Source organism: Capra hircus, chromosome 5 (assembly GCF_001704415.2).
Source record: "Capra hircus breed San Clemente chromosome 5, ASM170441v1, whole genome shotgun sequence".
NCBI lineage: Eukaryota > Metazoa > Chordata > Mammalia > Artiodactyla > Bovidae > Capra > Capra hircus.
Window position 1 is genome coordinate 118720558 of NC_030812.1, and position 64226 is coordinate 118784783.

At 59.9% G+C, this 64226-nt stretch overlaps 6 protein-coding genes and 1 pseudogene across 13 annotated transcripts in view; 3 read left to right on the forward strand and 4 right to left on the reverse strand.

Moving 5' to 3' along the window:
- LOC108636123 overlaps positions 1-9279 on the reverse strand; it is a 13530-nt pseudogene extending 4251 nt beyond the window's left edge. The window contains exons 1-12 of the transcript XR_001918147.1: positions 9074-9279; positions 3063-3148; positions 2574-2711; positions 2205-2363; positions 2010-2120; positions 1323-1428; positions 1054-1186; positions 862-970; positions 645-758; positions 466-543; positions 236-349; positions 38-166 (exon numbers count right to left, since the gene is read on the reverse strand). The product of XR_001918147.1 is annotated as a myotubularin-related protein 5-like (transcript). The remainder of the gene's footprint in view (positions 1-37; positions 167-235; positions 350-465; positions 544-644; positions 759-861; positions 971-1053; positions 1187-1322; positions 1429-2009; positions 2121-2204; positions 2364-2573; positions 2712-3062; positions 3149-9073) is intronic.
- On the forward strand, positions 14524-18676 carry ADM2 (adrenomedullin 2). Its single transcript, XM_018048983.1, has 2 exons — positions 14524-14823; positions 15501-18676. Exons 1-2 carry the CDS (start codon positions 14714-14716, stop codon positions 15817-15819), a joined length of 429 nt encoding a protein of 142 aa, XP_017904472.1. The 5' UTR covers positions 14524-14713; the 3' UTR covers positions 15820-18676.
- MIOX (myo-inositol oxygenase) lies at positions 18979-21755 on the forward strand. The gene is made up of 10 exons (XM_018048982.1): positions 18979-19047; positions 19495-19575; positions 19737-19817; positions 19894-20056; positions 20210-20277; positions 20406-20515; positions 20612-20679; positions 20764-20813; positions 21238-21350; positions 21483-21755. The coding sequence occupies exons 1-10, from the start codon at positions 19033-19035 to the stop codon at positions 21589-21591; spliced, it is 858 nt and encodes a 285-aa protein (XP_017904471.1). The 5' UTR covers positions 18979-19032; the 3' UTR covers positions 21592-21755.
- LMF2 (lipase maturation factor 2) lies at positions 33033-38155 on the reverse strand. The gene is made up of 14 exons (XM_018048984.1): positions 38015-38155; positions 37371-37624; positions 37241-37269; positions 36881-37098; positions 36627-36805; positions 36061-36202; positions 35799-35933; positions 35623-35728; positions 35455-35551; positions 35194-35376; positions 34931-35099; positions 34720-34831; positions 33870-33966; positions 33033-33777 (listed from the first exon to the last, which is right to left on the reverse strand). The coding sequence occupies exons 1-14, from the start codon at positions 38106-38108 to the stop codon at positions 33481-33483; spliced, it is 2112 nt and encodes a 703-aa protein (XP_017904473.1). The 5' UTR covers positions 38109-38155; the 3' UTR covers positions 33033-33480.
- Positions 38338-48264, forward strand: NCAPH2 (non-SMC condensin II complex subunit H2). Of its 6 annotated transcripts, none has more exons than XM_018048988.1 (20): positions 38340-38583; positions 41631-41732; positions 43817-43872; positions 43959-44043; positions 44117-44185; positions 44281-44357; positions 44431-44564; positions 44776-44859; positions 45161-45396; positions 46138-46209; positions 46393-46459; positions 46604-46711; positions 46783-46836; positions 46980-47050; positions 47129-47222; positions 47307-47378; positions 47457-47512; positions 47595-47726; positions 47817-47966; positions 48032-48264. In XM_018048988.1, the coding sequence occupies exons 1-20, from the start codon at positions 38476-38478 to the stop codon at positions 48170-48172; spliced, it is 1968 nt and encodes a 655-aa protein (XP_017904477.1). In that variant the 5' UTR covers positions 38340-38475; the 3' UTR covers positions 48173-48264. The 6 variants fall into 6 exon arrangements, with proteins under 6 accessions (XP_017904474.1, XP_017904475.1, XP_017904476.1 ...); XM_018048989.1 differs by having other exon boundaries at positions 38342-38583; positions 45257-45396; XM_018048990.1 differs by having other exon boundaries at positions 38342-38583; positions 45257-45396; positions 47310-47378.
- Positions 48415-50345, reverse strand: LOC102189751 (protein SCO2 homolog, mitochondrial). Of its 2 annotated transcripts, none has more exons than XM_005701601.3 (2): positions 49985-50345; positions 48415-49255 (listed from the first exon to the last, which is right to left on the reverse strand). In XM_005701601.3, the coding sequence occupies exon 2, from the start codon at positions 49240-49242 to the stop codon at positions 48442-48444; it is 801 nt and encodes a 266-aa protein (XP_005701658.2). In that variant the 5' UTR covers positions 49243-49255; positions 49985-50345; the 3' UTR covers positions 48415-48441. The 2 variants fall into 2 exon arrangements, with proteins under 2 accessions (XP_005701658.2, XP_017904480.1); XM_018048991.1 differs by having other exon boundaries at positions 49805-50345.
- On the reverse strand, positions 52650-57314 carry ODF3B (outer dense fiber of sperm tails 3B). Its single transcript, XM_018048992.1, has 7 exons — positions 55968-57314; positions 55448-55588; positions 55155-55358; positions 54784-54888; positions 54577-54698; positions 54336-54476; positions 52650-54193 (listed from the first exon to the last, which is right to left on the reverse strand). Exons 2-7 carry the CDS (start codon positions 55554-55556, stop codon positions 54077-54079), a joined length of 798 nt encoding a protein of 265 aa, XP_017904481.1. The 5' UTR covers positions 55557-55588; positions 55968-57314; the 3' UTR covers positions 52650-54076.

Below are 64226 nucleotides of genomic sequence, written 5' to 3' on the forward strand. Positions count from 1 at the left end.
GGTGGGGGGGCTCCTCCCGGCTGGGGTGGGGGCACACCTCATCAAACAGGTCCGTCGGGCGGTAGGGGACCCCGCGTTCTGACACGAAGCCTGCGAAGGCCATGCCCTCCAGCACCTTCATCAGGAAATCATCCTCCACCAGCCCGCGCTGACCCAGGAAAGCTGCCTGGGGTGCATGAAGAAGTCAGCCCTCGGGCACCCCTCTCTGCCCACCCGCGCCCTGCCTGGCACCCACCTTATGGAAGCGGATGACGGGCTCCGGGTGGATGCGGACCGTGTGCAGACACCAACGGTAGCCTTGCAGGAGCTGAGCAAAGAGCCGCAGGAAGACAGCGCGCAGCTCCTTGTCCTGGGGCACATGCGCGGCTGAGTGCCCGCCCCACCCTCCTGCCCGCCCCCACACCCCCGCCATGGTACCTCCTCCAGGACTCAGCAGCTGGGGCCCAGAGCTGCAGTGACGCCCACCTGCATCTTCAGGGAGGAAATGGACGTCGTAGGTGGAGGGAAGGCAAGATCAGCCAGCTCCAGCTCCGGATCCAGGACCTGCGGAGGCAGCAAGAACCAGGGCCGGCTGCCACACCAGCCCCAGGCCCCGGGCCCCCCGCCCACCGTGCAGCCCCACCACGGCCCCGCTTCCGCCTCACCATGCTCAGGATGCTGTGTGTCTGACTCTGCAGTGGCTCAGGCAGGGGAGGAATGTGTACACACTCGGGGACAGTCACCGTCCCGCCATCCAGATCAGCAACAATCACGTCCAGCTGTGCAGCAAAGGGACCGAGAGGTCAGGGGCCACGGGCCGCTCGGCAGGGCCCGGGGTCAGCCCGGCCCGGAGCAGCAAGACAGGCCCCGAGCAGGCCTCACCAGCTCCTGGGCCTCTGCCTGGAAGGCGGCGTTGACTCCGATGATGAAGGGCGTGGGCGTGCTGAGCACCTCCAGGAGCTGTGCCGGCAGGATGGGCACGTAGGTGAAGCTGCAACAGGCCGGGGCTCAGTGCGGCCGCCCCACGAGGGCTGGGGCAGGCAGAGGGGCCACGGGCGGCACTGAGGAAGGCACCTGTATCTGAGCGGGAACAGCAGCGCCAGGAGTCCCCGGCAGGCATCCGAGAGCCGCTGGTAGCTCCGAGACAGGAAGAGCACCTTGTGCTCGGTAAGCGCCGCGCAGAACAGAGACAGCACGTTGGTGATGCCTGAGGGGGACGCAGAACAGGGACAGCACGTTGGTGATGCCTACGGGGAGATGGGCTCAGGGGCCCGGCGTGCAGGGCAGCCTTGGCCCACTGGCCGGGCGGGCGGAGGGGGCACTGTGCGGGGGGCCAGGCTCACCCAGCTGGCGGAACAACAGGGCCACGCTGCAGCGGCTGATGGGCAGCGAGTCGCTGAGCGGGGTCTGAATGACCTGCCGGTCCCCAGCGCCCAAAGAGATGGTTCTCTGCAGAGAGAGGGGCCAGGGCTCAGCTGCTTCGACCAGACCTGCTTCAGCCCCAGGCTCCACAGCCTCAGGAGAGCCTGGGGGGCGGAGAGACCCCCAGGTGGGACTGGCAGGGATGGGCAGGGGCAGAGGCCAAGCCCGGCTTCTGCCGGCCCAAGGAGCGCTCCAGAGAAAACCTTGGGCCTCCAGCCCGGGGTGAGGATGGGGCCTAAGTGGGCAGAAGAGACAAACAGCGCGTACCGCTCCGCCCCCACCAGAGTCCCGCTGCACAGCACAGACGGGCAGAGGCAGTGAGACACACCCACACGCGGGGACACAGACGGGGCACCGACAACCAGAGACAGGCACGCCCGCGGAGCACGCGGGCAGAGCGCACAGGTGCGGGAGCAGCCAGGCGCGAGCCGGGACACGAAGCAGGCAGGGCCACAGGGGGCGGCGGCTGCCAGCGGCCCTGACACAGGGGGGCGTCCAAGGCCTGGCGCTCCACCAGGCGGGACCCCGAGGGCCTCCAGGCCCCACCCCGTGGCCTCGGACACGACGTGGGCCTGAGGCTGCAGGCAACGGCCTGCCCCTCAACTCACCTGCGAGCCCCCGGCCAAGGGGATGACGCAGGTCAGCAGGTTCCCGACCACGTTCTCCAGGCCCACGTTCAGACCCTCTACGTGGATGGTGTAAATGAGGCCGAGGCTGTTCTGCAAGGATCACAGGCTGGGGATGACGGTCCAGCCAGCGAGAGCACCCCATGGCTGACCTGGGGAGCCAGCTGCCCGCCTCACCCTGAACACCTCCACGTGGTCCAGCCGTGACACCAACACCAGCGTCTTTGGAGCAAACAGCTGGCCGGGCGGGCCAGGCGTCGGGGCGGGCAGTGCCCCCGGGCCCCCCTCATCGGCCTCCTCATCCCGCTCGGCGCCATCCTGGGCGCACGGACCTTCCTGCGGACAGAAGCCGTCTGCCAGGGTCCGCGCACATCCCCGAGCCCAGTGGGGAGGGGGCAGGGGTCCAGGCGACGCAGACGGGCCTGGCAAGCTAGAAAGTGCAGCCTCTGTGGGGTGCAGGACCAGACACTGACAGGGAGAGACGTGCATGGTGGCGGGGGCGGGGGGGGGGGCGTCCACAGCCAGAGGGTGGCCTGGCGGGCTGACCTGCGTGGGCTCCACAGGCTCCCAGAAGGTCAGGCAGGCACAGTAGTGCCGCTCAGAGTTGATGTCAGTGAGGACAGCGACGAAGAAGGTGGGCGGGTTCCGCTCAGGACACAGCTGCCACCCGCTGGGCTGGCAGAACTGGGAGAGAGGGCGGGCCACCCGTCAGCGCCTGCTGCCCCCAGCCCTCAAGGGGCCGCAGGCCAGGCCCAGCAGTGGGCTCTGCCACCCAAGTGCCTTGCCTCCCGGAGCTCAGCACCCTGCCCACAGGAGGAGGGAAGAGCCTCTGGCCGCTCCGTAGGGGCAAGGACCCTGGGATGCGGGACAGGCCCCCCATCGTGAGGCAGGGACGTGACAGGGACTCCCCACCCTCCAGGGCAGCGACGTCGCCCTGTGCCCAGCAGGGCCAGGCACTGTGGGGGCCCACAGCGTCTGCCCCGCCACCTCGGCACCCCCAGCCCTCAGCCCCACGCTCTGGGGCGCCCCACTCACCAGCTCGATACCCTGAGGGAATGGGTTGTCCTCCCAGTCCTTCTCCGGGAAGCGCTGCAGGATCTGGCCCTGGCCTTCCCCACTCCCTGAGGACAAGAGCAGGGGTCAGGGCACCGCCCGAGCCCCACAACCCCACGCGACAGGAGCCTCGAGGGTCCAAGCGGAGCCATCTCTCCCACCTGCCCTCACCTGGCAGCAGAGCAGCCCAGCTCCCAGACCTATGGTGTCCCTAAAGATGACTGTGTGAGGAGCCTGCAGCCCAGGGCCACCAGGGGCGTGGAGAGGAGCCCGGCTGTGGGTCGGGGTCTCCAAGAGCACCCGGGCCTCCCCACAGAGTAGAAACCAAGCCGACGGCCGCCAGGGGCAGGGCAGATGGACACAGGGAGGTTGGGACTGACGCCTGCACACCGCCAACAGAAACAGGTAGCCGACCGGGGCCTGCGGCAGCGCACAGCAAGCGGCCCCGCGCCCTGCAGTAACCCTCGCAAGCAGAGTCTGTGAAACTGCGGTAGTGTTACTGGCTCAGTTGCATTGACTCCTTGCAACCCCAGAGGCCGTAGCCCCGCAGGCTCCTCTGTCCAGGAGTCTCCAGGCTGGAACGCTGGAGTGGGCTGCCGCTCCCTTCTCCAGGGGATCTTCCCAACCCAGGGACTGAACCAGGGTCTCCTGCACTGCAGGCGGATTCTTTACCATCTGAATAGTTAATTCACTTTCCTCCACGGCAGAAAACACAGCATTATATATTTACTATAATCAAATAAAAAAAATTAAATGACCTGGAAATTTTAAAAAGTAAAGCTATGAGTGCCTCAAAAAAACCAACAACAGAGTGCAGGTGCCCTGGCCCAGGGGGTGGCAGCAAGGGGAGCTCAACCCGCCCACCCTCAGCCCCTGGCCCCACCCCCAAGTCAGAGCCCCCCAGCGAGCCAGCTCCAGAAGGGGAGAGCTGTTCCCGACCCCACGGGCGGCCCCAAGCTCAGGCCCTCGGCCCCCAGCCCTGCCTCCCCTCACCCGCCAGCCCGACAAAGGTCTCACACCGATGTGGGTGCCCGAGAAGGAACACCTGTGCCTACGGCCCCCAACTGCTGCGTGTTCCTGCTGCCTCAGAGGCAGACAGGACCAGCAAAGGTCCCAGAAGAAGGCCAGAGAGGGGTGGGGCTGGCAGGAAGGACAGGAAGGCTTTCCTGAGCCCTGAAGCTGGTGGGCACAGCTCTGCCCCCTGCCCACATGGGCCACCACGCACACCCACCGTGCACACACCACACGGCTGTGTGCAGCCCTGGGCCCCCTGGACTGGGGGAAGGGCATGTCCCTGCACCCCCAGCCTCCAAGCTCCCACGTGTTCCCCAGAGACCCCCTCCAGGCACAAGGGACTGTTTCCAGCCCAGCCCACATGGGCAGGGCCAGCTGGAGACCCCTCCCTCCTGCCCACCCTCCACGGAGCCAAATCTGGAGGCGTGATGCGGGCCCAGTCAGGGAACCACTCTCCTCACAGAACTACAGGAGGATGAACAGGGGTCTCTGACCCAGCAAGGCAGCAGCTCAAGCAGGAAAGACAAAACCCCTCCACCTTCACGTCCCACCCTCAAGCAGGTCCCGCCGTCCGCTCAGACCAGCCTCGACTGCCGCCCAAGGCGGCAGAGGAGCAGGGGCAGAGGGAGGGCGGGAAAGCCGAAGCGTGCAGCCCCTGCGGGCTTGCAAGACACGGGCCCAGAAGCCTCAGACACAGCTGGGGCCTGGACCCGAGGGCGCTGGCAAACAGACCCCAGCAGCCCCCAGGAGCCCAGAGGGCAGGCGATCGGGGCTGCAGTCTCGAGCCCACCACCCTCCAGGAAGAAGGCCGGCAGCAGGTAGGTGGCTGCTGGCTGGGGAGGGAGCAGAGCTGTGACACTGACTCACAAAACCTCAGCTTCCTGCTGCCCTCCCCTCCCCCACTGACACCGACCGAGGTGGCAGACAAGCCAGGGCGGGGAGAACAGGTGCCTGTTGCCGCCACACCCAGACACACAGACACAGACACACACCCCGGGCCCTCCAGGCCCACCCTGAGGGCTGCCCTCAACAAGCCCAGGCTCGCGGGCCCTGCACGGGGCTCCTCCCCATCCACGCCCCCAGAGCCAGCCTGTGTGCAGCCCCAAACCGCACCCAGGGCTCACCCAGTTCTTGCCACGAGGCAACAGGAGGAGGGGGTGCGCGGGTGAGGACAGCAGCCCCTGCCACCCCCACCCCCCCGCCCCGCATCCCCCAGCGTGGGGGCAGGCGGCCTGCAGAGGGCGCTCCCCACGCCCCCTCCCCGGGCAGAAGGCAGAGGAACCGGCCACTGGCCCCCCATCATGCAGAGCATCAACTCCCGGAGCAGGCTCTGCCTCCAGAGGGCAGGCTTTCCTAGACTCAGAGCCCTCCCCTGCACTGACGGAGGTGAGGGCCAGCGGGGGCTGGGGCGCCGGCGGAGCGGTGAGCAGACCCCCACCAGCTCCTCCAGCCCCAAACCTGGCCCTCAGGCCTCAGCCCAACGACCATCACCTCCTCAAGCCAGCTCTCTGAACCCTGCCCACGAACAGGGGCTGCGGTGGGACCCAGGAATCTCCCACCCCCCAGCCACTGCCTTCTGGGGTTCCTGGGGCACCTGCCAGCCAGAGAGGCCTCCAAGAAGCTCCATCCTGCACCCGCGGCCCTCAGGCTAACCAGCCTCGGCCGCTCCTCCCACCCCCACGGGCAGACTGGCTCCTGGGGGGACGTGCGGGCAGCTTCCTGAGCCCCAAACACACCGGGCGCGCCACGGGCCTCCCCGATGCCCTCCCCCTCTTCTGAGACCCCAGCCCACACCTCCACTCTGTGCCAACAGGGGCCCAGGTGCAGCACGGCTGCAGGCCTGCATTCTGGGGATGGAGGGTATTTGCCACGTTGCCCAGCACCCTCACCAACCCCAGTTCCTGAGGCCAGGGACGGGACCTCGAGCAGCGGAAGCTCCTGCCCCACCTCGGGTAGACAGAAGGGAGGCGCCCCTCCCACCCGTGACAGCGGGGCCCCGCAGGCCTGGGGGGGGGCGGCCCGGAGGAAGGACACAGGCCCCCGGGGACACAGGCAGTGCAGTGCTTCCTCCTGCAGCCAACCCCGCGGGGGGGACACAGAGCGCGCGTCTGCCATCCCCAGCAACGCCGGCACCAGTGCCAGGCTCCGATGCCCGGGCCAGCCCAGGCCAGCAAGTGCTGGGGGCAGAGGCGACGGAAGGGTGGCAGCCTGCTTGGCCACCCCCCCCACTCAGAGCTCATGCCCAGAGACCAGCCCGGCCGTCGGAAGGACAGCACCCTCCTGCTGGTCCACACCCCAGACCTCAACACAGGGCCCCCCACCACTCCCCCGAGGCCACAGCGCAGGACTCGGCAGAGGGGCCGCAGCCTCTCCAACCTGCCGGTCAGACAAGCCTGGCTCTGACCCGAGGCTTTGGACCCTTTGGGCTCCCAGCCCCGGCCAGCCCAAACAGCTCCGACCTGCTCCAGAAGAGGGGCAGGGCCATGGGTGGGGAGAGGTGACCAGCTCAGCGCAGTCAGGAGTGAGGCCAGGGCTGGAGAGCCCTCTCCTCAGACAAGACCACCATGGCCAGGAAATGGGCATGGGGGGGCTCTCTGGCCCCCATGATGTCCCCAGAGCTGGGCCAGGTTGTAAAACATGCTAAACCTAGGTCCTCAGTGAGGAGCGCCCCCAACTCATCAGCAGAGGAGCCTGCAGCCTCTGAGATGAATGGAAAGGTCCCACCCCAGCCCCTCCCTGCCCTGCTACCGAGAGCCTGCTGTCAGGTAGCCCCACAAAACCAGGATACTCCCTCAGGCAAGGAAGATGTCCAGGTGCCAGGCAGGGACAAGGCCCCACCATGCCTGCCCTCTCCACTGAACCCAAAGGCCCCATGGCCCTGGGCTCGAGGCCGAGGCCTGCCAGCAGGCAGGGGCCCTCCAGCTCCAGCAAAGGCGCCCACTGCCACGAGCGTCCACACATGTGCGGCTCGGTGTTAACAAGACACCTGTCACTTCCTGGAGCTTCCTGTGTGAGCGTGGCATGTGTGCATCACCCCCCCCCCAACCCCGTGCTCACGGCAGCTGGCGGGGAGGCCTCTGTGACTCACCCCGCCACCAGAAGAGGAGACAGCGGCGCAGGGGCCGAAAGACTGGCCCGAGGTCACAGAGGCACCGAGAGGCCAGGCCGGGGCCTCAGGCTGCACGCCTCTGCTGCAGCCTGGGGGCTGGCTCCTCACAGGCTGGACCAGTCCTGCCAAGGAAGGCCCTGAGGCGAGGTGGCCAGCCAGCAGGTGGCCAGCTCCAATCCCAGAAGGTAGCGGTTAGGGGGTTCCACGGCCCCCAGCCCTACTGCAGGGGACATCTTAAGACTCACTCTTTCCCGTCACTCAAGGTGACAGGCACTGTGGCACCAACCTTCTCCCCTGTCCCGCTCAGAGGCCACACACTCCGCAGGTGCCCACCGCCTGCGTGGCTCCAGCCAGCTTGTCGTGGAGCCCACCGAGGCTGCCTCTCCTCTCCCTGACACGCACTCCAGCTGCCGCCACCATCAGCATGCCTCCCCCCACTTCTGCCTCCTCAGCCTCCCCGCACAGCCTGTGGCGACCTCAGCCCCCAAGCCCACACTGCTTATGCAGTCCTGGGACCCTCATGCTGGGGCCGCACCTCACCCAGCCCGGTCGGCCCAGACCCTGCGCACCCCCTGCCGCAGGTGGCACAGCCTTCTCGCTGCCCCACCCCACGTGTCCTGGAGAAGACAGCTCTCCGTCTGGCCTGTGGGGCACTCACAGCCTCCACGTGCAGGCTGCACGCGAGGACGGCTGGTCCGGGCCCAGAACGCCATCCCTGACACTGAGGGTGTCAGGCGGACAGGACGGGTAGAGGCCCGCTGTGTGAGAGGGAGTGAGGAGGGTGGGGTCCAGCAGGCGCAGGCTCCAGGAGAGGCAAGGCAAGGAGGGCGACAGCGGCAGCCAGGGCGTCAAGAAGCAGGGTAGAATGGGGGTCTTGACCCCACCCTCAGGCTCCAGGCTCAGCCCCAACCTGACCACACAGCCGTCCCCACCACCCCAAAGCCGCGCCTGCCCTCCTGCAGCTGGGGTCTGAGCCGCAGCGAGGCTCTGGGCGAGCAGGGCGCGGGTCCCACTCCGTCTGTAGTGGCTCAGACCAGGCGCTCAGCCTCTGCCCGGACTGCAGTGTACGGATGGGGGCGACGACGGAGCCCTCCGCAGGCTGCCGGGAGGAGGAAGCGCACTCGTGCACGCAGGGGCAGAGCAGGGCCTGGCACACCGAGTGCGCTCCCCGACGCCGACGTCTCCACGGCCGGTGCTGATGTCATCGTCAGGCTTTTTCCTACCCCCTGGGCTGGAGGGTTCTCAGACACAGGTGGTGATCCGAGACACGGAGCCCCCGGCCACGGGCACCAGGCCGCGCTCTCACCCAGGCTTGGCGGGCAGGCCCCTGGCCAGGAACACTCTTCTCTTTCCTCCCCACAGTTCTTGCCGATGTCCTCCGAATTCCGGCTCAAACGCCGCCTCTCCAAGAAGCAGTCCCTGAGCCCCAACCCTGTCTGCACGCCCCCCAGCCTCCTGGGCCTGAGACACGGCACAGGGGCCACAGGCTCCAGGCCAGCGGCCCCGGGGGTCAGAGAAGGGGCTTGCAGCTGACTGAGCGGCCCGTGCCCCTGGAAGCAGAGCCGTCCGGCGGTCGGCCCCCGCGAAGGGAGCCCGTCCCACCCATCTGGGAGGCGCAGGCCGAGCCGCCCGGGGCCCTCCCGCCTGCCGGCGACGCCGAGGCGCGGCCGGGCCGCCTCTGCCCTGACGGCGGCCGGCGAGCGCGGCCCGCCCCGTCACGCCGCGCGGCCCACGTCGGGGAGGCCGGCCCCCGTGACCCCCGACCCCGGGTGGCAGGCCCGGCGCAGCGAGTGCCCGGCGGGCCCGGGGCCGCCCCGCCGCCCCTTCCCGGCCCCCGGCCCTCGGCCCGCGGCCGCGCGCCGGCACTCACCGCGCGGGTGCGGCCCGAACGCCACCAGCACGAAGTAGTCCGCGAGCCGCGCCATGGCGAGGGGCGCGGGCGGGCTCCGCGGCTCGGGCACGAGAGGGCGGCGCGCTCATGGCCCGGCCCCGGCCCCGGCCCGCGCGCCCCGGACGCTCCGGGGTAGGTTTGCGGCGGCCGCCAGGCTTTGCGCCGCCATCTTCCCAGCCCGCCGGCCCGCCCGGCCGCGCCGTGCGCCTGCGCGCCCTCGCCCCGCCCCTGGAGGGCGTGGCCCAGAGCGGGGCGCCCTCATTGGGCCTCGCCCCGGGTGGGAGGAGCCCGAAGAGGCGCACCCTTATTGGGCCGCGTACCAAGGGGCGGGGCTCCGCTTCTCCCCGCCCCCAGGCGGTGACAGGGACGGCGGCTCCGGGTCGCAGGCCCGGTCGGCCCGGGTGGGAGCGCGCCCCGCGGCCGCGGCGCCCTCGCAGGTCGTGGGGTCTCGGGTCCTGCCCCGGGCGCTCTCAGTCTCGGGTCCGCGCGGCTCCCAGGGTCTCCCCGCCCGCGCTGTCAGCCCGGAGGAAGACTGGAAGGCGCAGTCCTGCGCACGGGCCTCCGGGACTGGGAGGGGCCCTGGGACGTCCCGGACGCCGCCATCCTGGCAAGGGAGGGGGCCCAGTCAGGCCTGCCCTTGGGGTTTCCTGCCTGAGGAGGGCTCTGGCCCCATTCGGGAGCCCGGTCTCAGTGAGGCGAAACGCTTAACATCAGTTCAGTTCAGTTCAGTCGCTAAGTGTCCGACTCTGCGACCCCATGAATCGCAGCACGCCAGGCCTCCCTGTCCATCACCATCTCCCGCAGTTCACTCAGACACACGTCCATCGAGTCAGTGATGCCATCCAGCCATCTCATCCTCTGTCGTCCCCTTCTCCTCCTGCCCCCAATCCCTCCCAGCATCAGAGTCTTTTCCAATGAGTCAGCTGTTCGCATGAGGTGGCCAAAGTACTGGAGTTTCAGCTTTAGCATCATTCCTTCCAAAGAAATCCCAGGGCTGATCTTCTTCAGAACAGCGCGCCGCACACCCTGCTGTGAAAAGCAGGGAGCAGGCTGCCCTGCTGAGGTTCCCAGCAGTGCCTCCCACCCTCGGGCCCTGCATGCCACACGGATGGGCAGGAGGGACTCAGGGTCTCGGGCAGACACTAGGAGAGGCGTCACGCGGTGGGGGGAGCCTCGGGGCTGCCGCTGACTCGCTGGGACGGGGAGCTCGTTTCTGGATGAGTGTGGCACTTTAAGAACCTGTGAAGGAGCAGACTGCTGACGGTCCTGCCCGCCCTCACAAGTGGGAGCCCCGAAAACCCAAGCCAGAGAGGGCTGAAAGAGGAGACCACTGGGCCCCCGCCCTGCCCCGGGCACAGGCCTGTCACAGCCTCTTCACAGCTGCTGTTGAGTCCTGGGATGAAAACCCCTCCTTTCTGCCCCGGCTGTCTGAAGTTGGTTTTTCTCACTTCTATCCCAAAAGGTCCTGGCCACCACTGCCACGCCACTGAGCTCTTGCATGGGCAGGCAGCGTCCCTGGCAAGCCCTCTGGCCTGGCCCCTGAGCCCAGGACAGGCTCTCCTGCAGAGACGGTGGGGACCCTGCCCCCTTTATTCCCCCACCCTCGGGCCCTGTTGCAAGGAGCCCACTCCCTGAGCCGTCTCAGAGGCACTTTAGGGTCAAGGGTAGGGTTAGGGTCACTTCCAGAGCATGATACCCCTGCTCAGCTTTCTTGCTAGCACCCTGTACCTGTCCCCCTCTGGGTGCTTCCTCCCTTCCTGAGGGTCTGCGCCTCCCCACCCGCAGTAGGCGCACCCTCTCGTTTTGGGGCCCCTTGGCTCCCTTTCCGTCCTTTCACCCCCACCTAGCATGGCTCCAGTGCCCGTCACCCTGCCAACACCCTCGCCCCCACCTCCCCGACTGTCTTCACTGTACCCAGCTGGCAAATCCCAGCCACGCACAGTCCTGCCCACCCGTCTCCTCCAGCCTGTAGCAGCAGCTGGTGCAGAGTGACCCCGCACCGTGACACCCCGGCCCCAGCTGCAGGTCACTGCTCTCCCTGCCGCCCAGCTAGCCCACATCTGGCCAGCGCGCTTCACTCTGCAGCTTCCTCAAGCCTCTGGCACCCCCTCCAGTGTCGCAGAGATGGCCCTGCTGGCCTCCTTCACAGAGTAAACAGACCTGCGTCACCCCAAGTCTGGCCCTCACCCCCCGCCGTCCCCCCGGCCGCAGTTACACAGAGGCTCGGCCCCTCCTGCCCCCTACCCTCCTCTGGCTGTTTGCTGTTGGTGCCCCTGCCTCATCTTTCCCTCTCTAGGATCCTCACCATCAGGATCAAGCTCAGTCTTTCCCACCTTGAGACACTCAGACAAAACCTCACTAGACGCGTCTACGCAGCCAAAGCCGCCCTGGCTTTTCCTGCCCCATGGACACTCTCCAAAGCATGCCTCCGCGGCCGCCAGCACGCCGCCGCCTGCAGTTCCCTGGGCTGTGTCTTGTTTGTCTCCACGGCCAAGCAGTGCTCGGGTGGCCAGCCTGCCATCCCCAGAAGTGGCTCTGCACTGAGCACCATGGGGGAGGCCTGTGGGTTTCCCCTGGGGGAGTGGCACACGCACAGTCACGGACGAGAAGCACCAGGGGCTGTGCCCCGCAGAGGCAGCGGGGTCACAGGGGTCTCTGACCCAGTCTGCAGCCGTGGGGTGAACTAAGCTCCCAGGCTGCACCCTGATGCCAGAGGACACCTGCCCAGGGGCTGTGGGGGAAACAGGCCTTCGGTGGCAGCAAGTGTTTCGAGAGGAAGAATGCAGACGGACACTGCTGAGGCTTTCCTCTGCCTGATGTAGACTGGGAATTTTTATTTCTTTTTCCTTTATTTAGTAAAAAAAAAAAAAAAAAAGGGGGACTTCGGTGGTGGTGCAGTAGATAAGAATCCACCTGCTAAAGCAGGGGGTACAGGTTCGATCCCCGGTCTGTGAATATTCCACACGCGGAGGAGCAACTAAGCCCACGCGCCACACCACTGAGCCCGACGGCCGCAGTGATGAGGCCGCTGAGCCGGGAGCCTGTGCTCCGCAACCAGAGAGACCGCCGCAGGGAGGACGAGCCTCGGCTGCGCGGCTAGACAAAGCCCGCTTGCAGCCACAGAGACCCGGAGCAACCAAAAGTAATGAGTAAATTGAGAAGCTTTTGAAAAATAAGTAAAGTAAATTTAAGAAATTAAGAAAAAATTTGGGGTCACACCACACAGCTTGTGGGATCTTGGTTCCCCAAGCAGGGATCAAACCCACACCCCTGGCACTGGAAGCGAGGAGTCTTAAGCGCTGGCCCGCCAGGAGACACACCAATTCTCCTTTGTTGGTGGGTGAGGGATGTGGTCACTTGCGTTTTGGAAGGATGGTCCTGGCGGCACGGAGCACAGCGCACTGCAGGGGGTGGGGAGGCTGGCCCGCCCCAGGGCCTCTGCCTGTCCCCCTCCCACTCCAGGTTCTGTCCTCTCTCTGCACCGTCTGAGAGTGATGCCCAGCACCCTCCCACCTCCCACAGACGTGCCAGTTCCAAAACTCCCCAGATGGCGCTCCAGTTCTGCCTTCTCTTCAGCCCCCGGCCCGGGACACTGGAGGCCAGCCAGACATCCCTGCCCGCAGGTCCCCCAGGTAGCCGACCCCTCCCCCACTCTCCCCTCGTCTGCCCCCCACCCCTGCTCTGCGTCTCTGACCCACCCACCCCCCCACTGCATCCTTCCTGCCCATGCTTCAGACTGACTGCCCTGCTGAAGCCCACTTTTCTAACAGAAATGTGATCACATCACCCGCCCTCCTTCCGGTAAAAATAAACAAATAGAAACAAGAATACCTGCTGCTGCTTCCTTACCTGCCTCAGGACAGAAACCCAGCTTTGTAACGCGGCGGGGGCCCCCACTTGTTAATCTATTCATCCAGCTAGTGTTTGTTGAGCTCCCATGGCCTGTGCAGAAGGAGGCAGGGAGAGTGACCAGGACACTCATGATGACCTCACAGCGTGAGCAAGACTGGGGTGGTAAGACAGAAGAGGAAACACAGACGAAGATGCACGGGAGATCAAAAATGTCTGGGGCATGATGGGATAACCGTCCCCGCTCAGACGGACAAAGGGGTGAGGAGCCCTGGCCCCAAGGCCATCATCAGCTGGCGGTGCGTCAGCCTTGTGGAGAGCAGTTTGGCTCCACCTGTCAACACAAACACGGACTCACCTTTAGCCAGAATCCCCATGCCTGCAAATATATCCTGTAGGGACACATCCTTGAGCTCACGAAGCAGGGCACTTGCTCTTGGAAAGCCTGGAAATCACCTAATTGTCCCCCAGTGAAGTCACAGGCACCTCCTTGTCAGCGTGGGCTCAGGCATGGGAAAGTGTGGCAGCCTCTCTGCTTGTGGTCATTACTGGTCAGCTGCTAAGCCGTGTCTGTCTTTTGTGACCTCATGGACTGTAACACGCCAGGCTCCTCTGTTGCCCACTCTCTCCAGGAGTTTGTAAAGATTCATGTCCATCAAGTCTGTGGTGCTGTGTAAACATCTCATCCTCTGTTGTCCCCTTGTCTTCCAGTCTTCAGTCTTTCTCAGCATCAGGGTCTTTTGCAGCACGTCAGGTCTTCGCATCAGGTAGCCACAGCACTGGAGCTTCAGCTGAAGCTCTATGTTTCCAGATGTTTTTGCCTGCATATGGACATGTGTGCGTATATAAGGCACACGCACAGGACACAGACCCCCCCAAAAACGCACAGACGAGAAAGTAAAACAGCAGCACCCATCCTGGCCTGGGAAAGGGATCCACAGTGGGTGGCAATTAAGAGTCCTTGCCTATTTAACTTCCTTGCAGAAACCATTTAATATTTCAGTAATGGGAGGAAACGTGTGGAAGTCGCTCAGTCGTGTCTGATGCCCTGGACTATATGGCCCACCGAATTCTCCAGGCCAGAATACTGGAGTGGGTAGCCCTTCTCTTCTCCAGGGGATCTTCCCAACCCAGGGATCGAGCCCAGATCTCCCACATTGTAGGCGGATTCTTTACTGTCGGAGTCAGCGGGGAAGCCCCCAGGGGGCGTGGGTGGAGATTTCAGGAACAGAGCTGCTGCGCGCTCACTGAGGAGGGGATCTCAGAATCTCCTCTGGCTGGCCTCCGCCTCCCACTGGCTCAGAAATCTGGGGGCAAGCCCCAGGGCGGTGGGCGGGATCCACCCTGCGACCACACCCCGCAGCACCCTCTCCTTCACCCTGGACAGTTCGGCCCCTCCAGGCCCAGGGACAGGGTCTCCCATCGGAAGGTGGCGGAGGCGACGCTGGCTTTGGGGGTCCCCGGCCCGCCGCCCCGTCTCCAGAAGCGGCCCCAGTAGGGGTCCGGGTGGGGAGGGCCGGGACCCCGCCCAGCCGGCGCGTCCGGCTCCGCCCCCCTGGGAGACTATTTAGCCCGGGAGGGGCTGGGGCTCTGGCACCTGCAAGACTCTGGGCACAAAGTGACGAGGAGGCGCCCGCACCACCTGCCGGAGACCCTCGCCAACTGACCGACCGGCTCCAGTCTACGCCCCGAGGTGCCCGCGGAAGCATTGCGGGCCTGGGGCCGCCCCCCACACCTGCCCGGCTCGCCGCCCCCTCCGGCCCCGCCCGCATGGCCCGGCTCCTGACGGTCACCCTCGGTTGCATCAGCCTCCTCTACCTACAGCTCCCAGGCGCGCTGTCCCTCGGCCTGGCCCGGAGCCGACCGCCCACGCGACACAGGTGAGCAGGTCTCAGACCACCCTGGCTGCCGGGGCAGGAAATCAGATGCTCCGGAAGGCCCCACCCCGCCGCCGCCCCAGGACCGCGAACTGGGGGAAACCCGCTTCGACTGCTAGGGCTCACATGCTAAATCCAGCCCCAGGCCCTGGGCACCCCCCGCAGGGCAGACGGCTCCTTTTTCTTTGCTTGCTCATCTAAGGCATGCCCACTGCCCCACTGGCAGAGCAGACCCCTCAGAAGGAGGGTCAGCTGTGGGAGAGGAGGTTAAGGGGCTTCCCACACCTGCCCACCTTCCCCCACCCCAAGGGAAGGGAGTAACTTAGTCCTGAGCAGAGTAGCCCAGGGAAGTCAGGCAGCTGCTTGCCCGGCCCTTGAATGGGCTGCTGAGATGGCTGAGGGCCAGAACCCCAGCCCTGAGCTCAGTGGGCTTCCCCTGGCCTGCTGGCCCACGGCGTGGGGGCTGTGGGCTTCCCCTGGCCTGCTGGCCCATGGCATGGGGGCTGTGGGCTTCCCCTGGCCTGCTGGCCCATGGCGTGGGGGCTGTGGGCTTCCCCTGGCCTGCTGGCCAGTGACTTGGGGGCTGTGGGCTTCCCCTGGCCTGCTCCAGGCTGTGGAAAGCTGTGGGCTTCCCTGAAAGGCTGGACCACTGGGTTTACTTCCTCCATCTCCCTGTGCAGGGAGCCCCCAGCCCGGACACCTGCCAGTGGCTCGCAGCCTCGGCACCCTGCAGCCCTTCCCGCGGTCTGGAAGCTGCACCAGGCCCTCCAGCCCAAGAAGAGTGCCAGCCTGGCCCCTGCCAGGGGTCAGCCTCTCCGCAATGGCCCCCGCCGACACTTGGGTCCCCGCAGGCCTAGAGCCCAGCTCCTGCGTGTGGGCTGTGCGCTGGGTACCTGCCAGGTGCAGAACCTCAGCCACCGCCTGTGGCAGCTCGTCGGGTCGGCCGGCCCCCGGGACTCGGTCCCCGTGGACCCCAGCAGTCCCCACAGCTATGGCTGAGCTGGGGGGCAGGGCTGTCCCAGCTGGGATGCTGCACCACATCCCCAGGGCTGCAGCTGAGCCCCCAGCCCAGTGCGCCTGCAGAGAGAAGCCCTTCGAAGGGCAGTGCAGGCACCAGCGAACACCCCTGCCCCACTCTCCCCCGTCACGTTCTGCAGCAGCCAGCCTCCAATCACTGTGGACTTAGAGGCCCACGTGGGGGCCCAGCAGGGTCTGATCACCCAGGGGCTCTGCACTGAGAGAGGGTAACACTTGGGGGTCGGGGCTGAGAGGAGGCGGCTGGCAACATTAGATGCCAGAACAGGGCACAGAGGAGAGGGTCTGCCCGAGGACATGGGGCAGGCGTCGGGGACCTGAGCACACCAGGCCTCCTCTGGGCTGCGGGAGAGAGGGACTCTGGGTTGGCCACTCGTCCTGACATGGTAGGGTTAGGGCTGGGCTGTTCTGCTCCAGGTGGGTCCAGGGTAGCAACAGAGACCTCTGCCTACACTCCCTGAGGGCAGCTGGGGAGAGGGTGGAGGGGTCCTGGAGCTAGGCAGAGCAGGGTGGGAGTGGGGTGGGGGTGGCAGTTCTCCCAGAATTGCCTGGAAGAACCTTAGCTCCAGGTGCGTAGGGGTGGCCGACCAAGGGCCAGGGCTCCACAGCCCACAGGGGCTCCCTGAGCGCCCCCTGCTCAGCGCGGGGACCCAGTGGGACCAGGCCCCAGCTATCAGTGGACAAGTCAGCCAGAGGCGGAGTCTGGAGTGGGCAGGTTGGCGGCTGGGGGAGGAGTTACATGCTGGGAGCTAGGGCCTTCTGTCCCGGCGCCTGGGTCTAGGGGCTCAGAAGGGCGATCTCCCTGATTCAGCAGGCCTTTCGTGCAGCACTTAATTTGTCGACGTTTTGCCGCGTCAGCCTTTCAGCCACCAAGTGAAGGGAGCACCACCAACTTCCAGCCAGGGAGCAGGGCCGGGCCTGTGGGCACAGCAGTGCCCACCCACAGATCTTGAGCTGGACGCCCCACGGGTGGGCGCTCCCCATCCTCGTGCTGACTCCTCTGGCTCGTGGCTCCTCTCCCCTCCGCCAGGCCACGGGAGGTCAGCCCGGGCTGGTCCCTGCCCGGCTCAGGGGGTGGACGGAGGGCAGCCACCGCAGCTTGGATGCCGTGCGGAGGCCGGAATAGGCGCTTGCCGGGGCTGGAGAGGCCTGTGGTCACTGAGGGGTGTCGGAAGAGCGGGCAGGGAGGGTGGGCCGTGAGGGCCAGACGGGCTCCGGGATGAGGAAGAGGAGGCCCCAGGAAGGCTGGGTCGGGGAGTTAGGAGCTCAGCTGGGCAAAGCCCCCCGAGGCCCCGGCCCTGGGCAAAGTCCCCGCGGTGCAGTGCCCGGTGCTCGCCGGGAGGGGGCACGGCCCCACACGGCGCCTCCATGAGGCAACACCGCCTGCCAGGCGGCCCCCAGGGCTGTGGTGCCCGGCGTCCCCCCAGGTGCTCCCTGAGCCTCGGGCCCCCAGGGCTGTGGTGCCCGGCGCCCCCCCAGGTGCTCCCTGAGCCTCGGGCCCCCAGGGCTATGGTGCCCGGCGCCCCCCCAGGTGCTCCCTGAGCCAGGCGGCCCCCAGGGCCGTGGTGCCCAGCATCCCCCACCAGGTGCTCCCTGAGCCAGGCAGCCCCCGCCAGGTGCTCCCTGAGCCAGGCAGCCCCCCAGGTGCTCCCTGAGCCAGGCGGCCCCCCAGGTGCTCCCTGAGCCTTGGGCCGTTTTCCTTGGGTCGCCTGTCACGGTCACAGCATCACACTGGTGTCCATATGGCCTCCAAGCTCCAGGCCATGTCCCGGCCACCTGTCCGATCGCCTGCTTCGAGACCTGGGGGACGCCCGCCGGGACCCCACCCACCCCCTCCCGCTGCTCCCGCTCCGGCCAGAGCCTCTCGGTCCTGTCCTGTCTCCCGCCCTCAACCAGCCCCACCAGCCGGCCCTTTGTTCCTTCCCTCAGTCCAAGCGACCAACCTGCTTTGGGGTGATGGGTCCAGTCTCCCCCCTGGCGTCCCCTCTCCATCCCTGAAGCAAATATTTGCAGAGCACTTGTAGAAACAGTGAATAAAACATCAGCCCCCACCCAGAGACTGACACGTCCGTGGAGGAGCGGAGGACTGACCTCAGGAGCACAGAGAACAAGGGATGCCTGGCCGCAGAGTGCTGGAGGCGCCGCGGCTCACAGGGCTGAGAGCACTCCGCCGTTTTAAACGGGGTGCCAAGCACCCCCAGCTGACTCTCAGGAGGGCAGGAGGAGCCGCGTGGAGAACCCCTGGCCCACTGCCCTCTCCTGGCCCAGACTGCACCCTGGCCTCAGCCCTCTCTGATGACACCGTCATCAGCTCCAGGCTGTGAGGCCCTGCTGTGTGTCCTGCCGAGCCTGGCCCTTGAGTGACCCGGGCCGTGAGTTCATTTCTGCCCTGACTGGAGATGCAGCCTCAGCCTCAGAGCCTGGCAAAGATCCTCTGAGCCTCTCTGAGCCATGAGCCTCACCCAGTGTTAGCAAGAATCCCACCCTGGAGAGAATCCTGTCAAGTCGGTTTAGCAAGGCTGCCCCTTCCCTTGACCCCTGCCCAGTCCCCCACCCCCACCCCAGGGCTGCGAAACCCCAGCTGACCTTGCTGTATTCCAGCAGACCATGTGAACATCTCTCCCATCTCACAATCATGAATGAAGTCTTCATCCCTTCTGAACGAGTGTCAAAGGGCACTTCTCTGGAGCTCTCATGGTTAAGGACCCTGGCGGAGAACCAAGACCCCACGCGCCATCGAGCACCTAGCCGGGACACTGCAACTGCTGAGCCCTGCAGCCAAGACCCCGCTTGGCCAAATAAATAAATATTCTGTCAAAAATGTCAAAATAGCGTTTTCTGAAACAAGCCCCGCCCCGTCCCACTCCCAGGTGCCTGGGGAAGATAGGGAGCTGGGAGGGGCAGCGTCCTGGAGGAGTTTAAAGCTCCTGGCAGGGGTGGGAGTCTGGCGACCTCAACCTCCGGGGCAGGTTAGTTGCTGCAGGGACGTGGAGGTTGGCTGGGGGCGGGGGGAGGGGGTGCTATGCTGACACATTAACTCTCAGAGGCCAGCAGGAGGGTGGATGGTCACTCATTACCGAGGGCCAAGGCCAAGGGGCTGGGTGGTGTCCGGTCACTTATGTAACCTGTGGGCATATATACGGGCACGAGGGCCCGTGGAGCTGTGCCTCTCTCAGGATGAAGGTGGCTGCGGTGAGTACCCCCGGCCCACGCAGACTGCGTGCTCAGGGAAAGCAGGGCAACCCCGTGCCCCGCGCCCAGAGGGTTTCTGCCGGCCCACTCATCTGGGTCAAAGGGCTCCCTCCCGGCCGTGGTCTATCTAGGGCAGAGGTCACGGGCCCAAACGCTGGGTTCCCTGTGGACCTGCGTCCTGAGAAGGAGACTCTGGTGCGGGTGCTGTGTAGCCACGGCCAAGCATCACCCTCGGAGCAGACATCCCCAGCATCCGCTCAGCAGATAAGGACTCAGGGCCGGAAGTCTTGACTCGGGCTCGCCAAGGCCACGCGCCGGTGCCCTGGGGTGCCCACCGCCTCTCTGCCGCTCCACATCCAACAGTCCCGGCCCCCATGGGGTGTCCTCCCTTCCTCTTGGAGCTGACTTCCTGGTGAAATGGGTTCACCCTCCTCCCCACCCTACCAGGACCCAGACCCTCCCCTGGTCTCCCAGCATGACATGGAGCCAGAAGCAGCCAAAGACAAGGACAGCTTCCGAAACTACACGGTGAGGACCGCTCCCCGGCCCCACCTCTCCTGCCCTGGCCCCTCACACAGCTCCAGGGGCCACCCTGTCCACAGCTTGGGGCCTGGGAGAGGCAGGCAGTGGCCCCCTGGGTGTCAAGGGCAGGGGTTGGCGGGCTGCCTGGCTGACCCTCTGGCTTGCAGTCTGGCCCGCTTCTGGACCGTGTTTTTGCCACCTACAAGCTTATGCACACTCGGCAGACTGTGGACTTCGTCAGGAGGAAGGTAGGTGGCCGACTCCTAAACGAAGGCCCTGAGGGCTGACCCTGGGACCACACTGACCTCTCCCTTCCTGGCCCAGCATGCCCAGTTCGGGGGCTTCTCCTATAAGAGGATGACTGTCATGGAGGCTGTGGACATGCTGGACGGGCTGGTGGATGAGTCAGACCCCGACGTGGACTTCCCCAACTCCTTCCATGCCTTCCAGACGGCTGAGGGCATCCGGAAGGCCCATCCAGACAAGGGTGTGCTCCCCACCTGCCCTGACGGGTGCTGGGGAAGGAGGGTTGGTCTGGCCCTCTCCCAGTAGGCCCTGCGTCCCCCCACAGCCCCAGATCTGTGCCTCTGCCCCGGCCCCTGCACCCCACTAGCCTGCCCTGTCCCTCCCTCTCCTTCAGACTGGTTCCACCTCGTCGGGCTCCTGCACGACCTGGGGAAGGTCCTGGCTCTGGCAGGGGAGCCCCAGGTGAGGAGAGGGGTGGAGGGCGGTCAGCAGGGCAGGGCCCGGGGCAGTCTCCGCTCCAGGCTCTGGACACCCACTTGGGGGTCAGGCCAGTTACGTCCACCCAAGGCTGCCCATCCATCCGTCCCCAGTGGGCAGTCGTCGGAGACACCTTCCCAGTCGGCTGCCGTCCCCAGGCCTCTGTGGTCTTCCGTGACTGCACCTTCCAGGCCAACCCTGACCTCCAGCACCCCCTGTACAGGTGCGGCTCCCTTGCCCTCCCTCGCCGTGGTCCCCCTCCCTCCTCCCCCTTCCGGGTCCTGCTCCTGAGCCCCTCCCCTTCCGTCCCCCCTTGCAGCACGGAGCTTGGCATGTACCAGCCTCACTGTGGGCTCGAGAACGTCCTCATGTCCTGGGGCCATGACGGTGAGGCCGGTTGGGGGCGGGGACGGCGGGGACCATCTGGAGCTGCCCCTCTGGGTGCCCGTGGTGACCCGCCCTCTCCCACAGAGTACATGTACCGGATGATGAAGTTCAACAAATTCGCCCTCCCACCGGAGGTAGGAGGGGGGTGGGGACCGAGCCAAGGTCTAGCCCCGCACCGCCCTGCCCGCCGCGCCCCCTGCCACGCCCCGCCTGCCGCCCACCAGCCCGGCCCGCCGCGCCCTCAGCCCCGCCCACCGCCCACCAGCCCCGCCCACCGCCCACCAGCCCCGCCCACCGCCCTCCACCCCGTCCGGTCCGCAGTCCCCGCAGTCCCCGCAGTCCCCGCAGCCCCGCACCGCTCGCCGCCCCCCAGCCCCACCCGCCAGCCCCGTTGCCGCCCCCACTCCAGCCCCGCCCCGCCCGCGGTCCCCACGCCCCGCCCACCGCCCTCCAGCCCCGCCCGGCCCGGCGTCCCCAGCCCCGCCCCGCCGCCCCTCATGGCCAGCCCCGCCCGGCCCGCCGCCCCCCAGCCCGGAGCCTGAGGCCTGGCCCCCGCAGGCCTTCTACATCGTCCGGTTCCACTCCTTTTACCCCTGGCACAAGTTCGGCGACTACCAGCAGCTGTGCAACGAGCAGGACCTGGCCATGCTGCCCTGGGTGCAGGAATTCAAGTACGGTCACAGCCACGGTCGTGCCCGGGAGGGGGGCGGCTCGGGGGGCTTCACGGGCCGGTACGGTCACGGTCACGGTCGTGCCTGGGGGGGCGGTTCGGGGGCTTCACGGCCACCGTCCCTGTGCTGCAGCAAGTTCGACCTCTACACCAAGAGCTCCAGCCTGCCGGACGTCGCCGCGCTGCGGCCGTACTACCAGGGGCTCGTTGACAAGTACTGTCCTGGCGTCCTGTGCTGGTGACCGCCCGCCCACCCCCTCACCCGCTGGGTGTCCCGGGCGCAGCCACTGTCCGGAACACTGTCGACCGCCGCAGCCCTTCCGGAGGTCCCCACGGGCCCACCTGCACGGCCTGCCCGGCTGGCCCCTCTCCCTGCTGGCAATAAAGACCCTGAAGCGGCTCGAGACCGAGGCGTGTTGTGGTGGGGCACCCACTGGGGTACCAGTCTGGAGGTGGGGGACCCCTGCTCTGGGCTCAGTCTCCCTAAAGAAAACAAAAACATCTGCTGGCTAGAACACACTACAGGAAACCCCGTGGTAAACGCACAGGCTGACCGTGATGAACGCGACCCCTGAGGAGACCCCCAGGCGCAGCCCTCTCCTTGGCCAAGTGTGCGCCCTCACGCGGCAGCGCTGCGAAAAGCTGCCCATTTCTCTGGGGACTTCCCGTCAGGATTTTGCTGATTGCACCCTCTTGGGATCTTTTCATGTTTTCCTTGGTATTTCTTGCTAACTGATAACTGAGCGGAGGCTGAATCAGATTCACGTTTGACTTAGGGGCCAGAGTACTCTAGAGGTGGGGGCTTTCGGAGAACACCGCTGTCCTCAGCATGGTCAGCTGGCCGCGTGGTGGTCTCGGGTCTGAGAATGCCCTCCACAGGATGGAGGGAGACTCACCCCAGAGACCAGGAGCTCCCCGCCCAGTTTGGTTAGTGCCTATGCAGGAAGGGGAAGTACGTGCTCCCACCTTTCTCTTAATCAGTCTGTAAGAGCTGCTTCCGCAGCATCCTTCGAACACAATCAAGTTGTCTGTTGTGTATCAAGAACACACAGATTCAGCGGGTTTGAGCTTCCATGCGCTGTCATCCTTCCTCGTGCTCAGACAGGGCTGGGGAGGGGCTCTGCAGCGGGCTCCTGGGCCCTTCCGATGATCGAAGTTGGTCTCTGGGATGGGACGTTACATCCTGGTGAAACAGGATGCCCAGACTCTGTTTTTTTTATTTTTTATTTTATTATTTTTTTTTTTTTTACATAGTGAAAACTTTTATATTTGAAATTACCAGACTCTGTTAATTTCCTGTGTCTGCTGTAACAAACTGCCATAAACTGGGTGACTTGTTGAAAAGAACATGGTTCTTCTCAAGTACTGGAAGGCAGAAGCCTGAGGTCACGGTGTCCGCAGTGCCTCCTCCAGGGCATCTGTTCCCAGGTGGTGGCCAGCACCCGCGGCTCGTGGCTGGCCGAGTCTTCTCCGCCTTCACACTGCTGCCTCTCCGTGAGCCGCTCCGCCCCTCTCCATAAAGGCGCTTGTGACAGCACTCAGTGGGCGCCCAGATGATCTGGGACGACCCCCTCCTCTCACGGCCCGTGATTATAGCCACAGGGTGCTTTTTCCAAGTGAGGCTATGCACACGTTTCACAAGTCGGATGTAGACCACTTTGCGGGGCCGTTTCCAGTGGAACCGGCCCTTTCGCCAGGAACTTTGGGAGTGGGAAAGTGGAGTTTCAAACGCACGTGCTGTGGGCTGAAGACCCAGTCACTTCTTGAACGTCCATGGGTTGTGACCGTGGAGGTGGCGCTGCCCCCTGCCTCCCTGCCCCGCTGCCCAGTGAGACCCCCCCGTCCCGCTCAAAGCCCTCCTGAGCACTGCAGCCCAGCTGCGCCCTGGCAGCAGGACAGGACCGGCCAAGCGTGGCCAGAGGCTTTGCCTGGGACTTTGCTGGTTGCCCAGTGGTTGCAGGAGGTGGGGTTCTCACCTCTGGCTGGGTGCACATGCCCAGAGCAAGCGCGTGGTGCGCTCGGGAGCCCGTGGGCTGAGCTCCAGCCGCAGCCCAAGTGCCTTAATTAAAGAGCAAGGCATGGTTCAAAGAAGATCCTGCATGCAGCCAACCAATGAGCAAAGCCCACATGTGCGCACACACGCATAGGAAACCGGTCTGCCCAGGCCCTCCCCACTCACTCCTCCTGGAGCCCTCCTGCCTGCCCAGGGCTCCCTCACACCAGCCTCAGGCCCCCCTTCCCCGCTGCGGCCCCTCCCAGACTGTGAACTCCGGCAGGGAGGTGCAGGGCACCAAGGGGGCCCTTTCCCTAGAGCGGCTTGTGAGGTGGCTCTGAGCCTGGACTGCATGTGGGCAGCGGGGCCTCTCTGCCTTCCTGAGAGTGGGGAGGAGGCCAGTCTCCGAGGAGGTGAGGGGGAGACACAAGAGCCTCAGAGCTGGGGGCGGGGGATGCTATAATGACTGTCTGGGCCCAAAGTCATCACCCAAGGGGGGGCCTCCACGGTGCACAGCAGGGGTGGCCACCTTCACCTGGGACCCTGGGTCCCCACGCCTCTCTGTGGCCCTGCAGACTGTAACCTGGCCGTCTCCAAACAGGCCCCAGGGTTAGGAAGGGGGCCAGGGATCTCATGTCCTAGTCTACCCACGGATTGCCGGTCTTGCTGGGGGCCTCAGGGCACTGGGCAACTGAGGAGCTCGCAGAGGCAAGGCTTGGCTCTACCTCCAGACTGCACTGGCCAGGCTCCTCTGCCCGTGGGCATCTCCAGGCAAGAACGCAGGAATGGACTACCATTTCCTCCTCCAGGGGATCTTCCCGACCCAGGGGTTGAACCCAAGTCTCCTGCATTCTCCTCCTGCATTACAGGCGGATTATTTACTGCTGAGCCATCGAATTTCCCTTTAAACGAGCCAGTTTCTTCTAAGAGAGTGGTTGCAAGCAAGAGTCTTAGAGGAATCTAGAATTTGTTATTGGGCCTGTCTGGGGTTGAAAGTTGGGAACCCCTGATGGTTCGTGGCCCACAGGAGTGGGGCAGATAATCACGGCCTCAGTTACTCTGGCCAGCTCTCGGGGGTAGCAAGCAGGTGCTAGAGGAAGGCCGTGGCTTCTACAGGCACTGATGGCCTAAGGCAGGACAACGGTGAGTCCAGCTCCTGAAACCCAGGACCAAGCCTGGACCGGAAGAGACCATTCTGTGACTTGCCGGACTCTGCGACTTGCCCAGAACTGTGACTTGCCCAGACCGCAGCCCTGAGGGCATGGTTGGCGGCTGCCCAGCTGCCCCGGAGACTCTGGGCTGTTGGGGACCATGAGGTCACTGCTGCTTTCACCCAGAGAGGTCGCTGCCTTAAAAGGTCAGTTTTACTCAAGAAGGTCTTTTTCTATTTTTTTGCCGCACTGAGTGTTGTGTGGGATCTCAGTTCTCCGTCCAGGCATCGAACCTGCACCCCTGCAGAGGAAGCATGAAGTCCTGACCTCTGAGCCCCCATCAAATAATATTAATGAGTAAATATTTAAAGAATTCCTCAGGTTAATTTCCAACAGTAAATACTGACAGATACAACACTCGTAAATAGAAGCTCTTTGGGGTTCTCAATAGCTTTTAAGAACGTGAGACCAGATGGCCTGGTGACTTCCTTTGGCAGAAACCCCAAAGCTGCCTCTGTGGGCTCCCTTGGGGCCGAAGTGGAGGCCCTGCTGTCAATACGGCCGCCCCAGAGCCCACGGCATGCCCCTCCCGGGGAGTCACTGGCCACCCCCACGGGCACCGCCTGTGTTAACGGCAGCCATCTGTCACCACCAGGCCCTTGTGCGCCTGAATTTGCTACCCTGCCCCGTGCCTCCTCCGGCACTGTCAGCCCCTAACTCACCCAGCAAGGCCTCTGACCGAGGCCAGAATGCAGAGGCTGGAGCCTGCAGGCCCCCAGACGCCCCGCGACCCCAAATCGATCGTCTGACGGAATGACGGCACCACCAGTCAGAGCCCAGCTACAGTCTCTGCTTGGATGTGGGATGTGGTTGCGGAGGAAGCAGGGCTTCGCCCCAGAGGCACGGCGATGCCTCCTCCAAGCCGGGCGAGGCCGGCTGCACTGTGCTCCGAGGCTGGATGAGGAGGCGGGGGAAGGGGTGGCCATGAGGAAGAGGCGGCTGGCGCTTGGCTGAGAGGCCAGGGGGGCAACAAGCTCCTGGAGACCGTGGCCGCGCAGAAGTGCCGAGCAGGAGCCGGCTCCGTGGAAGACAGCAGTGCCCTCACAGATGGGCTGAGGGCTCACATGCCTCCAGACGGCCAGCGTGGGGAGGCCCTTCCAGCCCCGCTCGTGACTGAAGCAGGAACAAGCGCAACCGGTACTTTCCTTGCCGTTCTGCACGTATCTTTGGGTCACTAAATTCACCGTTCAGTGTGTGGGACGCAGTTTCGATCAGGGACTGCTGAGCCCAGGGGTGGGTGTCCGGCTGCAGCCTGGAAGTGGTGTGCGTGCAGGAAAGGACCAGCTGTGGGTGGCCCCGCCTGCGGTGAGCACACGGTTCTGGTGAGAGGTACCATGGCTGCCTCGTATCGGTGGGACACAGTGTGGGTGCAGAGGCAGCGTGAATCAGGAAGACGGATTCATCAGGGGCCAGGGCACCAAGGAGGAGGTGTGGGAGCACCTCCGCTGCAAGAAGGGCCTGCCTCTCCAGGAGTCAGCGTGGGGCTGGCGCAGCTCCTCCCTGCCCACCTCTCCTTTTGGAAGCCAAGACGGAGAGAAAATCGGTGCTTTGCCCTGCAGCCCTAGGGCCCACGTTCTGGCCACACTTAGACTCTGCATTTGAAGCTGGAGGTCAGCCTGGGGTCCAGGCACTGGGTGTCCTCACCAGGCCAGGCTGCAGCAGGTTTTTGCCCTTGATCAGTCTTAGTAAGTTTATTCTTGGTAAAGGGACATTCAAGAGAATGATGGGCTCCTTGCACTTGTATGTTTATTCACTTATGGGTTTTTTTGAATCCTGGAAAGATTGTGTTAGGTCAGGTGACTAAACAGTTAAAGAATAAATTAAATTTGTAATGCAGTTAAGTATGTTAGGCATTTAGAATTTATAAATGGACCCCTTCATAGTGACTGCTAAAACCTGCTCGATTTAAACAGAGGAGAGAAAGTGAAAGTGCACGGCCCGGGACACTGTCACTCAGAAGACAACACAGTTCACCCTGAACAGCTCAGATCTGAACGGGACCACTTACACGTCGACTTTAGTTCACTAAATACATATTACAGCACTACGCAACCCTTCACAGGTTGAATCTGTGGATGCGGAACCTCGGACGTGGAGGGCAAACTCTAGGTTAGACTCGCGTTTTTGACTGGTTAGAGTCAGTGTCTTTAACCTCGGCATTGCTGAAGGGCCAACTGTACAACCAAACTGATCTACAGATTCCAGGCAATCTTTATGAAAATTCCAATGGCATTGATTTTCAGAAATAAAAAAACATCTAAAATCTCAAGGGATTCCAAATAGCCAAAAAATCTTGAAAAAGAAGAATAAAGCTGGAGGACTCATCCTTTCCAATCTCAAGTGAAAAGTGAAAGAGAAGTCCCTTAGTCGTGCCCGACTCTTTGCAACCCCATGGATAGTAGCCTGCACCAGGCTCCTCCGTCCATGGGATTTTCAAGGCAAGAGTACTGGGGTGGGCTGCCATTTCCTTCTCCAGGGAATCTCCCCGACCCAGGGATCGAACCCAGGTCTCTCACACTGTAGACAGACGCTTCACCGTCTGAGTCGCCAGGGAAGCCCCAATTTCAAAACTCGCTATAAAGCTGTGATAATCCAGTCAGTGTGACGCATGCCCCCAAGGTTAGGCCTCGCTGCTTCCACAGCACGGGGCGTGCGTTCAGTCCCTGGTTGGGGAACTGAGATCCGGCAGGTCACTCAGCATGACCGAAAAAAGGGGCAAAGGACTTGGATAGACGCTTCTCCAAAGAGGACATGCAAATGCAATAAGCGCATGAAAATACGCTCGACGTCATCAGCCACACACAAGGCGGGGTGACTTCACTCTCACTTTCATCAGCCATTAGTAGCAGTGGAAGTGTTAGCTGCTCAGTCGTGTCTGACTCTCTGTGACCGCACGGACTATAACCCCCCAGGCTTCTCTGTCCATGGGGTTCTCTAGGCAAGAGTACTGCACTGGGTAGCCATTCCCTTCTCCAAGGGATCTTCCAAACCGAGGGACTGAACCCTGGTCTTCTGCATTGCAGAAAGATTCTTTACCATCTGAACCAGCAGGGGAGCCCAATTAGGCAAAAGCAAAGATCCTCTGGAGAAAGAAATGGCAACCCACTCCAGTATTCTTGCCTGGAAAATCCCATGGATGGAGGAGCCTGGCAGGCTACAGTCCACGGGGTCGCAGAAAGTTGGACATGACTGAGCGACTTCACTTTTCTTATGCAAATTAAAATCACAGTTGAGATAGTGTTTGTATTTCTTACCCCCCAGGACGGCTTTTATTGGTGAAGGGAGAGTACTAAGCATCAGTGACAACGTGAGGAAACCGGGGCTCCGGCACATCGCTGGAGGGGAGGTGCGGCTTCTGGGATAAAGGTCTGGTGCTTCCTCAACATGTGAATCCCCACGTGTTTCTGCAACTGCATTTCCGGGGATACACCCTAAGGGCTGAATGCAGGGACACATGTTCACAGCATTACTCACAACCGCCAAAATGTGAGGACGACACAAGGGTCTACTGATGGGCTGGTGGATAAACCAGAACGTGGCAGAAACACACAATGCCATGTTATTCGGCCACAAAAAAGAAGGTCATTCTGCCACAGGCTACTATATGGATATATCTTGAAAATACTATGCTAAGTCAAAGAAGCCCGACATGCAAGGGCACAAATTGTATGCTTCTATTTATGTGATGTTTCAGAATAGCTAACTCCATGAAGACAAAATATGGTCCACTGGAGAAGGAAATGGAAAACCACTTCAGCCTTCTTGCCTTGAGAACCCAATGAACGGTATGAAAAGGCAAAAAGATAGGACATTGAAAGATGAACTCCCCAGGTCGGTAAGTGCCCAATATGCTTCTGGAGAAGAGTGGAGAAATAACTCCAGAAAGAATGAAGGGCTGAGCCAGAGCAAAAACAATGCCCAGTGTGGGTGTGACTGGTGATGGAAGTGAAGACTGATGACATCAGTCTGCATAGAAATGCTGCATAGAAACCTGGAATGTCAGGTCCATAAATCAAGGCAAATTAGAAGTGGTCAAACAGGAGATGGCAAGAGTGAACACTGACATTTTAGGAATCAGTGAACTAAAATAGACCAGAAGGGAACATTTAATTCAGATGACCATTATATTTACTACTGTGGGAAAGAATCCCTTAGAAGAATTGAATAGCCCTCATAGTCAACAACGAAAGAGTCTGAAATGTAGTACTTGGGTGCAATCTCAAAAATGACAGAATGATCTCTGTTCATTTCCAAGGCAAACCGTTCAGTATCACAGTAATCCAAGTCTATGCCCCAACCAGTAATGCTGAAGAAGCTGAAGTTGAATGGTTCTATGAAGACCTACAAGACCTTCTAGGACTAACATCAAACAAGATGTCTGTTTCATCATAGGGGACTGGAATGCAAAAATAGGAAGTCAAGAGATACAGGGAGTAACAGGCAAGTTTGGCCTTCAAGTACAGAATGAAGCAGGGCAAAGGCTGGTAGAGTTCTGCCAAGAGAACGCACTGGTCATAGGAAACACCCTCTTCCAACAGCACAAGAGAGACCCTACACGTGGACATCACCAGACGGTCAATAGATAGTCAATAGATACTGACCAACGGGTGGTCAATATCAAAATCAGATTGATTATATTCTTTGCAGCCAAAGATGGAGAAGTTCTATACAGTCAGCAAAGACAAGACCAGAGCTGACTGTGGCTCAGATCATGAACTCCTTATTGCCAAATTCAGACTTAAATTGAAGAAAGTAGGGAAAACCACTACGCCATTCAGGTATGACCTAAATCAAATCCCTTATGATTATACAGTGGAAGTGAGAAATAGATTCAAGGGATTAGATCTGATACAGTGCCTGAAGAACTATGGATGCAGGTTTGTAACCTTGTACAGGAGGCAGTGATCAAAACCATCCAGGAGAGAAAGAAATGCAAAAAGGCAAAATGATTCTCTGAGGAGGCCTTACAAGTAGCTGAGAAGAGATGTGAAAGGCAAAGGAGAAAAGGAAAGCTATACCCATCTGAATGCAGAGTTCCAAAGAGTACCAAGGAGAAATAAGAAAGTTTCCCTAAATGATCAAAGCAAAGAAATAGAGGAAAACAATAGAACGGGAAAGACTAACGATCTCTTCAAGAAAATTAGAGATACCAAGGGAACATTTCATGCAAAGATGGGCTCGATAAAGGACAGAAATGATATGGACCTAACAGAAGCAGAAGATATTAAGAAGAGGTGGCAAGGATACACAGAACTGTACAAAAAAGATCTTCACAACCCAGATAATCACAATGGTGTGATCGCTCACCTAGAGCCAGCCATCCTGGAATGAGAAGTCAAGTGGGCCTTAGGAAGCATCACTATGAACAAAGCTAGTGGAGGGGATGGAATTTCAGCTGAGCTCTTTCAAATCCTGAAAGATGATGCTGTGAAAGTGCTGCACTCAATATGCCAGCAAATTTGTAAAACTCAGCAGTGGCCACAGGACTGGAAAAGGTCAGTGTTCATTCCAATTCCAAAGAAAGGCAATGCCGAAGAATGTTCAAACTACTGCACAATTGCACCCATCTCACATGCTAGCAAAGTAATGCTCAAAATTCTCCAAGCTAGACTTCCAACAGTACATGAACTGAGATCTTCCAGATGTTCAAGGTGGATTTAGAAAAGGCAGAGGAATCAGAGATCAAATTGCCAACATATGTTGGATCATAGAAAAAGCAAAAGAGTTCCAGAAAAACATCTACTTCTGCTTTATTGATGACACAAAAGCATTTGACTGTGTGGATCACAACAAACTGGAAAATTCCTAAAGAGATGGGAATACCAGACCACCTTACCAGCCTCCTGATAAATCAGTATGCAGGTCAAGAAGCAACAGTTCGAACTGGACATGGAACAACAGACTGGTTCCAAATTGGGAAAGGAGTACATCAAGGCTGTATATTGTCACCCTGCTTATGTAACAAATGCAGATTACATCATGCGAAAAGTTGGGCTGGAGGAACCACAAACTGGCATGAAGATTGCAGGGAGAAATATCAGTAACCTCAGATAAGCAGATGACACCACCATTCTGGCAGAAAGCAAAGAGGAACTAAAGAGCGTCTTGATGAAAGTGAAAGAGGAGAGTGAAAAAGCTGGCTTAAAACTCAATGTTCAAAACACTAAGATCATGGCATCCATTTCCATCACTTCATGGCACATAGATGGGGAAACAATGGAAACAGTGAGAGACTTTATTATCCTGGGCTCTGAAATCACTGCAGATGGTGACTGCAGCCATGAAATTAAAAGACACTTGCTCCTTGGAAGAAAAGCTGATAAACCTAGACAGTATATTATAAAGCAGAGATGTTACTTTGCCGCCAAAGGTCGTTATAGTCAAAGCTATGATTTTTCCAGTAGTCATGTATGGATGTGGGAGTTAGACCACAAAGAAAACAGCACTAAAGAATTGATGCTTTTCAACTGGGGTGTTGAAGACTCTTGAGAGTCCAAGGGAGTCTGCAAGATCAAACCAATCAATCCTAAGGGAAATCAGTCCTGAATATTCATTGGAAGGATGGATGCTGAAGCTGAAGCTCCAATACTTTGGCCACCTGATGTGAAGAACTGACTTCATTAGAAAAGACTGTGATGCTGGAAAAGATAGAAGACAGGAGGAGAAAGGGTTGAAAGAGGATGAGATGGTTGGATGGCATCACCGGCTTGATGGATGAGTTTGAGCAGGCTCCAGGAGTTGGTGATGGACAGGGAAGCCTGGCGTGCTGCAGTCCATGAGGTCGCAAACAGTTGGATACAACTGAGCAACTGAACTGATGAAGGAAAAGGGCTTCCCATGTGGCTCAGACAAGAAAGAATCTGCTTGAAATGCATGAGATCCGAGTTCAATCCCTCGGTTGGGAAGATCCCGTCGAGAAGGGCATGGCAACCCACTCCAGTATTCTTGCTTGGAGAATCCCAGGGACAGAGGAGCCTGGTGGGCTACAGTACAGGGGGTCTCAAAGAGTCGGACACAACTGAACGACTAACACTCTCACTCATGAAGACAAAAAGTAGATTAGTGTTTTTTTAGGTCATGGGAAGGAGAGGACGGAAGATACCATCCTAGGAGAATGGGGTTTCTTCTTGAGACGATAAAAGATTGACTATGGCGATGGATGTGCAAGCCTGTGAAGCTACTGAGAGCCACCGAATCCTTTAAGCAGGTGAACTCTATGGCCTGTGAATTGTATCTCAAAGCTGTCACGGAACATGAAACCACCCCCGCAAACGAGATTCATACACTGAGCTTAGAAGCCTAGGAAAAGCAATACGTCTTTAAGTTGTAACATATGACAGTCTCCCCTCCATCCAAGGGGGATTGCTTCCAGGAGCCACTATAGGCATCAAGCTCCCTGACATAAGATGGAGCAGTATTTTCATAAACCTACGCTCACCCTCCCACATACTCTAACTCATCTCTAGATTACTTATACTTAATACCAGGAAGACGCTACGTAGACAGTTGCCGATTATGCAGCAAATTCAAGCTTTCCCTTTCGGAACTTTCTGCTTTTTTTTATTTTTTATTTTCAATCTGAGAGAGGTTGAGTCCGCAGACATGGAAGCTGAGGATAGAGGGCTGAACACTCTGAAGCCAAGCTCACATATAGATCACTTCGTCATGTCTGACAGCACCCAAAGGCTCAGGTTACAGGACCCCTTAAGCCCATGTGACTGTGGGCACAGGCTGAGCATGGGGCACCGTCTACTTGGGTCAGTTGGAGGGGGACCCAGTGACTTGCAGGGAGAGGCTGGGCACATCGGGGGGCTGTGCAGAGGTCTGGGAGGTGACAGCGTGAGGGGCAGAGGCTGAGGACGGAGCCGGCAGCCTCCTACTCATGAGCCACGTCCAGACACCCGGGCAGCAGCACCTTCAACGCCTGCTCCTGGGAGTGGCCAGAGGCACTAACCGCCAACCCTGCCCCTGGCCCAGGGCCTCTGCTCCTCCCTCCTCTCCCCACCCACACCCCCTCTCTCTCAGCTGCAGGCTGGACAAGTTCCCTGACAGGGCGTCCACACCGGCCCTGCCCACCTCCTGTCTCTCCTCCAATGCAGCCTAAGCGAGATGCAGCGTGCGGACCCTGCACTGCCCCCGAGATGAGGAAGTGGAGGCAGGAGCAGGGGGGGCCAGTGTTCTGGCCAACTCCCCAACCTTCACATGGCCCCAGGCCCCACACTGCAGCTCTGATCTCATAGCCTTGACATGCGGAGCTGACAGGTCGGCCAGGCCATGCTGGACTGCGGCTCAGGCAGCACCAGGCCGGGCCGTCGTGTCCATTTCACAGATGGGAACGTTGAGGACTAGACTGAGAAGGCACCCAGGAAGTCTGGTCAGCGATCAGCTGGACTGTATGTGGGCTGTGTCCACTGTCAGAGGCAGAGAGGCCGACTGCCCTCAGGCTTCCCCATGGGAAGGAAGCGGCAGGAACGTGGTCAGACACAATTGCCTTTATTGGTTCACGGATCTGGATGTGCAGACAGGCTGCTGTAGAGGAGACCTCGGGGCGTCTTCCGTCCTTTCCACAGCAGGTTAGCCTCATCCCACCCCACCTCCAACCCGTGCGCAGGAGCCGGGGTCGGGGTTCCGACTCAGACCCCTGCAGTGCGGGCAGAGGGCAAGGGTCCCCGATTACCACGTCTGGGGACAGACCCTGGGCCTGGTCACACATGGGCCTCCTGGGCCGCGGAGCAGGCCAGAGGGTGTCCTGGGACCGGACATGGTGGGGGTTGGGGGATACCCTTGAAGCAGAAGGGCTGGCGCCCCCAACAGGCCGGCACCCTGAGCTGCGTCTGCGTGGCAGCTGGCTAAGGCACGGTGGCTGGGCGGTCCTGCGGCAGAGAGCCAGAGGCAAGCGCGACCCTGACCCTCTCAGGACGCGTGGCTCACGGCGACTTCTTCCGCCGAGGGGTCTGGGAGCTGCTGCTGATGTTGGGGGCTGGGGAAGCTTGCTTGCTGGCGGCTACCGAGTCCTCCTGGGAGACTGGCTTGTGCTTCTCCTCCTTGCTCCGAGGTAGGGACTGCGGGCCCAGCAGGGCCTGCATGACCTTGATGGCCCCCACAGCCCCTAGGAGCCCCCAGAGCAGGGCGGGGGCCTCCAGGGGAGACAGCTGTCTCCGTATCCAGTGGAGGGCCTGGCTCAGGGTGTTGCTGGAGCCGCGGGCCCGGGGTGGGCTTTTGTCCTGCAGGACAGGATGGAGGAAGGTCTGGGGGGTCGTCCCTGTGGGCCGGAGTCACCCCGCGGCCCACCCCAGCCTGCCTGACTCCTTCCTACCTGAAGGCCAAACTGCCCGAGCAGCATGTCCAATGCTGGGTCCCCGAGGGACACGGATGGGAAGAATTCTTCCACCCACTGGCGTCGCCACCACCGGCTGCAACAGCATGGGGGGCTCAGGTGGGGCCAGCTCGCAGACCCCCGCACCCCTCCTGGTGCCCAGACTCACCCCTGCACCCTCCTGGTGCCCAGACTCACCCCCGCACCCCTCCTGGTGCCCAGACTCACCCCCGCACCCCTCCTGGTGCCCAGACTCACCCCCGCACCCCTCCTGGTGCCCAGACTCACCCCCGCACCCCTCCTGGTGCCCAGACTCACCCCCGCACCCCTCCTGGTGCCCAGACTCACCCCCGCACCCCTCCTGGTGCCCAGACTCACCCCCGCACCCCTCCTGGTGCCCAGACTCACCCCCCCCGCTCCCCTCCTGGTGCCCAGACTCACCCCTGCTACCCCTCCTGGTGCCCAGACTCACCCCTGCTCCCTCCTGGTGCCCAGACTCACCCCTGCTCCCTCCTGGTGCCCAGACTCACCCCTGCTCCCTCCTGGTGCCCAGACTCACCCCCTGCTCCCTCCTGGTGCCCAGACTCACCCCTGCTCCCTCCTGGTGCCCAGACTCACCCCTGCCCCTCCTGGTGCCCAGACTCACCCCCTGCCCCCTCCTGGTGCCCAGACTCACCCCTGCCCCCTCCTGGTGCCCAGACTCACCCCTGCCCCCTCCTGGTGCCCAGACTCACCCCTGCCCCCTCCTGGTGCCCAGACTCACCCCTGCCCCCTCCTGGTGCCCAGACTCACCCCTGCCCCCTCCTGGTGCCCAGACTCACCCCTGCCCCCTCCTGGTGCCCAGACTCACCCCTGCTCCCAAGGATGTGAGAACCAGTACTTGTAGCGCTGGGCCCGCACGTACGTGGGTGGCTGCTTGTGGAAGGGGTAGCTGGGCGTGTGGTTCTGGATGAGGCGGATCACTGAGGGCGCAGGGGGCACAGCTCAACGTCCGCCCTCCCCGAGGCCCCCCTCGGGTCTCCCAGACGCCCCACAGGCTCCGCCCCTCCACCCCGCCTCACCAGGCGCCTTGCCCTGCAGCAGGCGGAGCACCAGGCTGGCGAACCAGGGGCTGTGCGTGTGCGGGCCCAGGGCTGCGAACCACATCTGCCAGTCGAGGCGCGGCTGGTGGGGCACCACGATGGGGGGCGGCCGGCTCAGGTTCCCAGGTTTGTACATGAACTCGATCTCCTGCCGGGCAGGGTCCCCTTCAGCACGGCTGGCTCCCCCTTCTCTCCCCACCCAGGCCTGTGGGGTCATCAGGCACCCCGGGCAGGGGCCTCACCGTCCACTGGTGCCCATCATAGCTGCCCTCCAGCACCACCTCCGGCCGCCCACCCAGGCCCGTCATTCGGCGGAAAAGGCCGTAGGAGTTGGCCAGCTGCAGGTGCTCCACGGTGCCAAACAGGCGGTGGGCCCCGGTCCAGAGGCGCCCATGGCTCGAGGGCTCCATGTAGGAATAGGGCACCTGGAGGCAGGCAGAGACTCAGCAATGACCTTCCCACTGTCTCCTGCCTCCCACCCCTGGCTCCAAAGGACTACCTACCAGGCTGATCAGGAACAAAGCCACCGTGGCAGTGCCAAGGACGGATAGCGGCACGGCAGCACAGAGCTTCTGCAGCGACCCTCGCACCTGCACCCACCTGGGGGCGGAGAAGAGAACTGCAGTCAGGCCCGCCCTGCACGGCTGCACCCACCCTCCTGCACCACATACCTCCAGAGGGCGGTCAGCAGCTCCCAGGCCAGAGAGGCCGCACCCAGCCACATGGTGGGGAGGGTCACCATCTTCAGCCACTGGGAGAACTGGTGGAAGGTGAAGGCTGCAGAAAGAAGCGGGCGTGAGGAGGGACGCCGCAGCCTCCAGCCTCTGAGCCCCCAGCCGGTACTCACTGGTTCTGGACCGAACGACGTGCTGCTCCCAGTCCACCTCCAGGCCGAAGCAGTGCACCACGCCGTAGGCCAGCAGCCCGTAGACGGCCAACTCCAGCAGCAGGGCCAGCACGGCCAGCAGGGCCTTGGGCCAGGCTGTGGGCCAAGACAGTCATGGGTCGGCTGGGAGCAGGGCTGGAGGGTCTACGGCCTGGGGGCTGGGGCAGAGCAAGGCCACCGGGCGGGCGGCACGGCTGGCAGTCTGGGGCAGGCGCACACTCACAGCTGGGCGTCCTCTTGCGGCGGCTGGTGCTAGACGTGGCAGCCAGGTGTGTGTCATCCAGGAGGGCGGTGGCGAGCACCAGGGTGAGCAGGTTGAAGAAGTTATAGTTGCCAGTGATGACGATCAGGACTTGCAGCAAAACCTGGAGACGGTCTGCACTCAGCTCCCGGGGCCGCCCCCTTCCCGGGCCCTCCAGATCTCCCCCGCCGAGCTCTCCTGCAGGCCCCTGTGCTCTCCGAGTCGCCTCCTGGCCTCTGTTTTCCCACTCCACTTTCCCTGCCTTCGCTTACCCCCTCGAAGGCTCCCACCAGCACCTGGAGAAGGCTCCCACCAGCACTCCCAAGCTTGGCGTGCCTCACACGGCCCTTCCTCAGCTACCCCTGCCGACCCAGAACAGACATCCTCCACACAGGCACACCTTCACACCCCAGGCTAACGAGCTCCTCTGCCCACGAGGCCCTTCTGACTGCCCGGCAGCAGACACCCATCCCCAGTGGAGCCCTCTGAGCAGTGCAGAGCAAGGTCACGTCCTGCTTGTCTTTCTGATGGCTAAGGACCCCATCGACCTGGGAGTAGAAGGCAGCCAACCGCAGGCGGCGAACAGGAGCGAAGAAGAGAGGGGGCACCGCAATCTCGATGAGGAAGGTGGCCACCACGCTGAGCTTGTGCAGCCAGACGGGCAGGTGGTGGGCAAACCAGGCGGCCGGCGTGGGCAGGCACTGAGTCTCGTAGTGGTAGGTGAGGGCTGCAGGGGACAGGCGGGCGGTCAGGGCTGGGCAGAGCCCCCAACACTGCCGCACATCCAGGGAGGGACCCTCACCAGTGAGCCCCCACCATGCGGGGCAACGGCTAGTCAGCTTGACCACACCCGAGGCAAACATGAGGCGGAACAGCAACCAGCGCACGAGCCAGAAGGGGAGGCCTTCATGGGGGGAGACCCCTCCTGGCCTGCCCTGGGGGGCCTGCTTGTGGTTGGGGGGCAGCCCCAGAGGGGCCACCAGCACGGCCAGGAAACCTGTCTCCAGCAGCAGGGAATCCCTATGGGGAGAAAAAATAGCACAGAGGCCCTCCTCCCCATCAAGGCTGCTCCCCTAAGGGGATCCTCCTGGGAGAGACAAACACATCCCAGCCCATCTCACCCACCCAACCTTCTGTAGCCCCAGACCCAACATTCACTCACCACTGGAAATAAAGAAACACCTGGCCCACCTGCAGGGAGAAGGGTGGTCAGGAAGCTCGGGCTGGGGAGAGGGCGGGTGGGCCTGGAGGAAGCTGGAGGCAACGGTCCCCAGTGGCACAGCCTCACTTGCCTGGCAGACAGACAGGTAGGCGGCCCAGAGCAGCAGGTACACGAGGGGGTGGCGCAGCGGGCGCGTCAGCAGGGCACCCAGGGCCAGCACGGTGCCCAGCAGGCTCAGCAGCTCCAGGCCCTGGGCAGTGTCCAGCCCCAGAAGCGGCGCCTCCCACAGCAGCGTGGGGGTCTCCCACAGCTGCTGCCAGCGGCCCTTTCCCTGGGGCCGCAGTGTCCTCCGGGCAGGCAGTATGCCCTCTGGGCCGTACAGGCCTGTGGGAGGACACATCAGGGCAGGCCCAGGAAACGGCCCGCGGAGACGAGACTCCCCCCACCAGCCAGGGCCTGCGGATCTGCCCTCCCCAACCCAGGTCGGGACCCGCAGATTCTCCCTCACGACAAGTCAAGGCCTGCAGACCCTCCAGACCCTCCCGCCGAGGTCAGAACCCACAACCGTGCTGAAAATGACCCCTGCACGCCTGCCCACGGCCCACATCCCCGCGACTCGCAGGACACAAACCGCAGCCCCCGACCCCATGCATCCGGGCCTGGACCTCACTGCCCTTACACATCGGTGTGTCGGGCGGGGAGATGAGGGGGTCACAGGACCCAGGTTGGGGGGGGGGGTCCCGCCTGCTGGCACCCGGCTCTCGGCGCCCTCACCCGGGATCTGCGTGTAAAGGGAAGCGAAGGCGAACATGAAGACGGCGGCCACGCCCTGGAGAAAGAGCTGCCGCGGGAGCCGGGAGCCCGCCATGTCCGCTACGCGGCGGGCTGGACACGATCCCCGGGTCCGCCCGGCCCCGCCCCTCCGCGCCGGCCCCGCCCCCGCGCCGGCCCCGCCCCGCCCCCGCGTCGGCCCCGCCCCGGCCCCCGCGTCGGCCCCACCCCGCCCACCGCCGCCGCGGGCCCCGGCCCCGCTCACGCCCCGCCTCCGGCGCGTCCTGCGCGCTTTCCGGCGTGAGGAGGCCGCTCTGCGTCAAGTTGTGCGCGCGTCGCTGCGCGCTACGTATCTTCCTGGGCGGGAACAGCAAAATGGCGCCAGAAGTAGTGGCGGGCTGAGCGCACCGGCCCGTCGTGAAGCCGGCGCTGCGGTCCCCGGGCCGATCCGGCTCCTCCCGAACATGGAGGACGTGGAGGCGCGCTTCGCCCACCTCTTGCTGCCCATCCGCGACCTCACCAGGAACTGGGAGGTGGACGTGGCGGCCCAGCTGGGCGAATATCTTGAGGAGGTGAGGGCGGCCCCGGGGAGTGGCGCGGGGCGGGGGCTGCGGGGCTCTGCCGCCTCTCGGGCGTGTGCCGCCTCCGTCTGGCGCTCTGACTGCACTCATCTGCAGGCTCCTTCGCTTTTTCCTAGCTCCGTCTCTTGGCCCTCGAAATCACCCCTTACTTGATTAGCCTGGAGCTGTCATTAGAGATCGCTTTCTGTTAATGAGCCTTGAGGTCGATCTAGTGAGTGGCGACCAGCACTTTTCTGTAATAGAGTAGAAGAGAATTTGTGTGCATGTGTGGCTGTGTCAGAGGTCTGGGTTACGATGCAGGAGGGAGATCTTATGTTAGACTTCCAAGCCAGTGCTCCACCGTCAGCACTTAACCCCTCCCTCATATCTGACAGTATGTCCAGACCTCGTTAAAGAGCTGTCCGCTCCATTTCTGCGTTTCGCTTGCACTGCTTAGCCCTCTTGGACTGCTCTTGCGTTGATCAATAACGACTTCCTTCCCACCGCATCCAGGGGTCACCGGAAGAGTCGTCTTGTTCAGCTCAGCAGCATTTGATGAGTTGGTGGCATCCTCTCTTTGGAAACAGGTCTTGTCTCCTGTCTAGTCTCACTGTTGAACTCCTCAGGGCGTGGCCTGAGCCATCTTTTTACACATTTCCCCTAAACCACTTCACTTATTTCCATGGTTTTAAGTACCACTTGTATGAGAACAGTTGCTGGGTTTGTTTATTTACTCCCCCCTCCCTCGGTTTATATTTCCATTCCAGGCCTTTTTCCTGATTCTGGTTTGCGTATCCAGCTTCTTAATCTTGACATTCTTGCTTAGGTGTCACACCAGCATCTCAGGTTTAATAGAGTTAAAGGAATTGTCGTTGTTGTTCACTCGCTTATTCGTGTCTGACTCTTTGTGACCCCATGGACTGCAGCATGCCAGGCATCAGTGTCCTTCACCATCTCCTGGAGCTTGCTCAAACTCGGGTCCAGTGAGTCGGTGCTGCCATCCAACCATCACATCCTCTGTCGTCCCCTTCTCCTCCTGGGGAGGGGTCTTTGTAATGAATCGGCTCTATGAATCAGGTGGCCAAAGTATTGGAGCTTCAGCTTCAGCATCAGTCCTTCCAATGAATATTCAGGACTGATTTCCTTTAGGATGGACTGGTTGGATCTCCTTGTAGTGCAACGGACTCTCAAGAGTCTTCTCCAACACCACAGTTTAAAAACACCATTTCTTTGGAATTGATCATCAATTTAAAGGAGAGCCCCTTTTTTCCTGGTCAAAGCTCAGCCTTTCTGGTCTTGGTACACAGCGTCAGTGTTCCTCAAAGTGAAAGCTCAGAGCTCGGGAAGCCTGACGCTGCACACGAGCTCTCCCATGGTTTCTATCAGCTATGTCACCAGAACTTCAGTTAATCTCTTTTCCGTTTTCTCAGATCCAGGCCACACGCTGGCTCCCATTCATGTTAAAACCTTCATTCTTGGACTCCCTACTCTTATTTTTGGCTCTATCCAATTCACGTTCCACCCAGCAGCAAGTGCGACACTTTAGAATCAGGCCGCAGCACTGCCCTGCCTAATACCCCTTTCGATTGCTCCCAGGATAGAAGCCAGGCTTCCTTTTCTGAATCTGGCTCTGCTCACTGTCTTAGCCTTGTCTTAGGCTCTCCTCCTGGAGAAGAAAATGGCACCCACTCCAGTGTTCTTGCCCGTAAAGTCCCGTGGACGGAGGAGCATGGTAGGCTGCAGTCCACGGGGTCTCAAAAAGTCGGATACGACTGGGTGACTTCGCTTAGGCTCTTCTCCACCTATTCTTTGAACCAATCAGTCTGCAACACCCAGGCTCATTCCTGGCTGCACTTCACACACACACACAGACACACAGACGCACACACACACACACACACACACACACACACACACACACACACGTTTTCTGTACTCAATGGCGAAACTTTTTTGCCCAGTTCTCTTTATGACTGATTCTCTCTCGTCCTGTGCGCCTCAGTTTAAATGTCAGCTGACTGCCATGTCTAAAATAGTTCTCTCTGTTATAGTACCTTCTGTATTTCAGAATGTTCATCTTCAGCTGGTCTCTAACTTGTTTGTGGTCTTTCCACACTAGAATTTAAATTCTGCCTGGGCAGGAACTACCTTCATTCTCTCTCCCTTTTGCTTAATAGAATGCCTGGCACACAGTGGGTGCAGAATAAATGTTGAGTGGACACTTGATGTGACGACTGACCTCTGCTTGAACACACAGTCTCCTGAGAGGATGCAGAGGACTGTGCTAGCTGGAGCTGCATTGAGCGGGGTGCTTGGGGATGCCTGGTGAACCTGCTTGCTTGGTCTGCCCCTCTCCTGCTTCGTATGTCCGCTTCCCCAAACGTTTTCTGTCCCCTGAAGCCCTCGTTTCTCTGCCTCTAGTTTTGCCTTCCTCCGCCTTTCATTTTCCACACAGCTGCCAGAACATTCTTTCTTACCTTAGAGAAGCTGGTTTAGATGGGTTTGGGGATTGTTGGCATGTGGTTGGTGGACACAGATTTAAGGGGTGGTGAGAACCGGGTCTCAGGTGAGGCTGGGGGTCAGGAGCTGCAGAGGAAGGGGGATGACGTACTTGGAAGTGTTTCCTGCTCGAAGGATTGAGACCCCAGCATTTTGTCTCTCTCTTCCCCACCCTTGAGGGTCCCCCGTCCTTCTGAAGTGGGGTCTTCCTGCTGGAGTTTGGCTGAGCTGGCCCCAACTAGGGTGGGTGCAGTGCGAGCACCTCTGGAGAGGAGCTGGTGTGTAGCTCTGGCCGTGTGTGGGTCAGCACTCTAGGGGCCTGCGTCTTCCAAAACACTAGGTCTTAGAGGTTACAGGAAGTCGGGGAAATCACAAAGACCTATCTTTCCCCTCCAAAAAAACGGACAGCTGGCGAGCCCCAGGCAGAGCCGGAGCTGTTCGGAAGGGCTGCATGTGGTGACGGGCACCTCGGGCCCCTGGCACTGGGTGGGGTGTGGGTTGCGTGGACTGCCAGGAGGAGGGTGTGTAGACTTCCCACTGTCCCTCGTTGTGTCTTGCAGCTAGACCAGATCTGCATCTCTTTTGACAAAGGCAAGACCACAATGAACTTCATCGAGGCAGCGCTGTTGATCCAGGGCTCCGCTTGCGTCTACAGTAAGAAGGTGGGCCCGCCTGGCTGCGGTCTGGACGCAGTGTCTGCTGGGGCCAAGGTCTGCCGTCTCGCTGGGGCGGGTGGCAGGCTCAGCCCTGTCTCAGTTGCCCCAGCAGCACCTCCCACCTCCTCCTCCAAGTCCTTGCCCCTTTTAACACAGAAGAACAGAATGGGTTTACAGTAGTAGGGTTGGGAATTCCCTGGTGGTCCAGCGGTTAGGACTCCATGCTTCCGGGGGACAGGTTTGCTCCCTGGGTGGGGGACTAGGATCCTGCCTGCCATGCCACATGGCCCCCCACAAAAGAGATTGTCAGTAACTGAGTCAGTGACTCTCAACCCATGCTCCAGTCCAAAGAGTCACCAGTGCCTGGGCCTCATCCACACTTACCAAGTCAGAGTCCCAGGGTGGTGGAGGTTGGGGGAGGGAGGTAGATGTCTGGATGTTTGAACTATCCTCAGTGACAGTTGGTGTTGGAAACCATGGGAGGGGGCGGGGAAAGGGGAGCCGGGAGAGGGGTGTGGATGAAACACAGCAGAGGGGAAGCAGGTCGGCAGCGCAGCTGACGGGCTTGCCGTGGAGAGAAAAGACACCTCTTGGGACGGTGCCAAGAAGACGGGCCCAGGGGTTTGCAGGGCCCACGCCTAAGGCCCCAGCTTTCACACGGGGCACGTGAGTCAGCTTCTGAGAACCAGCCACTGTATAAGAAACTCGGAGAGTGAGGTGTGGCTAAAGATCAACGCTGTGGAGGGAAACGCGGAATAAAAGACGAGTTGAAAGCACCGGCAGTCCAGTGGAGGTGAAGCGCCCCTCGCTCTTTGCCAGGGCATCTGTGCGCATGCTGGAGATTTTCCTCCAGCGGCACTGCCCTGCCCATCCTCCAGTGGAGAAGCAGGGGAGAGTGGGCCACAGCACTGATCCACTCAGCTGGCAGTTTAGTGGGGGCGGGGAACGAAAGGCACGCAGAAGGAAGAGTTTAGAAATGTGTTGAGGAGCTCGGTACTGAGAACCCCTCCGGACAGAGGAGGGGAAGCCACCAGCTTGCAGGTCAGCTGGCACAAGGACCCACCTTGGGCAGCGTGAGTTATGAAGACGGTTTGAGAATTCATTGGTTTTTGTCTCAGATGAGCCTTGAAATCAGATTCTTGTGTCCTGCATTTGTCCCCAGAAGGAATATTGGCAATTAATTTTGGAAGCACAAACATAAGCTGCGCCTGTGGTCAAATACGTAGATGGGCAGATGTGAGCCTCCAGCAGGTGCAGTGAAATGTTAACGGGAAGTCTAGGAGGTGTGAGGGGAGCGCATGCTGTAGGCAGCTCGGTCTTACTGGTCTTCCGAGCTGATGGAAATCTTCTGTGATCTGATACGTGAGCTTCCTGGGCCCTTGAAATGTGGCATGTGTGACTGAGGAGTCGCTTTTTGCTGGCTTTCTGCGTCCCTGGTGCGGGTCCTAGACCCATCGCTGGTGGGGCTGCTCCGATTCTCTGAGTCTTGGTTCACCTCGTTGACAGTGAGGACAGCACCGGCGCTGATCCGAGTGATGACACCGTATGGACCACAGTGCGGTGCGACAGACGCTTAGGAGCGTTCCCGGCCTCGTTTCTGGGGCGTGGGATCCGTGCCCTCGGGGCACGTTGTCCTGTTGGGCGCTGTCACCAGAGGGAGGGGCTTAGGCAGTGCGTGTCTGCATCCTGCTGGTGGGTGCTTTGTGGTCAGGATCTGGAGAATCCCAACGCTCACCCCTAGCAGTGGGGCCCCACAGGCTATGGCTGCACCGTGATGGGCCGGCAGAGACCCGCGGCGCTCCCGCAGGTGGGGGCTGGTTGGCGAGCCTCATGAAGTCAGACGCGGCTGAGGGTGCGGGCTGCAGAGTTCGGGTAGCCGCAGCTGCGGCGGTGTGGAGTGAGGGTGCGGGAGGGGGCTCCAGCTGTTCGGCAGTGCTGGGGAGGTGTGGCGGTTGGGTTGGAGCAGGGATTTTGGCAGCCGGACGGGCAGGAGTTCGGAGAGAACACGGGCGTCTTGGCAGCTGGGCGAGTCATGTGGGGGCTCCGGGAGCCCCTCCGTCCTTGCCCTCACTGCTGGCTCTGGTTGCCAGGTGGAATACCTCTACTCCCTGGTCTACCAGGCTCTCGACTTCATCTCTGGCAAGAAGTGAGTATGCAGGGGGTGCCCGCGTGTCCCCTGTGCATGTGGCCCGGGCGGCCCTCACCTGCGGTGCCCCGCGCTGGTTCTCTCAGGCAGGCCAAGCAGCTGTCCTCCACGCCGGAAGACGGGACCGTTGGGGATGCTGGCTCGAGGGCCCCCCAGGAGGCGGAGCAGAAGGTGAGGCTTCCTGGGTGTCTGGCGGTGCCCACTGTGCCAGCCGGGCCCCCCTGAGCCCTCTGTCTTCCCACAGTTCCGGGCATTGGACGACCTCTCTGACTCCTGTGCTAACGTGGATCTCAGGGATGACCAGGTCCTCAGTGTGAGTGCCTCTCCTGCGTTGAGCTGACGGGGGGTGCAGGGTGCTGTCGTGGCCCATGGGTTCCCGCGGTTCACCCGCTCTTGGCCTCTGTGCAGGGGACCCTCATCCCCCTCCTGCCCAACGCCCTGGTCGCCCCGGACGAGATGGAGAAGAACAGCAACCCCCTGTACAGGTGCGGGGCGGCGCCTGCTGGGCGGGCGGGGGGTTGCTGGGGAAGGGTCTCTGCAGCGCCCACGTTTTGCCAGCTGTCAGGGGGAGGTCCTGGCCAGCCGGAAGGACTTCAGGGTGAACACGTGCACACCGCACCCCAGAGGCACATTCCTGCTGGAGCCGCTGGGCGTGTCCCTCATGGAGGCCCTGCAACCGTGGAACCCGAAGGGTGAGGACCCGGGCGGGGACGAGGCGGGCTCGCGCCCACTGTTCGGGCCTGCCTGCTGGGCGGGGCCTCTGCCCACAGCTGGCTCAGCCCCAGAGGGCCCGCGGCCTGTGCTGGGCTGTGTTCCCTGTCCCCAGTTCTGGCCGCGTGGGGCCCGGGAGGGACCTTGTAGGGGGAGCAGGGCTGACCGAGTGCGATCCCTGCTCTCTCCCAGAGCCTGGAAGGGCCGAGGAGCAGCCCATGGAAGTCTCTGTGTGCGGGAGTCCCGGCCCGGCACTCAGCACCTCCCAGGAGCCAGGTGAGAAGCGAGCTCCCAGGCGGGCCTGCGGGGGGGGGGGGCTGGGGAGGGCCTCTGCGCTCAGCACCCACCCTGTCCAGCGCTGCAGCCTGGGGGGCTAAGGCTCCGGGGCAGGCCTCCGTGCCCCGGGCCCACCTTGGCCAGCTGTGCTGTCTTGGTTCAGTGGCTGCCCCCAGACCAGCTTTCTCTCTGAGCAGACAGAGGCGGCAGCATTTAAAGAGGAAAATTACTAAAAACTAAAGTGACCCAAACAGAGCAGCGGTGTGACGCGAGTGTGCCGTGCACTGTCTGCTCCCCACAGGTGGCGCTGCGGCAGGGACAGCCCCTCATCCCCAGGCGCAGTCCCCGCTGCCTGGCCTTCTGGCTCCCGAGGCTGACTGTCTCGTGTCCCTGCCAGGCTCCTCTCCAGACGGCCCAGCGCCCAGAGGTGGGGGCGTGGGAGAGGACCGAGAGGATGCAGAAGGGGCGGTGGAGCCCCCTGAGGCCTCGGCACTTGAGGTCCCTATGGAGCCCCCGGAGCCCAGGAGCCCTGAGCAGGTGGGACCCCGAGGGAGGCCTGCTGAGCCCCCACCCTCAGCCAGGCGAGCCCTGGTGGGGACGGCGCGTGCGTGGGGCAGGCGGTCCCCTGGGCTGCCGGCTCTCTGGTCCTTATGCGCCAGGGCAGTGGGTGTGTCCGCCAGCTGGCCCCCGCCCCACACCCTGCCCTTTCCAGCAGCAGCTTTCACGGCTCCCTCTCTGAGCAGAGCAGCTGCTGCTCTTCAGGGGTGGACTGGTGCCCAGGGGCAGCACCCAGAATGGCACTGGTCTCCAGAGCTGACTCTCGAGGCCAGAGGCCAGGCTGGCAAGAGTGGACGGGCCTGTCAGGTTTGATTGGTTGTTTTTGCTGCGCTTAATTGCTGTCACGTCCGACTCTCTGTGACCCCATGGACTGCAGCCTTCCAGGCTTCTCCATCTATGGGATTCTCTGGGCAAGGATACTGGAGTGGGTCGCCATGGCCTCCTCCAGGGGATCCTCCCGACCCAGGGATGGAACCCAGGTCTCCCGCACTGCAGGCGGATTCTTCACCGTCTGTTTTTCTCTTTGAGGAAGTATCTCGTGGCCACTCGTCTAGTTCCTATCTCCTAAATTTTTACTAGCTTTTAACCTTTTCGTCGTTGAACTTCCTGCCCCCAGGGGGTTTCTGCAGGGTTCCCCATGTCTGGCCCCAGAGCAGAGCTGCTGGGGGCCTGGGATCCTGGGTGGAGGAGGAGAGGGGAATCCCTGGTTTTCCTTTGCAGAGTGCTGCGCAGCCCAGGAGGTGTACACTCCGGGAGCGGAAGGAGGTCCCGGAGCCCGCATCCAGGCTGCAGGTGAGGGGCGGGCGGCCTGGAGCCCGGCGGGGGGTGGGGGGCGCCCTCGGCAGTGCGTCTCTTGAGCACTCTTCCTCCCCCAGCGCTGGGCCTCCCTGCTGCAGCTCCAGGGTGCCCCCTCCCTGAGCTCTCAACTAGGGGAGGGTGCGTGTCCTCCACCCTCCTGTGTCTGCTTGTGCTCAGGACACCCCAGACCCCTGGCAGGGCCTGGACCCCTTCGACTCTGCAGATTCTAAGCCCTTCAGGAAAGGTAACGCGGCGGGCATGGCCCCTGGGCACCGGGGGTGGGGGCTGGATTCACCCGGCTTGAGTGGAGGTTGGGGCTCCACGGCCTGTGGGCACGGGGATGGCCCTGGGCTGTGGCTGTGCTCCGGGACTGCCTGTCTGCCCCCAGGTAGGCCCTACTCCGTGCCCCCCCGCGTGGAGGAGGCGCCAGGACAGAAGCGTAAGAGGAAGGGTGCCGTCAAGCTGCAGGATTTCCACCAGTGGTACCTGGCTGCCTGTGCGTGGGGCCCGGGGCCGGGCGCGGCTGTGGGCCTCAGCTCGGCCCCTGCTGACCCGGGCTTCTTGCAGATGCCGACCACACCGACAGCAGGAGGTCCCGGCGAAAGGGCCCTTCCTTCGCAGGTGAGCCTGGGGCCTGGGGCTCTTTGAGGGAGGCTGACCCCACGTTGCACCGCCCCCCTCAGCCTGGGGAGGCCGGAGGCCGAGTGGACTCGGGTGGGTCTGGGCAGGATGAGGGAGCCCCCTCATGAGGCTTGTGTGCGCAGACATGGAGGTTCTGTACTGGAAGCACGTGAAGGAGCAGCTGGAGACGCTCCGGAAGATGCAGAGGAGGGAGGTAAGTACCGGCCACCACGTGGACCCCGTGGGGCCTGGTGGGAGACAGCAGTGCCTCTGATGGGCTGTCTCTGCACAGGCGGCTGAGCGGTGGCTGCCGAGGGCTGAGCAGGGGCTGTGGCCTGTGGAGGAGGACCGCCTGGAGGACTCGGTGGAAGACCTGGGCGCCGCAGGTGGGGCCTCCGGGGGCAGGCCGGGGCAGGGCTCAGCGCCCACCGCAGCCTAACTGGCCTTGTGCCCGGGTGCTCCCTTCTCAGCAGATGACTTCCTGGAGCCTGAGGAGTACGCAGAGCCCGAAGGGGCAGAGCCCGGGGAAGAGGCAAACATGGGTAGGTCTGGGAGTGGGCTGTTAGCCTGAGGAGCCCTGAAGACAGGAGGGAGAGACGCTCACGGCCGCACTTTTGCAGAAGCAGAAGCCATGCCAGCGTCTCTGCGCTATGAGGAGCTGGTCCAAAGGAACGTGGTAGGCCCAGGTCAGAGTGGGGGCAGCCGGGCGGGGCGGGGGCGGGCCCTGCACCCAGCTTCTGGTCCCGGTCCACCCCCAGGAGCTCTTCGTCACCACCTCGAAGCAGGACGTCTTCGTGACCACCTCGAGGCAGGAGCTCGTCCAGGAGACGGAGCTGAAGCAGCACATCAGGGGCTGGGAGGAGGCCATCCAGACCCTGCTCCAGGAGCAGGTGAGGTGGGCTGGGCAGGCCCCTGGCGGAGGATGGCATCCCCTGCCGCCTGCCTTGGGCCAGCCCAGGACCCTCCCTTCCCCTCCACAGGAGGAGCACGTGCCCTTTGACATCCACACCTATGGGGACCAGGTGGTCTCCCGGTTCAGCCAGCTCAACCAGTGGTGTCCCTTCGCGAAGCTGGTGGCAGGCCAGCCTGCCTTTGAAGTGTGCCGCTCCATGCTGGCCTCCCTGCAGCTGGTGAGTGGCCCGGGCATCTGGGAGGGAAGTGGCCCCGGCCTCTGCTGACGCTTGGCGTCCTACAGGCCAACGACTACACAGTGGAGATCACCCAGCAGCCGGGGCTAGAGGCGGCCGTGGACACCATGTCCCTGAGGCTGCTCACGCGCCAGCGGGCCCACCAGCGCTTCCAGACCTACGCCGCCCCCTCCACAGCGCAGCCCTGAGCAGGGAGCCCGCGCCCCATGGACCCCGGGTGTGCGTCTGCGCTGTCTGCTTCCTGGCTGGCCCAGCCTAATAAAGTGTTGCCATCCCACCAGTCCCTTAAAACAAACCCTTTACCGAACCGTCGTGTTTAGGGGAGAGGGTTGTCTGTCCCCTGCGCCCCAGGAGGCAGCCACCAGGCCCCCAGCCCCCCGCCTGCCAGGGCCTGCAGGGGCTGCCAGTACAGATCTCACGCGCACACGGCTCCGTCACAGCCCTTTAATGGCCTGGCTCAGCGCAGGACGCTGCGGAAGGCAGCCATGTGGCGCCGCACGCTGTCTGTGATCTGCTCGGCCGACCGGCCCCTGCTGTAGTAGTCGGTGAAGAGGCCGTCAGGGCTGAGCAGGTAGATGGCGATGGAGTGGTCCACGATGTAGTCCTGGTCTTCGTCCTTGGGGCCGGCGCTGTAGTACACGCGGTAGCTGCGGCTCACCTGGGCGATCTGCTCGGCAGAGCCAGTCAGGCCCAGCAGCCTCGGGTGGAAGTCCTGCACGTAGCGGGCCATGGCGGCCACGGTGTCCCGCTCGGGGTCCACGGTGATGAAGAGGGGCTGTACCGGGGGCAGGCCGGGCTCCGCCTCCAGCTGCCGCACCACCTGCACCAACTTCTCCAGCTCGTCGGGGCAGATGTCAGGGCAGTGAGTGAAGCCGAAGTACAGCAGCACCCACTGGCCCCGGAAGTCAGCTTTGCAGCGCACTTGGCCCCGGTGGTCCAGCAGGCTGAAGTCGCCCTGGCCCACAGCAGCCTGCCGCAGGGCCTCTGTCCGCTGCTGCTGCCGCCACCGCTCCTTCTCGGCCCTCATGGCCAGCCAGGCCCCACCCAGTCCAGCCCCAATCAAGGCTGTGACAAGCAACCTGGTTCGCAGGCCAGGACCCTGGGGCTGGTCCTGCCTGCCTGTCTCTGCAGGGCCTGGCGTTGAGAAGGGCTGGTATCTCACATGCTGGGCCTTGCCTCCTGGGGTCCCAGGGAGGGCCAGAGGCTTGAGCTGAAAGAGCCTGTGCCAAGCTTTGGGTGCCCGAGCCAGCAGCAGCATGGACCTGATGCTTCTGGAAAAGAGCAAGAGTGTCAGAAGCCAGAAGTGCCCCCATCATTCAGGAGATCCCTGACTCCACCTGGAGGACCAGCCCTACACAGGCTCTCCTGTCAGCAGCTGCTCACCTAGCACTCACCCCGACTCAACCGCCTCACCTCTGAACCCTCAAACCCCAGCTTAGGGTCACCAAGCGTTCATGCTTGTCCCTCTTGTTCTTCAGCCTGAGAGCCTGTCTATCCCATCCCACCCGGCCCCGGCAGCTCTAACAACTCAGTCGTCGCCTGCATTTGAGCTGACGGAAAGCATCCCATGCACACGCCTCAGCCGGATTCTTGGGCATATTTATTTGTTTGCAATAAACACCCATTTCTTAAGAGGAGGTGGGTGAATTTCTGGCTTCAACCCTCCCAAGACCGACGCCTCTGGCCCTTCAGCAGCCCTTCTCCTGAGGCCACTCCTGCCACAGTGCTCTGGCCCCCGGCCCCGCGGAAACTGCGCCACGCGCACCACAGTCTGCAGCGCTCCGCCTGGCCCCAAGCCCCCGCCAGCCCCTCGCACGTACACTTCCAGCTGGCAGCCGGCCCGTTAGAGAAGGTTTCTACTTGCTTCGCGCCAACTCGTCACAGCCAGGTACCCGACGGCAGCTCTGGACTCATGTCCTGCCGCTGCTTCGGTGACCTCCGTGCCTCTCTCAGGAGCCTCTGGAGATTTGCCAGGAGGAGGTCTTAGAATCCCCCCTCACCTGTTCAGGCGCTCCTGGGAGGATCCTCTCGAAGACTCCTACACGTCCGGCCTCTGCTCGTCCGACGGTTCCTCGGCTGCACGACCTTGGACACGTCCCTTAGCCTGTTCACACCACCTTCCTCCCTTACAAAACATGCTCCAAGTTGTGCATACGGTGGGCCTGCAGACCCAGACGTTTCCAGCCCCTCTCCTCCGTGAGCCCCTTTCACAGCAACCTCCCGGAACGCGCCTGCGAGTCTTCCAGGTGCTCCCCGCTCACCGCGCGCCAGGGTCGGGGAGGTGAGTCTCGAGATGCTGCCTGGGCGGCACCGCGGACTACCCGCCCAGCTCGACGTCAGCGCGCATGCGTCAACGACAACGCGCTCGCGCAGACGGCCGTGTGCGCGGGCCGGCGCCGGGCGGTGCGCGTGCGCCAAAGGCGGAGGCCCGCCGGAAGTCACGTGTGGGAGGCGGGGCTTCCTCCGTGGCCGTGCCCTTCCGCCGCGGCCGCGCTCGCTCGGCGCCGTCCCCAGTCGCCGGATGCGGTCACCTTTCGTCCGGTGTGGTCTCCGCCCCGCTCCCTAGCCCGGCATGCCGGCGCGCGCATGGCTGCAGGCCTCTCGGGCTTCGTTGCTGTGTCCAGCGGGCCGTGAGCAGCTGGGCCCGGGAGAGAGGGAGTCTCCGGGCGTAGGGCTGAGCCGGGGCGGGGGCATCTCTTCTTGTCCCCTCCCGGAGCGCGGTGACCCCAGGCCGTCCAGGAGCAGCCGCGCTCCCTCACTCCAGGCCGCGGCCTACGGCGGGCTGCCCGTGGCGGTCAGAGCGGCGGCCCCGCGCCAGCCTGCCGAGACTCGGTTCGGCGTGGATCCACTCCGCGTCTCGCGTGTCGTCAGACTGCAGCCCCTGATGTACCCTCGGTTGCCGGGTCCCCTGGAGAGGGAGTTACAGAAGGCTCGGGAGGGGGCGGGAGACATCTGGTGCGGCCGTGACTGACTTCAGCGGTGGGGGTCCGGAAGAGCTTGTTCGGCGGGAGGGCCCTGAGAGTTTCCCCAGACCCGGACCAGGTCGGCCTTGCTCGGATAAGGGTCACCGGGTGGGAGTGGAGCGGGGAGGCTGGACCCTGGCTGCGGCAGGGTAAGACAGGGTCAGGCTACCCGAGCTACGAGCGGAGATAAAGAGGTCCGTGCCAACAGAGGCCGCAGCCACTCGGGGACCGCTATGGGGAGGCTACACAGGCTCCAGGGCCAGTGCCCGGCTAGGGACTGCGGCCTCTCTCTACTTCCTGCCTGCCATCTTTGCAGACCCGCTGTCCACTGCTGTGGGGGCTATGTGTGGGCGGCTAAGGGGTCTGCAGGTGATGGAGATCCTGGAGCTTCGTGGGAGGTGTGGGGGAGGCTGACACTCGGATCAGTCATGAGGGATCCTGAACATGGACGGTCAAGTGCCCTATGTGATGGGATGACAGGTGCATCAGTCAAGTCACCCTCTTGAGTGGGTGGTCAGGCATCCTCTGATGTGGGACACTGACGCTGGCTTTGGGTCAGATCGCCTGTGGCTGTGTGTTCATAGGTCAGGGGTCTCTAACATCCAGGAGGCAAACCCTGGTCAGGGCCTCTGTGACGAATGGCAGGCTGTCGATGGTGGCTGTCGCATCTCTTGTTTCCTGCAGGAATCCGTCTGCAGGAACCAGCTTCCTGACCACAATACAGCACCAGCAGCCCACTCACCCCGCAACCCTTGTATCTGGCCAACCTCCCCTGCAATAGGGCTCCCAGTGACTCTCAGTGGCCTCTAATCAGTGACCCCATCATTGACCCTGACCAAGGATTCATCAGCAACCTTGACAGATGTCCAAAATCATGACCAATGACAGGACTGGTTCTGATAAGTTCTCACTAGTAGCCCATCAAATATATGGATCAACGTCCTATGGCCCAGTAATGATTGATCAGAGGCCCATTGGTTATTTAAACCAAGTCCCTATTAGTGACTTCTATTAAATTTCCATTGATGGTCTTGACCAAAGTCCAGTGACCCATGAGTAACTGATCAATATCCTCCCTAGTGATCCTTAAGAAATTCTGGCCTGTGTTTTCCATCAATAACCAAGATCGATGACCAGTTAGTAGCCTGCCTGTACCTGCCTTGGTTTCTGGGTAACAGTGAATTCATGAATAGACTCCAGCTTATCCAAGGTACCCCCATGTACCCCATTATCATCACATCTATTGCTAACCTACACAGGCTGGGCAAGGATGCTGAGTACACCTGCAGAGTCACTTCCCCACCCCCATATTTCTCCTCACCATCCCTGGTTAGGCCTCAGCTGGAGTTAAGCATTTACTGGTTTTTCCAGTAATTGTGTATGGATGTGAGAGTTGGGACTATAAAGAAAGCTGAGCACTGAAGAATGGATGCTTCTGAGCTGTGGCGTTGGAGATGACTCTTAGGAGTCCCTTAGACAGCTAGGGGATCAAACCAGTCCATCCTAAAGGAAAACAGTCCTGAATATTCATTGGAAGGACTGATGAAGCTGAAGCTCCAATACTTTGGCCACCTGATGCGAAGAACTGACTCATTGGAAAAGAGCCTGATGCTGGGAAAGATTGAAGGCAAGAGGAAAAGGGGATGACAGAGGATGAGGTGGTTGGATGGCATCATCGACTCGATGGACATGAGTTTTGAGTAAGCTTCGGGACTTGGTGATGGACAGGGAAGCCTGCTGTGCTGCAGTCCATGGGGTCACAGAGTTGGACACGACTGAGCGACTGAACTGAAGCTGAACTGAGCAGTATAGTGGGTGTCCAGCTGAGGGAATGGAAAGTAAACTGTCCTGGTGCCTATTGCTGGGGTCACAAGCCTGGGGGCTGAAGGGAGAGGAGTACCCAACTCTTCTCTTGGGAGTCCTGTCTGGGGAACTGAAGGAGGAGAAGCTGGATAACTTGCTCCTGTTATTGGGGGCTGACGTGAAGGGAGATTCAGGTTCTGTCCTGGGGATTGAGAAGCCTGGGTCCTGCCTTTGGGGGCTCTGTCTGGGCCAGGCTTAGGTCAGGACCTGCTGGTGGTTGCTTGCCTCTTTGAGGTCAGAGGTTCTGCCCTGGAGAGGAAGTTTCTTCTAACCTTGCAGCCACAGCCAGCCAGGGCAAGTGCCAGGACTCTGCCCTCAGGGCATTTGTCCCCAGGCTATTGGCACCAGGCTTCTGGCCATGCCAGCTGCTGCCCAGACTTGGCCAGAGCTGGGGTCAGCACCACAATCACCAGATGGCCAAGAGCATGGCCCATAGGCACAGGTAGTAAGGTGGCGGCAGCACAGAGCGGGTGTTCCGACAGCAATGGGTTATCCTCAGTATCAAGGACAGTGGTGGGGCTCTGCAGCGATCCTGGGGGCAGGAAATTTCTGGGCCTGACCTCTGTGTCGTGAGGTGGCCACCCCTCCCCACATAAGGATTTGCGCGCCCTGCGTACCCAGTCCAGGTCAGTACACGAGAAGCCCTTTATGTCTCCTTGCTTCAGGTGGGTCAGCCCCGGCAGCTGCTTGGACTCTGGCTCCCTCCTCGGGACTGGTCAGCAGGCGCGGGAGGGGCAGATGGGGCCAGGGGGCCTGGGGTCACTGGGGCTGCTGCTACTCTGGGCTGCAACACACACCTGGTACCTGTCGCCGCCCTGCGTCCGTGTCGCTGACGCCAAGTGCACAGGTCCCGACCCCGGGCCCCTTTCTCTTCTGTGTTCCCCTCTCAGTGTCCGAGTTGGGCACGCCTCTCCATCTCACAATTTTCCGTTCCCTCTTCACCTGGATCCCTGGTCTCGGCCTCACAACCTGACCCCGGGTAGGACCCCTGTCCTGTTCGGTGGCCCTCGTCGGTTCTTTTCGGATCCCAGTCGGGTCTGCCTGGTCTTGCGGCGGGTGAGAGCCTCTGGCCTCATCGCTGAGCCTGAGCCGCGGAGGGGCGGAGCCCCCCGACGTGCGGGGCTCTAGGCCAATCGCCGCCTCGGGGAGGCGGGACGACTGACGCACTTCTGTCCTGACCAATCGCGAGGGCCTGCGGGAGCCTGGACTCCGCCCGCCCGCCGTAGCTAGCACAAAGAGGCCGACACGCTGCTGACTCCAGAGGTTTTAAGAAACATCTGCGGGGCAGCGCCCGCCCAGCGGGTCATCGTCCGCCTCGGTCAGCATCGGGGCCAAGTAGTCCGAGTGCCGGATCCCGAAGGTCCAGCCGCGAGGCTTCCAGTGCTGCGGACCAAGGAGACGTCGCTGGCCTAGTGCTGTCTGCAGGCCTTGGGCTCCCGGCCCCCAAACTCGCCCCTCTGACCCTCGATCCCGACCCGGTCCCCTTTACCCGCCTCCGACCCTTGACCCTGAAACTGCAGACCACCTGGTCCACGTTGTAGGCTGCAGGGCCGGGATTCAAGGTGTTGCCTTGAGGGAACGAAGTCCGCGGCAGCATCGAGAACTGGGGGGCCCGGGGCTTGTAGACCCCAGGGTTCACCGCGTGGTAGGCGCAGGGCCCGGGTGTCTGCGTAGGGTGGGGGCAGGAGAGGCGCTGTGTCCAGCTTCTGGGCCCTCAGATCGCCAACCCCTCGCCGCGCCCCGCGCCAACCCCCCACCTCCCCGACCTTGCTGAGGTCCTCGCAGAAGCTGCCCACCGCACTGCGGCCGTAGATGGAGTAATTCGGCGCCGAGACTTTGCCGACTACGCGCGGGCCCAGGAGCGAGGGCATAGTGTAGGTCCCGGGGCCTGCGGGGGCCAGTGAGGGTGGGTCTTTGCGGACTAGCCGGTGTCCCCACCGCTGCCCGTGCAGGGTGGGCCTTCTTGGGCTCACCTGGGGTTTGTGACTCCAGGCGGAGGCCCCAGTTTCGGGGAGCGATGGTGTGCCGAGGCGCGCTGGGGTACGCCGCGTTCCCGGCTCGCTCCGGGAAGTACCTGCCTGCGGGGCAGACCGGGGCGTGGGCCAGAACTGGGTTGGGGACCTAGTGGGGACCCGCGCCAGAGTCCAGGGATTAGGGGGGATCCGAGCCACGATATGTCAAAGCCCGGTGAGGCTTGGAGCTGTTTTGAGGTCCAGAAGTGGGCGGGGAGGGGGACTGAATTTGGAATGTTAGGCTGCCCAAGGGGGACTCGGGGCGGTGGCGGGGGCGGTTCCTGAGGGGAGGCGACTAGGCGTTCGGGAAGCCAGGGCCCCAGGTTCCTGACCCGGTCCGGGAGTGAGGAAGGGCGCCGCGTGCCTCGGGCGGCCGAAGATGGAGTACGCGGGGGCGCTGTCTAGGCCGCGCACGGTCATGCGAGCGGGCACCAGGTGGCCTGGCCCGGGGCTGCACGATGTCTGCTGTGCCGGGAGGCGCGCGCCGAAGGTGAAGGCCGGGGCGCGGGGCCGCGACGGGTCGTGCATGATGTAGCCTGCCGGGAGCCCCAGCATCACCAGGCGCCGGCCGCTCCCTTGCCGGACAGCCCCCGCCGGCCCCCCGCCCCCGGCCCGCCGCTGGTACCGGTGCTGGGTGGTAGCTTGTACTTGGGCCCCGGGCCGCTGTAGAGGGCTCCGATGGGGCCGCGGGGCCGGTGCGGCCGCCACGGGCCGACCCAGACGTCCGAGCCCATGGCGCGGTGGGAGCGCTGGCGGCCGGCAACACCTGCGGACAAAAGGTGGCGGCTCCGGCCCCTCCGCCCCGACTCCGGGGACGCGCTCCCGGTTCCCTCCAGATGGGCCCGACTCCGGGGCGGGGCCCGCGCGTATCCCAGATACCAGAGAAACAAATGGCAGCTTTCCGGGCTCCAGAGTGGCGCGGGGCAAGGACAGCTTCGAGGCCATCTCCCGTCCCCCAGCCCCAAAATGAGTTTAGTAGGGGTGTATGTGCGCGCGCCAACTTTGGACGCAGCACTGCGGGAGTGGAATTCCCAGGGGTTCCGGAGAACTGAGATGTTTTAGGAACACTGGGGGAGGATAACGGGGCGAGGGGGAAATAAGGGGGTACCTGTTACCCGAGGGGGGCCCGAAGTGGATGCACTGACCTGTTCCTGTGTCTCCTGGCTAGAAAGGCAAGGTGGGGTGTCTGGATCCCCACTGCTGCAGGGCCCAACTCCCAGACCCCATTGTGTCCGGGTCGCGCCTCCTGGCAACCGGATTGACCGTCCCACCCGGCCCCGCCCCCAGCCTCTCCTCCTGGAGTCCGTGGCAGCGGCAGGCGTCCTGCAGGCTGGGCCGGGACCAGAACTTGGTCCACAACCGCTCCCCAGGCTTCAGTGCTCCCATTCCGGAAATAAGTCTGCAGACAAAACCAAGTGTGAGAAGAAAGAAATCAAGCTCAATTTAATTGCTATGTGTAGAGAGAACTTTGCCTCTATTTAAACGCGTGGAATGCAAAAGCAATCATGTACTGGGCCACAAAAAAGCACACACAATTAGTAGATATAAACTATTATATATAGGGTGGATAAACACAAGGTCCTTCTAGATGGCCCACGGAGCCATATTCAGTATCCTGTATTAAACCATAATGGGAAAGAATGTAACAAAAAAAAAGGAATATCTGTGTGTAGTTGAGTCACTTTGCTATGAAGGAGAGATTGGCACAGCATTGTAAACTAACTATACTTCAGTTTAAAAAAAGAGCCCATACAAGTTGAATAAATAGATATAATAGGACACATGATTTGATCACAATTCAAAACAATTCTAAGCAAACAGTATAAAATGTTTTTAAAAATGGTTAAATACCTAGAAATTAACAAATTATTTTTGAAAGCTAGCAGCCAGGAGTGCCGAGGAAGCTGGAGGGCCGTGGCCCTTGCCGGGGACCTTCCAGCGGGCCCAGGGGCAGGAAAGTGGCTTGAAGTCCAGCACAGGCATATTGAAGCACATTAAAGGATTCAATACGACGCACAGAAGCAGAAAATGCCAAAATGCAAGCGCTGGCCGATGCACACTCAGTGAGTGGGGCAATGTGCCCTTCTCCCGCTGCCGAGATGGCGGGAATTAGCTGGAGGTGTTGGTCAATGAGAGAGGGTCCCGGAAAAATGAAAGAGAGCACCACCAAGTGCTGACCTGGAACAAGGATTCCAAGAAGTTTCAAATGCTGTTGTGATTATGAGGTTCCAGAGAGAAACGCTGTGGCAGGAAGACATTCCAGTCAAGACCAGCAGCTCATCACCTTATACAGTCATCTCCCTTTAAGCCTCTGGCACTAAAATCACCACCTCCTGTGGTTATGCTAAGTGAAAGACAGCTATATTTTCTGAATTTAGAAAGACCTCCTCCAAACCCTCAGAAATCTGTGCAGTTGGTAAGCTAAAAAGAGATCACTTTATGAGAGAAAATGTGATGTGTGCGTGATAAGTGACTTCAGTCGTGTCTGACTCTTTGTGAACCTATGGACTGTAGCCCACCAGGCTCCTCTGTCCATGGGATTCTCCAGGCAAGATGGAGTGGGTTGCCATGCCCTTCCCCAAGAGATCTTTCTGACCCAGGAATCGAACCCACATCTCTTAAACATCTCCAGCATTGGCAGGCAGGTTCTTTACCACTAGCACCACCCGGGAAGCCAAAGAAAGAAAATGCTGTTGGCCGAAATTGACAGCTGGTCAGAACTGACTCCATACCTGTGTTGCCTGGTGGGTCTGCTGCTGCCACTTCTGACCCTCATCTTGACACGGTCCGGTGTGCATTTCAAATATAGATACAGCGGCTGGAGGAACTTTGGATGACGTAACTCTTGCAGGCGCAGCTTCATTAAGATGACAGATAAACTGAATAGATCTACAACTTCTGGAAGAGAAGAACAAAGGGCTGCTAAGAGAGAAATGGCCATGTATCCAATTACTGTAGTACTCTGGCTGCTCAACAGCTGGCTCTGGTTTTGCTGCTCAATTCTCAAACAATATTGCCTCCAGAGCTGGAACTATAGAGAGGTTGTAGAAGTCTCTGGTCTCGCCTTTGCATGGTGTGCTGTCTCACAGCCTGCACCTTGCAGATGTGTTTCTCTCAGAAAGGAGGGGAGGACGACCTCTATTTGCAGAAGTGAAGGTGCATTCCGTCACTTGGCTGGATTTCCCTTCAACCAGTTCTGCCATGCTGCTGCTGCTGCTAAGTCACTTCAGTCGCGTCCGACTCTGTGCGACCCCATAGGCGGCATAACACCCACTTGAACTTCTCCCTTGGCATGTTTTGTAAATAGGAGCTAGGTTTAAAAAAAATTTTTTTTAAGGAATTTTTTTCCCTCAGCAGTTTGCACAAATAATTCTATGAGTGGGAGAGAAAGTGTATAGAAAATGGATTTACAGAAGTGTCTGTCTGTAAAGGAAAAATAGTGCTTTGTTTTGTCCTGTTTCTCAAACACTATGAAACAATTTAGTTAATAGACATTTTTGCATCCACGTTTCAACATTAAAACTCCTGAAGTCATGGCCTGCTGTCAGAGTTAATGAAATCAAGCCATCTTTTGTTTCACAATCACCTTAAGTAAAGTAATTTCTAATATTTTGAGCAGCTTATGTAACATGGGCAAAATGTGCTTTTTAATTTTTATTTTAGTTTTGCAGATGCTAAGTGCCAAGTCGCTTCACTCGTGTCCGACTCTGTGCGATTCCATAGACGGCAGCCCGCCAGGCTCCTCTGTCCCTGGGATTCTCCAGGCAAGAACACTGGAGTGGGTTGCCGTTTCCTTCTCCAATGCATGAAAGTGAAAAGTGAAAGGGAAGTCGCTCAGTCATGTCTGACTCTTAGCGACCCCATGGACTGCAGCCTACCAGGCTCCTCCTGTCCATGGGATTTTCCAGGCAAGAGTACTGGAGTGGGATGCCAGTTTTGCAGATGGTTTTCTATAAAGTACATTTTTACTAAGTCCATGTGTGAATGATTAATGATTTAAAAAATTACCAAATAAAGTACAAATATAGTGTATTTAATAAACTGTCAACCTAAACAAAAATCCAGCAATCAGTGAGACAGAAAACCAAGAGGAGCTGTGAGGTTTTTGTTTTAAAAAGCTGCAGATTTTCTGCTTAATATTCTTTAGAAGCTGAGGAAGGCTAGTTTCTTGAGGCTGATGAAATGGGACTGCTGACTAAAACAGTTAAACTCTCAAATAAAAAAGATGAGAGGACACAAGGGTAGCCTGCACAGAGGCACACTGAAGTTTTCAATAATATTTCAATTTAAATTTTTAAAAATAGGTGATTCTGTTTCCTTCGCAAAGGTTCTCCGAACTGTAGCTCCTGCATCATATGTTCCATTGCTAATTTCTTGAGGAAACTGTACTGTTTCCCACACTGGCCGCACCGATTCACATTCCACCAACAGTGCACGAGGGCTCCTTTTCCTCCACATTCTCGCCACTCTCAGTGTTTCTTGTCTTTTTTTCTTTCCTTGTCTTTTGATAAGCCGTTCTGACAGCTGTGAGGCGACACTGTGGGTCTGAATTGCCTTTCCCTGGTGATGCATGATGACATCGCCAGGTGGTCATCACGGAAATCAGGCTGATTACGTTCTCTGCAGCCAAAGATGGAGAAGCGCTATCAGTTCAGTTCAGCTCCGTGCAGTCGCTCAGTCGTGTCCGACTCTCTGCGACCCATGAATCGCAGCACGCCAGGCCTCCCTGTCCATCACCATCTCCCGGAGTTCACTCAGACTCACGTCCATCGAGTCAGTGATGCCAACCTGCCATCTCATCCTCGGTCGTTCCCTTCTCCTCCTGCCCCCAATCCCTCCCAGCATCAGAGTCTTTCCCAATGAGTCAACTCTTCACATGAGGTGGCCAAAGTACTGGAGTTTCATCTTTAGCATCATTCCCTCCAAAGAAACCCCAGGGCTGATCTCCTTCAGAATGGACTGGTTGGATCTCCTTGCAGTCCAAGGCACTCTCAAGAGTCTTCTCCAACACCACAGTTCAAAAGCATCAATACTTTGGCGCTCAGCCTTCTTCACAGTCCAACTCTCACATCCATACATGACCACAGGAAAAACCATACCCTTGACTAGACGGACTTTAGTCGACAAAGTAATGTCTCTGCTTTTGAATATACTATCTAGGTTGGTCAACTTTTCTTTCAAGGAGTAAGCATCTTTTAATTTCATGGCTGAAGCTCTATACAGTCAGCAAAAACAAGACCAGGAGCTGACTGTGGCTTGGACCATGAACTTCTTATTGCCAAATTCAGACTGAAATTGAAGAAAGTAGGGAAACCCACTAGACCATTCAGGTATGACCTAAATCAAATCCCTTATGATTATACAGTGGAAGTGAGAAATAGAATTATGGGACTAGATCTTACAGACAGAGTGCGTGATGAACTATGGACATAGGTTCATGACATTGTACAGGAGACAGGGAGCAAGATCATCCTCAAGGAAAAGAAATGCAAAAAAGCAAAATGGCTGTCTGAGGAGGCCTTACAAATAACTGTGAAAAGAAGAGAAGCGAAAAGCAAAGGAAAAAAGGAAAGATATAAGCATCTGAAGGCAGAGTTCCAAAGAATAGCAAGAAGAGATAAGAAAGCCTTCCTCAGAGATCAATGCAAAGAAATAGAGGAAAATAACAGAATGGGAAAGACTAGAGATCTCTTCAAGAAAATTAGAGATACCAAGGGAACATTTCATGCAAAGATGGGCTTGATAAAGGACAGAAACGGTAGGGACCCAACAGAAGCAGAAGATATTAAGAAGAGGTGGCAAGACTATGCAGAAGAACTGTACAAAGAAGATCTTCTTGACCCGGATAATCACGATGTATGGTCACTCATCTAGAGCCAGACATCCTGGAATGTGAAGTCAAGTGGGCCTTGGAAATTATCACTATGAACAAAGCTAGTGGAGGTGATGGAATCCCAGTTGAGCTCTTTCAAATCCTGAAAGATGATGCTGTGAAAGTGCTGAACTCAATATGCCAGCAAATTTGGAAAACTGAGCAGTGGCCACAGGACTGGAAAAGGTCAGTTTTCATTCCAATTCCAAAGAAAGGCAATGCCAAAGAATGCTCAAACTACCGCACAATTGTACTCATCTCATACGCTAGCAAAGTAATTCTCAAAATTCTCCAAGCCAGGCTTCAGCAATACGTGAACCGTGAACTTCCAGATGTTCAAGCTGGTTCTAGAAAAGGCAGAGGAGCCAGAGATCAAATTGCCAACATCCGCTGGATCATAGAAAAAGCAAGAGAGTTCCAGAAAACCATCTACTTCTGCTATTGACTATGCCAAAGCCTTTGACTGTGTGGATCACAATAAACTGGAAAATTCTGAAAAAAATGGGAATACCAGACCACCTGACCTGCCTCTTGAGAAACCTATATGCAGGTCAGGAAGCAACAGTTAGAACTGGACATGAAACAACAGACTGGTTCCAAATAGGAAAAGGAGTACGTCAAGGCTGTATATTGTCACCCTGCTTATTTAACTTATATGCAGAGTACATCATGAGAAACGCTGGGCTGGAGGAAGCACAAGCTGAAATCAAGATTGCCGGAAGAAATATCAATAACCTCAGATATGCAGATGACACCACCCTTATGGCAGAAAGTGAAGAGGAGCTAAAAAGCCTCTTGATGAAAGTGAAAGAGGAGAGTGAAAAAGTTGGCTTAAAGCTCAACATTCAGAAAACGAAGATCATGGCATCCGGTTCCATCACTTCATGGCAAATAGATGGGGAAACAGTGGAAACAGTGTCAGACTTTATTTTTGGGGGCTCCAAAATCACTGTAGATGGTGATTGCAGCTATGAAATTAAAAGATGCTTACTCCTTGGAAGAAAAGTTATGACCAACCTAGATAGCATATTAAAAAGCAGAGACATTACTTTGCTGACTAAAGTCCGTCTAGTCAATGGTTTTTCCAGTAGTCATGTATGGATGTGAGATTTGGACTGTGAAGAAGGCTGAGTGCCAAAGTATTGATGCTTTTGAACTGTGGTGTTGGAGAAGACTCTTGAGAGTCCCTTGGACTGCAAGGAGATCCAACCAGTCCATTCTGAAGGACATCAGCCCTGGGATTTCTTTGGAAAGAATGCTAAAGCTGAGCTCCAGTACTTTGGCCACCTCATGTGAAGAGTGGACTCATTGGAAAAGACTCTGATGCTGGGAGGGATTGGGGGCAGGAGGAGAAGGGGACAACAGAGGATGAGATGGTTGGATGGCATCACTGACTCGATGGACGTGAGTCTGAGTGAACTCCAGGAGATGGTGATGGACAGGGAGGCCTGGCGTGCTGCGATTCATGGGGTCGCAAAGAGTCAGACACGACTGAGCGACTGAACTGAACTGAACTGAACTGAAGATGTATGATGCTGAGTGTCTGTTCAGGTTCCTGTTGGCCATCTGAATATCTTTTTTGAAAAATGTTTCTCCAGGTCTTTTGCATATTTTTCCTTATTTCTTCTTTTCTTTTTTAGAAAATTTAAGTCTAGTGGATTTACAATATTATATTAGCTTCAGGTGTACAGCATAGTGATTCAATATTTTCCTGCCTATTTAAAATTTGTTTCGGTACTGCACAAGCTGTTTATATATTTTGGATATGAATTCCTTATTTATATGGACTTGCTTATGGCTCAGGTGGTAAAGAACCTGCCTGTAATGCAGGGGACCTGGGTTCAATCCTTGGGTTGGAAAGAAGCCTGGAGAAGGGAAAGGCTACCCCTCCAGTATTCTGGCCTGCAGAATTACATGGACTGTATAGGCCAAGGGGATCACAAAGAGTTGGACACGACTGCGTGACACTTACCCACTTGGTTATGTTATTGGCAAGTATTTTCTCCCATTCAGTATGTTGTCTTTTTAATTTTAAAAAAACGTTTTATTGGGGTATAATTTACAATGTTGTGTTAGTTTCAGGTGTACAGCAAAGTGAATGTATTACACAAATACACATATCCGTTCTTTATCCATCCTGTATGGGAAAGAGCCTTTGCCCATATCTGCCGGGGTCCAGCCCCCGCAGGATCCAGGGGCACCCTCAGGAGGGATGGAGTCGGCGAAGAGATTGAGAGAGAGATAAAGAAAGAATGTTGCAGATAAGAAAATAGAGGAGAGAAAGAGGCTGATATTCCTTTGTTTACACAGAAAGCCAATGAAGTCCCAAGACAAGGGACTTGCTCTGTTCACTTAGGCCACAGGCGCCCTCCTGGTCTCCCGAGGGAGTGAAGATGCAGAGCGCCTTCCCGTTCAGGTCTTAGAAGCCCAGGCAGGAAAGTGAACGCAGAGAGCCTCTGTGCTCCAAGGGATCAGCCTGAAAAAGAGAGTAGGAGAGAGAGAGAGAAAGAAAGAAAGACACAGGGGAACCAGGCTTTCATGGAAACTGGTCCTGTCAGTTTAGTTTTCAGGGAAGCTTTTATACCTGGACTTGTACATAGAGGGAAATGAAAGATGCAAAGTCATGCAGAGTCACCCCAAACATTACATCTGTTTTGTCTTTATTGAAACCAGGATTCTTTTCTGCATAACTTTCCCATAAACAATATTGTGTACATTATCTTCTGGCCTTGGAGGCCTGTGGACATTTTATGACCCTCTTTTGATGAAGGCTGCTCAACCAGAAAACTTATTTTCCCTTGAAATGCTCTTTCTTTATATTTCTAATCTATGTCAGCCTCAGAAAGTATTAAACAAAGTTGCATTCGCACGGAGCAAAGGTGCAGTGAGTTACAACAAAGAAAGAACCAATTAGCTCAAAGGTGTGATGTGGTTAATTCCAAGGCTACTGCTTGTTTTTCTTAAATTCCAACTACATTAACTATTGCACTCCCAGGTGCACGGTGGATAAGAGATATGGGAACTTAGCAGCAAGCATTGGCTCAGCAATGAAATCCTACACCAGCACTACTCTAATAGCTTTTAACTCTTCAAAAGACTCTAATATTTTAGAATGTTTTAGGCTTCCATGCCTCTCACAGTTGGGAGGCTGTGAATAATCACATGTGTAGCTGCAAGAGTATGGATAAACCTGTCAGGCAAGCTAGAATGCTAACAGGGGGGTTTGAATTGAAATACTCCTTTCATGCCCAAGAGACTTATTAGCTAGAGCCCTAAGTTGATTTTCTCCAGAGAAAGGTGGTCGGGGATAGCCTGCTGTTAATGTCAGAAGAGTTGGTGAAAGGCATAAACTAGTACGACAGACAGATTCCGGTTTTGGAGTAGATGCTCGAGCAGGTCCAGGGAGTCCCTTGAATCCTGATCTGTGTTTGCCCGTCAGGTCTGCTCCACACGACCTTTGTTGTGGGTGGGGTCTCCTGTGGTGGCTCCCGGCACACACCGGCCATTGCAGAGTACTGAGCAGAGCGCCCTG

What these genes read in the sequence shown, in the direction of transcription:
- ADM2 (XM_018048983.1), top strand. Translation starts at nt 14,714, where the DNA reads ATGGCCCGGCTCCTGACGGTCACCCTCGGTTGCATCAGCCTCCTCTAC. An exon ending in CGACCGCCCACGCGACACAG is followed by an intron (nt 14,824 to 15,500) that starts GTGAGCAGGTCT and finishes CTCCCTGTGCAG; the next exon opens with GGAGCCCCCAGCCCGGACAC.
- NCAPH2 (XM_018048985.1), top strand. Translation starts at nt 38,476, where the DNA reads ATGGAGGACGTGGAGGCGCGCTTCGCCCACCTCTTGCTGCCCATCCGC. An exon ending in GGGATGACCAGGTCCTCAGT is followed by an intron (nt 44,186 to 44,280) that starts GTGAGTGCCTCT and finishes GCCTCTGTGCAG; the next exon opens with GGGACCCTCATCCCCCTCCT. An exon ending in GGAAGACCTGGGCGCCGCAG is followed by an intron (nt 47,223 to 47,306) that starts GTGGGGCCTCCG and finishes CTCCCTTCTCAG; the next exon opens with CAGATGACTTCCTGGAGCCT.
- MIOX (XM_018048982.1), top strand. An exon ending in GAAGGCCCATCCAGACAAGG is followed by an intron (nt 20,057 to 20,209) that starts GTGTGCTCCCCA and finishes CCTCTCCTTCAG; the next exon opens with ACTGGTTCCACCTCGTCGGG. An exon ending in CTCTGGCAGGGGAGCCCCAG is followed by an intron (nt 20,278 to 20,405) that starts GTGAGGAGAGGG and finishes ATCCGTCCCCAG; the next exon opens with TGGGCAGTCGTCGGAGACAC.
- LOC102189751 (XM_005701601.3), bottom strand. Translation starts at nt 49,242, where the DNA reads ATGCTGCTGCTGGCTCGGGCACCCAAAGCTTGGCACAGGCTCTTTCAG.
- ODF3B (XM_018048992.1), bottom strand. Translation starts at nt 55,556, where the DNA reads ATGGGCTCGGACGTCTGGGTCGGCCCGTGGCGGCCGCACCGGCCCCGC. An exon ending in CTTCCTCACTCCCGGACCGG is followed by an intron (nt 54,889 to 55,154) that starts GTCAGGAACCTG and finishes TCTGCCCCGCAG; the next exon opens with GCAGGTACTTCCCGGAGCGA. An exon ending in CAGCCTACAACGTGGACCAG is followed by an intron (nt 54,194 to 54,335) that starts GTGGTCTGCAGT and finishes CTTGGTCCGCAG; the next exon opens with CACTGGAAGCCTCGCGGCTG.
- LMF2 (XM_018048984.1), bottom strand. Translation starts at nt 38,108, where the DNA reads ATGGCGGGCTCCCGGCTCCCGCGGCAGCTCTTTCTCCAGGGCGTGGCC. An exon ending in CCTACCTGTCTGTCTGCCAG is followed by an intron (nt 37,270 to 37,370) that starts GCAAGTGAGGCT and finishes TTCTCCCTGCAG; the next exon opens with GTGGGCCAGGTGTTTCTTTA. An exon ending in CTTTGTTCCTGATCAGCCTG is followed by an intron (nt 35,377 to 35,454) that starts GTAGGTAGTCCT and finishes GCCTGCCTCCAG; the next exon opens with GTGCCCTATTCCTACATGGA.